The sequence below is a fragment of the Pinus tabuliformis genome, chromosome 1_2, assembly GCF_031772625.1.
Source record: "Pinus tabuliformis cultivar Carrire ecotype Pingquan chromosome 1_2, CPIR1, whole genome shotgun sequence".
Taxonomy (NCBI): Eukaryota; Viridiplantae; Streptophyta; class Pinopsida; order Pinales; family Pinaceae; genus Pinus; species Pinus tabuliformis.
In genome coordinates this window covers 118,957,479-119,029,567 of record NC_142298.1, presented here as the reverse complement: position 1 = coordinate 119,029,567, position 72,089 = coordinate 118,957,479, and the positions used below count along the sequence as shown (strand labels likewise).

Below are 72,089 nucleotides of genomic sequence, written 5' to 3'. Positions count from 1 at the left end.
AGGCTGGAATTTTGTGCAAAGTAATGATATGCTGTTGGTTTCACTATTGAGTTATTGGGTGATTGTTTGAGAGAGGTGAAGAAGAGCAATTCTTTCTGCTGGGAGGTGTTGCTGGGTTGGAGCCTTCAATGGTTGTAATACTCTCAGAACCTTTATTTCTTCATTAATAAAAGCTATTGAGGTTCTTCTATGTGCTCTTGTTTCAATTATATATTGTGATGATTGCATGTTTGGTTTACACTAATCCATGAACCAATTATGATTGCATGCCTCTTGTAGTTTCCTTCTTTGTCATTGTGCAGGATCTCATTGTAGCTGGGCGAGCAGAAGGACAAAGAGCTAGGAACAAGCGGCCAAAGAGGAGAGTTTGGATTCGACATTAAGCGCAAGGCAACGGTTAGTGCTTTCTCCATCCTCTTTTGCTTTCATAAAGAAGTAAACCTTCAGTAGTTTGTTTTACAGTTGTTGCTAAGGAACTGTCACCCTTAGAGTGGGTTAGGGTCATCCGAGTCGGATACTTTTCCCTACAACAAACTGGCGACTCCACTGGGGATCGTATCCGTTTGATTGTGTTTGTAGTATTTTTGCTATTCATTTCCTGAACAAAAGAGTACCAAATCGAAAAGCTTTTGACTACATCAAAAGCGAAGTAGAGGGCAGCTACTCTTGCTCATTGTCTGAGCAGATTCATGATTTGAAGAGCTGATCTACAAAGATCCTTGTAAGCTCTTAGTGATAGCTTTGTACCTTCTAAATCATCCCTTTGAGTATGCTTGACTGAATGCTTCTGATTTGAGCAAAAACCGTGCATTTTTGAGAAAATTATGACCCGGAAACTGTGAAAACGCAACTCTCGTTTTCCAAAGCAGGTAGTACACAGGCTACCTGCTTTGCAACGCAGGTCCCGAACTAGCTACCTGCGCTGAGAGCCAGTTTGACTGTGCAGAGCCTGCATTGACCCAAATTTGCTTAGTGCATTTGGGGTTTCCTCCTTTCTCTTGCCTGTTTTCACTTAGTTTTGCTGCTAGGTGTCAGTCTTGTGCCTGTTTTGAAACCAATATTACTTCCCATAATTCTGCCTCTGTTATATAACGAAATTGTACTTGTTCTTTGTATTTCTTACTCATTTACAATTTCCCATAACGAAAAGTAAACTAGTCATGATTTTGGCCTCTTAGATCTGAACCTGTGTTAGGCGTTTTGCTGGTCTAAAGAGTTAGCTTGTTTGCTGTCCATAGCTGGTTAGTCATTTTACTTTCGTTCGTATGGTTTGATTTCATGTATTTCCAGTGATTAAGCAAGTGAATCTTAAGGTGTCTTTTGATTTTGGACAAGCTTGTTTACTTTCGCTTTAAATCGAAATCAAAGTTATATAACCACTTTCTTTTTGTATCCATCCACATTAAGAAAGGGAAAAGAAAATACATGCATTGTGCATTTTGCATTTGAAAAAAGTTTGCATGATGATTTAGGAGAAAGTGCATTAGTTTGTGCTGTATGAACTGTGTGAAAAGAATTTGCTTCTCTTCTCCCTCAGTAGTTAAGATTTTCATCAGTCAAAAAGATTTGAAAAAGCTTGCTTCTCATCTTAGGCTGCGTTTAGGAATTTGTCATATACATCTCGTGGTGAACCTTGAAAGACAAACTTTAAAAAGATCAACTTAAAATATACTGAATGAACCTAACAACGCATTTGAAACATAACGCAAACATCTAGAGGTCTAGGTAGAGACGTGTTCCGGCGTCGTTAAACATAGTGACTGTCGATCTCTACGAAGGTGGGTGATTCCTCCTGAGAGTCGGTGGCACTAATACGGACTTGTGCTCCCACGTACCGTCGAGTATATATTGGGAGACCCCTATAGGCAATTATCTTTTATCCATAGGAAGCCGTGTCGGCCGCCCTACTGATCGCGATGCAGTGAACACAGCATTCACGAAGATCGACCACCCGTACCGTAAAACGTATTCTGTGGTTTCGCGAAAGGTTTGGCACACCCTCTGCCTAGATCTCCAGAGCAGTTTCTTTTGGCCCTTTTCAAACTCTATAACTGAAAAGGTCCAACCGAGCATTTGTCACTTCGGGCTCGTTAATACATCGAAGGCGACTAGAGTCATCTTTAGCTTTTTCTCGACTCTTAAAACATGAAAAAGCAAAGTTATGTTTAAAAGCGTCTAATAAAATTCATTCAAATCGGAAACACAAATTTTCCCCTTTATATTTTAGTTGATCGAGTAATCCGCAATCGTGGAAGAAAGTCAATTGAATATCCGTCGTTCTCGGAGGCTTGCGAGTCAACCGTCTTTGTCTCCGGAATCGAAAACAATCCGGACAAAGCGAGCTCGTCAAACCAGTTCAAAATCTCCTTTAAAAGTTAGAACAAGCGTTCCAACAACATCTGAGATTCTGGTCACTCCAAACATTTCTGGAAACCCTGCCTCAATAGAAGAAGTTCAATCGCCACAGAGGGACAGTAATACTGATCCTAGTCTGGGGGCAAATACTCGTATGACTGAACCAGTTCCATCTGTAACCGGTCCAGAGAGTTTTGTTCCTCAAACATCCGTCGCGGTCGATACAACCCCTTCTTCGGCACCGGAAATCTTTTACGGACCTGACGGTCTTCCTCTTCCACCTGGTCTGATTGCGATAGAGGAAATTATAGAGGAACCGCAAGTATCCACTCCAATTCAATTTGGAGTAGGGGTCACTCTATTTCCTGCTACAACAGAAGTTTGTCCATCACCAGTGGAAGTTCCTGTAGAATCACTAGGTGATCAATTGGTTAGACTAAAAATGACTGAACAACCGTCGACATCTAGGACTGTGTCGAATGACACGGCGACGGCAGAATTACCTACTGCAAATCCAACAATGTTCGCCGGCATACCATCTGTCCCAACTAGCTCGCAGTCGCTAGAAGGAGTCCACCAAGGGACTATCTCGACGGTATGGTCTGTTCCTGTTTGTTCCGAAGTAATGTCTGGTAACTCTCATGGTGAGGCTCATCAAATTGACCCTTTTGGGAATCTAATTAGGCCATCCAGTCCTCCAAGACAGGCAGTTGCCTTGAGTTCTGGGTTGCTACCGTATGGGGGGCAGTACCCATACGGGAGCTCTCAACCTTATTCAAGTTATGGCGGAATTGCAACGAGTAGTTGGATACCTATGCTATCCCAGCCACCGAGAGTTGTATATTCTATGCAACAGTGTGTACCTGTGACAAACATCCCAACTACGCCGGCTATTGTGACCGTGTCGCAAGTTCAAACGATGCCTGTTGTATGTCAACCTCAGATTGCTCAGGTTCTCATGCAATAGCCCCTTGACCCTGCGACCCAACCACAATCACCTACTGGTGGGACAACACAAGTACAGTTGGGTACGACTACCCCACATCTTGGTCCAATGGTTAGTGTAGCGCAACAACCCATGGTGTCGCAACCGTGGATAATGCAATACCAACAGCCGCAATTCCAACAAGTGTACCAAGGTTCTGAATAGAAAATATTTGCGAATACTGGACAACCATATATTCAAAATGGTCAAAATCAACCACTTTATAGTGGCCAAGTCCATCAACCGTATTCATCATACCAACATCAACTCCATTATGCTGGTATGCAAAGACCGACTGTTCAGGCGATTCCATCGTATCCTGGTTACGCTTCACCTAACTTGAACCAGCAGTTACCATTCGTGGCGACTTTAGAGTTGCCTGATTTACATCGGTTAACAAACGATCCAATTGCTTACGCCCCTTGGTGGCCAGTGATTCCACACAAACTCCCGTCCGACATTCCTAAATTCAATGGAAATCCAGGTGAAGACCCGTCGAATCATGTGATGACATTTCATCTATGGTGTTCGTCGAACACTTTGAATGACGATTCGATAGGGCTTCGCCTCTTTCAGAGGACATTGACAGGTCCGGCGGCAAAATGGTATATAGAATTGCCTAGAGCTTCGTTCGACAATTTTGGCTCCCTTGCCACAACATTCTTGACCCACTTTCAATTACCAATAAGGTACGAAACGGGAAGAGAGATATTGACTAACTTCAAACAGACAACCGCAACTCATATATCAGATCATATACATGAGTGGCGACGTCGACGAAGAATGGTTAAAACATACGTTCCTGATCAGCTTTTAGCTGAGTGGTTTATAAAGTCATTACTTCCGGCTATAACGGAAGATGTAGCAAAGGGAGGAGTCGTAACAGAAGAGCAAGTTATCGCTCGTGCACAATACTTGGATTTAGTATATACTCAGTCCGGCACGCTCTATGACAAAATACCAGATGCCCCTAGACCAGAGTTTTCAATCCCTCCTCCTCCTAAATTAAACAGTGACTCTCATGCCGGCGATGGCATGATTAGCACGGCAAACGCGAATCCGAAAAGGACCAATCAAAAGAAGGCCCGTAAGGATTCGAATCAAAATGCGCATGAAGAAGTTCTTGCTTTGGAAGTAAATGCCATGTCGACAGATAGGGGCAAAGAAACCAATCAACCAGGAAGCAAGAAGAATCAAAACAAAGGGAGGAAGAATAAACAAGGTGGGTCATCCCCTAAGAAAAAATCTTCAAACCCTCTTGGGAATAGGAAACGGTTTCCGTGTCAAATATGCGATGACAAAAATCAGAACACTAAGGATTGCCCATTCAAAGCTGAGCTAAAGAGGTTCTTTAAAAGTCCTCATACCTCACCTGTGTCAAGTGATCAATTTCCTAACCCAGGTCAAAATCTGGTTGATAGTGGAAACGGTTCCCCGTCCCAAGTACTTATGTTGTCGATTTCGAAACAGCAAAATGATGCTTTGATTTCGACAAGGAGCAAAGATTATGGGAATCCGCAGGTGTCGAGCGATAAAGGGACAGATCAACCTAGCAGTTCGACGACAACTTCGGCAGAAGTTGTACCCCCCATCACACATGAATTAACAATAAAACCGCCAAAGGGAGTAATACACAAGTCGACATTCAATCCTCGTGCCAGAGCGGCACAGCATTACAACATAGTAGAGGATTTGGCGCAATCGCCATCTGCTATGTCGACTCTTGAGGTATTACAGCATTGCCCATCCCAAAGGCAGGCATTGTTATCAGCGATTGGTGGGGTGGATCCTAAAGATTCCAATCTGGTATCCTTTGATCATAAAGGGTATGATCCTCAGTTGCCGGCTCAATTAGCTTTCCTCGTCCAAGTGAAAGCCCTCAACAAAACAGTTCATAGAACGATTATTGATGAGGGAGCATCGACATGTATTATGTCGATGAGTTGCTGGAAAACTTTAGGATCTCCAACCTTGTCGCGATCATCGACAACGTTAAAAGCATTCGACGGGAGGATATACACCCCTTACGGTATCCTAAGTAACCTGAAGGTTGAACTAGGGGGCAAAACAGTAGAAATAGATGTTGAAGTCATCGATGGCAATCTTGACTATAACATCCTACTGGGAAGGCCATGGATTTATGCCATGCAAGCTGTTGTGTCGACTTATTTTAGGAAGATCGCATTCCCCTTTGAAGGAGGGATTACGGTCGTCGATCAACAAAACTTCCTCCCTAATGGTTCACAAGTTACAGGAAGCGTTCCCATGATCCATGGCAGCGACCGGTCGATTCAAGACATTGGAGTAGGTCTGTTAAAAGACCCCACTATGATGGGAACTTTCGCGCTACCACCTCCTATTTGCATAGGAAATGTACCATTTGTAGCAACATGCAATATGGTATCCACCTTGAAAGTCACAGAAGGCAGAGTCGCTATGGATCATGCAATGGTTTTGCCACCAAACCCCATTGAAATATTGTAGCAATCAATGTTTCATGCGTGGGAGGCAAACCCAAATCAACGCTCGTCGAGCGTTTGGGTAGATAGATCTAGGGAATATGGTACCCCGTTAGATCCTTGGTCGAAAGTACATGGGACTGACGAAGGAATCTTACAATCAATGATGATTGAGGGGGCACCATGGAATGATCACCACCATCGTTCCCTTCTTCCAGAATACGAGGAAGATACTCAGAAAGATCTTTACCACCCTTCAGTCTTTGAATTCCTAACAAATACTGTAAACACGGTGGATTCCGAGCGAAACTTATCAAATATCGAAGAGACTATAGCCATAAATATCTCAACAAAACCTGATGATGTAGAGAATATTCATGTTGGCAAAGGTTGTTCCCCTTCAGAACTGAAAATATATAACGCTTTCTTTCGTGAATTTAGAGATGTCTTTGCTTGGTCATACGATGAAATGCCAGGCATCGACTCGAGTATCGTTGAACATGAAATTAAAATGTATCCTGATGTCAAACCAGTAAGACAACGGCTTCGACAGGTGCACCCTAAGAAAGCCGCTGCCATTAAAGCAGAAGTTGAGAAACTTCTCCATGCTGGATTCATCTACCCGGTTCCTCTAACTGATTGGGTATCGAATATTGTCCCTGTTATGAAGAAACAAGGGACGATAAGAGTGTGCGTCGATTATAGGGATGTAAACCAAGCTTGTCCGAAGGACAACTACCCTACACCCTTCATCGACCAGATAATTGATGAATGCGCCGGATGTGAAATCTTTTCCTTTATGGATGGATTTTCGGGGTATAATCAAATAAATATCCGCCCACAGGACCAGTCGAAGACTGCATTTATATGTCCGTGGGGCACGTTCGCTTACCGAAAATTACCCTTTGGCTTGAAGAACGCAGGGGCAACTTTTCAGAGGGCTATGAATTACGCCTTCCATGACATCAAGAGCATTGTTCAACCGTATCTCGACGATCTTCCGGCCCATTCGCGAAAGCGGACTGATCATCCGCAGCATTTAAGAGCATATTTTTACGTTGCCGACACTACAAGATAAGACTCAATCCTCACAAATGTGTGTTTTGCGTCGGTTCTGGTCGTTTACTTGGCTTTGTAGTCTCTAAAGATGGGATTCGTCTCGACCCCTGTAAGGTTCAGGCAATCGTTAATTTGCCTCCACCTTCGAATTTGCTTCAGATTCAGAAACTCCAAGGGAAAGCAAACTTTCTGAGGAGGTTCATTCCAAATTACGCAGAACTTGCTAAAGGTTATACACGTCTTTTGAAAAAAGATGTACCCTTCGATTGGGACCAGGTTGCGCAAGCTTCCTTTGACGCTTTGAAAGAGTCCCTAGTAAAAGCATCATTAATGTACGCCCCAGATTATCTTAGGGATTTTAACCTGTATCTAGCTGCAGCAGATACAACCATTGCGATGGTTTTAGTACAAGAAGTCGATGGAATTGAACATCCTGTATATTATTTAAGTAAAAACTTAAATGATACAGAAAGTAAATATTCTTACGTTGAAAAGCTAGCGCTCGCTGCTGTTCAAGCGGTACAGAGATTTCGGCATTATATCCTCTTTAGGAAAACTACCATTCTGTCAGATTGCAACCCCATGACTTATATACTGTCGCGACAGTTGCTGGGGGGCAAATATTCCAAATGGATAGCAATCCTTCAAGAGTTTGATCTGGAATTTGTGAAATCCAAGTCAAAGAAAGCTCTAGTATTCGCAGAATTATTATGCGATCTCCCGTCATCGTCCAACGACGAAACTTCCAAGGAGTCTATAGTGGACGAGACTTTATTTCTGATATCTGCAAGCGATGAATGGTATGGAGATATAATTATCTATCTCCAGACCCAAAAGTTTCGGCCTGACACCTCTCACTCCGAACAGAAATGTATACGATACCAAGCAAAAGACTACATAATCGTCGGTGATACTCTTTACCGTCGGGGTATCGATACCGTTCTGAGGAGGTGTCTCACCCATGAAGAAGCCGAAAAAGCCCTGAATGAGTGTCATTCGGGCGCGTGTGGGGGGCATCAATCAGGTTTCGCTACAGCCCAAAAGATATTAAGAGCAGGATATTTTTGGCCAACGATGTTCAAAGATTGCATAATCGCAGTCCGAAGTTGTCATTCCTGCCAAATCTTTGATAGCAAAACTAGAAGACCACCCGCACCGCTGCAACCAATAGTTGCGGTTGGGCCTTTCGCCAAATGGGGCATCGATTTCATGCAATGTAACCCCACCTCGACCGGGGGGCATGGGTATATTATAGTCGCAGTTGACTATTTTACCAAATGGGCCGAGGCGATGCCTACATTGGACAATACTGGTGAAACAGCTGCCCTATTCTTTTTCAATCATGTAGTCGCCAGGTTCGGTGTACCCCAGGCTATAGTTACAGATCATGGATCGCACTTCCGCAATCACATGATGGTCGAATTAACTGCCAAACTAGGGCTATCGCACGACAGCTCTACTCCGTATTATCCACAAGCCAACTGACAAGTTGAAGCAATCAACAAGGTCCTGAAGCGTATGTTGCAGAGGATGATCGGAGTTCATAAAAGAAGATGGCACCTAATCCTGTATGCAGCCTTGTGGGCCTACCGAACCTCGGTAAGAAACGCGACCGGTTTCACACCTTTTCAATTGGTGTACGGTCTAGAAGCAGTCTTACCGATCCAGTGTGAAATTTCGTCGCTTAAACTCGCAATTGATCTCCTCCCCGGAACTTCGGAAGAAGAGGCTCGTTTCATGGAATTAATCCAATTGGATGAAACCCGTCGTGATGCCGCTTTGGCTAACGAAGCCCATAAGAAACGAGTCAAGGCTCAGTTCGACAAAAATGTCAAACCCCGTGTCTTCTCAGAAGGTGATTTGGTCTTGCTTTATGACCAAGAATCCGATAAATTAGGAGCAGGCAAATTCAATTCCTTATGGATGGGCCCCTATATTGTTAAAAGAGTATTAGCAAAAGGAGCCTACGAGTTAATAGATTACGACAGAATTCCACTGGCGCAGCCCCGGAACGGGCTGTACCTCAAGCGTTACTATGCTTAAATAGTAACCTGTGTGCTTTTGTTATATTTTGTTTTCGCCAAAGTTCTTACTCTGGTTAAGTGATTCCCTTTTGCATTCGTTGCAGATGTCAAACCTCATGGAGACATGTGTTGGATATGCTGACGGAGCAAGTCGTAGTTCGCGAAACCTATCCTCCGCAGCGTGGGCCATTTTTAATCCAAATGGCGAGTTAGTAAGTTTCAGAGGTGTATGTATTGGGCAATCAACGAATAACATCGCTGAATATAGCGCGTTGATAGAACTACTCTCTGATGCCATCGCACGAGGCATACGCCGACTAATTGTCAGGCTAGACTCACAGCTCGTAGTACTACAACTCAATGGTATATATTCTGTTCGTAATCCAGCTATTTATCGCATGTTCCTAAGAGTAAAGATCTTGGAAAGACGATTTGATTCAATTCAATATCAACATATTTCAAGAAATCTAAACACATTAACAGACTCATTGGCAAACTATGTGTTAGACAGACATTTGCAATATTTATAAAGGACACATCATAAAAAGTGTACATATGAATCATCCAAAGCAACCAGAATAAGACTCGAAAATCAAAATATATATATAAGCTGTTCATAAAGTTCATACATGATGTTCTGCAACCAAGACAAAATTGGTCATATGACCTAAAAACTCAAAATGCTAGGGGGCACCCTAGCCTAGTGATGCTCCTGATAATAAGCCACAGTATGTGCGATCATGCGCAGAAGACGGGTCCATCGTCTAGGTACACCGATAGTATGCTGCTGCATCGGTAAAGGTAACTCGTCAACCTGTACATCCGGAAGACAACGGGTAAGGTTCTCAACCTGCCCCTGCACAGCTGTAAGGGTCTCTGTGTCGCTAAGATCACGGATAATAACCCTCCGAGCAGGTTCCTCTGCCGGAACAGTAACAGGTGGCCTCGGACGAAATGCCGGACGAACAGGACCGACATCTGCAAGCGCACATGAGTTCAATTAAAGTCTTGAAAGAATAAAGCACAGGAACATTATGAATGAAAACAATGAACGGTAATATGGTTGAAGTTCTTACCAGTAGCATCCCACTGAGCACCGTCTGGCAGTACCATATTCGGATCGCCCCGGAAGTCCATACCAACATATGGGTACTCGGAAAAAGCCATCTCCTGGCGATCGAACCACCTAAAGAAAGCAGCATTGAAAGAAATCTGGGATTGACCGGCATGCCTGGACATGTGATCGACCCATCGCTGCATACGTGGCTCGGTAGGAGAAGGCACTCCGAGATCAATGTACTGAGGTTGCATCAGAGGGATCTTCTCCAAGGCGAAGGCAGTCAGAATTGAACCAAAACCAAAGTTCTTCAGCTTCCCGTCCTTCACCTTGTTCAATTGATTTTTCATCTGACTAAGCACTGCATCACTCCAGTTGAAGATTTTCGGTTGGAGACATTCCAAGGCGTGCTGCATATGAGACCTGTTGGCGACATGTAAAGATGCGCTACCGGCCACCCTACCAAGAGTATACAGAATGGACCTGAGAGGCCTGCTAGTAACATCGCGGATAACCACCTTGCCGTCTCTGCTCGGCTGGGACCCCTCCCTGCAATACTGGCGAACATAATCTCTCACGGAATCATTCCCCCGAACTGTACCTGATAAAGAAATGGGGGCACCCCGCCTTGACAAGCCAGTCAAGAAGTAAATATCTGTCACAGTCAATGGAATAGGTTTGTTCCTGATCTGGAATACTTGGTTAACAGGATCCCAAGCATCAAGCAAATACTGCAGTAGTGAAATCTGTGCTCTCATGCTAGAGATACGGAAAAACTTCAGTAAACCACAGTCTCGCAATACGCCCACCGTAACAGGATCATGAAGGGCAATCATATCTTCTTCTTCGTGTTCTCGTTCTCACCATGTTAGGGCCACCTTGTTCAAGAATCCCTGCAAAACAAACAAGAGGATGAGTCAGCTCCTGAAATTGATGAAAAACTGGCGAAAATTTCATCAAAATCTGTGAAAAATTGTTGCTTTTATGCCCCAAAGCAGGTGCCCATTGTACTACCTGCGTTGGGGGACAAGCTGCCTTCAAGCAGCTTGGATCCCAATGCAGGTTTCTAATGGGGTACCTGCGTTGATCAGAGGGCGCCCTGGCAAAACCCCAGAGGCCCAATAGAGCATCAAAACAGGCATAAAACAGGAAAATGAAACCATGAAAATGAAGAGCTAAGGTTTAGCTCCTACCTGGTCCAAACGGCGCCGAAAATCGTCCGCGGAATCCTCCGGAATCAGCTGGTGAAAATCGAGGGGAAAGAGGCTCCTCCAAAGCTCCAACAAGCAAAATGCAAATGAAATGGTAAAATGAGAGGTAAAACCCTTTTTATTTGCTTTCTTACGTAATTCAAGGTAAATGTTGTAAGTTAATCTCATTTTCAAGCAAATATTACCCATTTCTAACTAGTTTGTTGCAGCAAATTGAAAATGCAGTGCTATCAATGAAAAAGAGAAGCTAATTATGGTAAAGATCAAAAGTAAACCATATAATCGAGCAATTTTAGCAATGTTCATGCTCGTTAAAAAATAAACACAAGAATCGAGCAGTTTTTGTGCAGAAGTTCATGCTCGTTAAAAAATAAACGTAAATTGTGAGCAATCTTTCCCTAGCAGTTCAAGCTCACCCAGAAAAAATGAACCGGTAAACAACCTCGAGAAATGTAACCTTTGAAAGCCATATTAAAAGCCCTTGGTCGTGTTTATATGCCATCACCTCCATCCGTTCATTTGGCCAATCGTTCACCTCCATATGTTTGTTTACCCATTTTGAGGAACAGCTGCGAAGAGTGATTTCACTTAGCCATCCTTGTGACACTGCCGTGATTGGAGAATTCCAACCTGTACCTGGAATCTGCTGCTATCCCTGTTCATCACTCGTTCCTCAAAAGACGAGTCTTCTTTGAGCTCTTTTCACTGACTCGTAAAATATGAAAAGTTTGCCGAGTTTTGGCCTTCCAGCTCGTTAAAGCGACCGGAAAGCTATCCCTCCTCTAGATTTTAATCTTTTTGGACCTGAGGGATTATTGCACAAAAAGATCGAGCGCTTGTTTTGTTTGGCTCGTTAAAGCAACCGAAAATTCATCCCTTCTGTATTGTTTTAAACTTTTTCGGACTTAAGGGATTAGATGACGAAAAAGGAATTTTGGAGTTAACTTTTCGTGCCTTTTCAGACTCTCTAAAAATGAAAAGGACCGAGTTTTCTTTGTCGTTAGACTCGTTAAAATGATTAAATAGCGGCAAACTTGTCTTTAGACGAGAACGAGTTTCCCTATCGCTAGGCTCGTTAAAACATAGCGATGGGCTTGCCCGAAGGGCAGGTTATAGAACAAGCATATGTTATCCTCCTCAAGCTTGACAAAAATAAAGAGGTACTGGTCAGCAATGACTGGGGAAAAATTGGGAGAACCTCACAGCATTAATGGTAGCAAGTCGCTCTTGAACATGACACTTTGTCCTCCGTAGCACATCGGGTTGGGTTGTTTCATTCACCGGTCGCAGAATCATGGTCCTCGCCACACCATCCAGCATTGGGGTAATGCTACCAATCCATCACATCAGTGTCGTTATATGTTCAAGAGATGTGGTTCTGTAAAGAGTCAACCGTGTTCCACCCACTGCCATACATTATCCTTCATCCACTTCATGACTGCCACCCTGAATCATACATCACAGTTTGTTTTCACCTCATCATAATCACTAGCTCCGTTCCGTGTCACTGATGTGGGATTCATTAAGGCCCTCCTTTGACGGATCGCTCCTTGTCGACATCAGCTCATTATCCAAGGAGTTGATCTAGGAACACCCCCCTCAGTACTTTGAAGCTTGCATGCCTCAATGGCAAGTTTCTCACTTCCGGCGACAGGTATACATCAATGACCTTCGACCAGAAGATTTTGCATGGTGGTCGACGCCAAGTCCTTTATTCCCACCATGTAGATTGTACTGCTGTACCTTGAGGGTCATCATCCTTATCGGTGATTCCTCTCGCGCTTGTTAACGGTTTACATCATTGACCGGTAATCAAGCGATGTCTTTCCATGTTCGACTTCGAGAAATTCTCACATGGATCGACTTGTACATCGAGTGAAGATCGGAAGAGACTGAAGACCCCGGATCTAGTTTCATCCATCCGGGCTGCGATATATATTCAGGACATAAAGACATTTGATATGTACATCATTGCAACAGATGATCATCCTTTTCAAAGGATGATAAATTCGGCAGAGAATTATCAGTCTAGCATCAGACGATCGTCTGTTCTATGTACCAAAATGTATTTATAAAGCTGAGCATGGGAATGCCCGCCTCAGCTAGATCATGAAAAATGTATGAAAAATAATGTATTGTATTGTATCTTATTACAGGACACTTCTCAGCAGATTGAATGAACTTCGGATCCTCTCAATAAAGCATTTCACCCGATAAACGACCTCATACTTTAGGGGGCATCTCTTATAGACAATTTTGTGCCTTACAGCAACAAGCATGAATTGTCAATAATCCAAGGGATCCAAAGTTCCCTAAACATGATGTTCCTACCCCTAGAGGAACAAGGTCAGCAAACCAACAGCTCTCAGATCAGTTCTCCACCTGAAAACACTCAAAAACAAGCAATCCTGAAATCAAAGCAGGTGCTCCACTAGGCTTCTGCGCTGAAACACAACTGCTCCATGGTGTACCTGCGTTGCAAAGCAGGCAGAACAAAGCCCACCTGCGTTGGGCGAGTTTGGACATGTGGCACAGTGAGTCATTGCTTTGGAATCTTCCAAAAATGACACTTGGATCAGGTATTTCGCCTTGTGATGAGTCAGAGGCTTTGTTTCTCCAAGTGGAAGCAAGGTTCACCAAGTGGACTCAAGAACTGAAGATCAACTAAAGATTAACTGAAGAGAGAGAGGACACAAGGCAGCTACACATCAGTTGCAAGCTGACTCATCCTTTCTCAATTCATCTATATATTGAGCTCTCTCCTATGAGCTCAGGAGGCTGGAATTTTGTGCAAAGTAATGATATGCTGTTGGTTTCACTATTGAGTTATTGGGTGATTGTTTGAGAGAGGTGAAGAAGAGCAATTCTTTCTGCTGGGAGGTGTTGCTGGGTTGGAGCCTTCAATGGTTGTAATACTCTCAGAACCTTTATTTCTTCATTAATAAAAGCTATTGAGGTTCTTCTATGTGCTCTTGTTTCAATTATATATTGTGATGATTGCATGTTTGGTTTACACTAATCCATGAACTAGTTATGATTGCATGCCTCTTGTAGTTTCCTTCTTTGTCATTGTGCAGGATCTCATTGTAGCTGGGCGAGCAGAAGGACAAAGAGCTAGGAACAAGCGGCCAAAGAGGAGAGTTTGGATTCGACATTAAGCGCAAGGCAACGGTTAGTGCTTTCTCCATCCTCTTTTGCTTTCATAAAGAAGTAAACCTTCAGTAGTTTGTTTTACAGTTGTTGCTAAGGAACTGTCACCCTTAGAGTGGGTTAGGGTCATCCGAGTCAGATACTTTTCCCTACAACACTCAAGGGCTATTTCGACAGTATGGTCTATTCTTGTTTGTTCATCCGGAATAATATTTGGAAACTCTTATGTTGAGTCTCAACAAATTGATCCATTTGGAAGTCAATTTGGGCAGTCCAGCCCCCAAGGGCAAAACATTCCCTTGAGTTCTGGATTACCACCGTATGGGGGGCAATATGCCCTTTCATTATCCCCTCCGGGAGGATATCCGTACGTGAGTTCGCAACAACATTCAGGTTATACTGGAATTACCTCAAGCGGTTGGGTACCTATACTACCTCAACAACCGAGAGTTGTATATTTGATGCAACAATGCTTACCTATGTTAAACATACCGACTACGCCAGCTATTGTGACGGTGTCGCAAGTTCAAATGCTGCCTGTCGTATGCCAACCTCAGGTTTCTCAGGTTGTAATGCAACAGCCCCTTGACCCTGCGACTCAACCGCAATCATCGACTCGTGGAATGACACAGGTTCAGATGGGTACAATTACCCCTCATCTTGGTCAAACTGTTAGTATCGGTCAACAGCACATGGCTTCACAACCATGACTAGTACAATACCAACAACCGCAATTCCAACAAGTATACCAAGGTTCTGAGCAACAAATCTTTGCCAACTGTGGACAACCGTACATTCAAAACGGTCAAAATCAACCATTTTACAATGGTCATGTTCACCAACCTTACCAAAGTTACCAGCATCAAATGCATTATGCCGGTATGCAAAGACCAACTGCTAAGGCAATCCAATCTTATCCTGGGTATGCTTCACCTAACCTGAACCAACAGTTACCCTTTGTGGCGACTTTGGAGTTACCTGATTTAAACTGGTTAACCAACGATCCAATTGCTTACGCCCCTTGGTGGCCAGCGATTCCGCATATACTTCCATCGGATATTCCTAAATTTAATGGAAATCCGGGTGAAGATCCATCGAATCATGTGATGACCTTTCATCTATGGTGTTCATCAAACACCTTAAATGATGATTCGATAAGACTTCGCCTCTTTCAGAGGATGTTAACGGGTCCGGCGGCAAAATGGTACATCGAATTGCCTAGAGCTTCGTTCGACAACTTCAGTACCTTAGCCACAACCTTTTTAACCCATTTTCAATTACCAATAAGGTACGAAATGGGAACAGAACTTCTTACCAATTTCAAACAGACAACGGCCACTCACATATCTGATCATATACATGAATGACGACGTCGTCGTAGAATGGTAAAAACGTATGTCCCCGATCAGCTCTTAGCTGAATGGTTTATCAAGTCATTACTACCTTCCATAACGGAAGATGTTGCAAAGGGGGGGGGTCGTAACAGAAGAGCAAGTTATCGCTCGAGCAAAATACCTCGACTTGATTTACACTCAGTCCGACACACTCTATAATAAAATATCTGACACCCCTATACCAGAATTCTCAATTCCTACTCCTCCTAAATCAATCAATGACTCTCATGCTGGCGATGGCGTGATTGGCACAACAGACACGAAACCGACAAAGGCTACATCCAAAAAGGCCCGTAAGATTTCAAGTCAAAATGCAAAAGATGAACTTCTTGCTTCGGAAGTAAATGTCGTATCGATAGATAAAGGCAAAGAAACCAAACAACTAGGGAGCAAGAAGAAAGGCAAAGGGAAGAAGAAGAAACAGGAGGAAACGTCACCTGAAAAATCTTCTTCAAACCCTCCTGGAGATAGGAAACCAAAAAATCCATGCTTGATATACGATGAGGATCATTGGACCACAAGTTGTCCACACAGAGCTGAGGTTAAAAAATTCTTTAAGAATTCGAAAACCTCCGCAGTGTTAACTGATCCATTTCCAAATCCAAGAACAAAATTGGTTGAAAGGGAAAATGCTTCCCCGTCTCAAGTGCTAATGTTGTCGGTTTCAAAACGGCAAAATGATGCTTTGATATCGACAAGGAACAAGGATTATGGGAATACACAGCTGTCGAACAACAAGGATAAAGATCAACCAAGTAGTTCGACAACGACTTCGACAGAAGTTGTGCCACCCACCATTCCTAAATTGACGATAAAACCGCCAAAGGGAGTAGTACACAAGTCGACATTTAATCCCCGCGCTAGAGCGGTGCAGCATTATAATATAGTGGAAGATTTGGCCCAATCGCCATCCACTATGTCGACTCTTGAAGTACTACAAAATTGCCCATCCCAAAGGCAGGTTTTATTATCAGCCATTGGTGGGATAGACCCAAAGGATTCCAATCTAGTATCCTTCGACCATAAAGGATATGATCCTCAATTGCCAGCTCATCTAGCTTTCCTTGTTCAAGTGAAAGCCCTCAGCAAAACTGTTCATCGAACGATTATTGATGAGGGGGCATCTACATGCATTATGTCGATGAGTTGCTGGAAAACTTTAGGATCTCCAACCTTGTCGCGATCTTCGACGACATTAAAAGCATTCGACAGAAGGACATATACCCCATATGGTATCCTAAGTAACTTGAAAGTTGAACTAGGAGGGAAAACGGTAGAAATAGATGTTGAAGTCATCGATGGGAATCTTGATAACAAGATCCTACTAGGAAGACCATGGATATATGCCATGGCAGCTGTTGTGTCGACCTATTTTAGAAAGATTGCATTTCCCTTTCAAGGAGGGATTACAATCGTTGATCAAAAAAACTTCCTCCCCAATGGTTCTCAAGTTACTGGAAGCATTCCCATGATCCATGGAAGCCCCCATTCACTTCAGAATATCGGAGTAGGCCTACTAAAAGATCCTATACTAATGGGGACTTTCACTCTTCCACCTCCAATCAATCTGGCGGAAGTAGCGTCGATAGGAACCTGCAACATGATATCTTCTAAAAAGATCTCAGAAAACGATATCAACATGGATCATGCAGTGGTTTTGCCCCCAAGCCCAACGGAAATATTGTAGCAATCAATGTTCCTAGCATGGGAGGCAAACCCAAATCAATGCTCATCAAGCGTTTGGATATATAGGTCTAGAGAATATGGTACCCCTTCAGATCTTTGGTCGCGAGTGCATGTCACCGACGAAGGAATTGTCCAATCTATGGTAATTGAAGGGACACCATGGAATGATTCCCACCATCGTTCCCTTCTTCCGGATTGTGAAGAAGATAATCAAGATGACCTGTATCATCCTTCAGTTTTTGAATTCCTATCAAATACTGTAAACAAGGTGGATTCCGAGTGAAACTTGTCCAATATTGAAGAGACTATCACCATAAATATCTCGACTAAAACAGATGTTGTAGAAAATATTCATGTCAGCAAATGTTGTTCTCCTTCAGAACTAGAGATATATAACACTCTTTTTCGCGAATTCAGAGATGTCTTTGCTTGGTCATATGATGAAATGCCAGGCATTGACTCGAGTATCGCTGAACACGAAATTAAGATGTATCCAGATGTCAAACCAGTACGACAACGGCTACGGCAGGTGCACCCCAAGAAAGCCGCTGCCATTAAGGCAGAAGTTGAAAAACTTCTCCCTGCTGGTTTCATCTACCCGGTTCCTCTAACCGATTGGGTATCGAATATTGTCCCTGTTATGAAAAAACAAGGAACAATTAGAGTGTGCGTCGATTATAGGGATGTAAATCAAGCTTGTCCAAAGGACAACTACCCTACACCCTTCATTGACTAGATAATTGATGAATGCGCCGGATGCGAAATCTTTTCATTTATGGATGGATTCTCCGGGTATAATCAAATAAATATCCGCCCACAGGACCAGTCAAAGACTGCATTTATTTGTCCGTGGGGCACATTCGCATATCGAAAATTACCCTTTGGTTTAAAGAACGCACGGGCGAAATTTCAGAGGGCAATGAATTATGCCTTCCATGACATCAAAAACATCGTTCAACCATACCTCAACGACCTTCCGACTCATTCGCGAAAGCGGACTGATCACCTGCAACATTTAAGAGCGATATTTCTACGTTGCCGACACTACAAGATAAGACTCAATCCACACAAATGTGTATTTTGCTTCAGTTCTGGTCGTTTACTTGGCTTTGTAGTCTCGAAGGACGGGATTCGTCTCGACCCATGTAAGGTCCAGGCAATCATAAATTTGCCTCCACCTTCGAATTTGCTTCAGATTCAGAAACTCCAAGGGAAAGTGAACTTTCTCAGGAGGTTTATTCCAAATTACGCCGAACTTGCTAAAGGTTATACACGTCTTTTGAAAAAGGAGGTACCCTTTGTCTGGGATCAGGTTGCGCAAGCTTCCTTTGATGCTTTAAAAGATTCCCTAATGAAAGCATCATTAATGTACGCCCTTGATTATGAAAAATATTTTAACCTGTATCTGGCTGCAGCGGATACGACCATCGCAATGGTTTTAGTTCAAGAATTCGATGGAATTGAACATCCTATATATTATTTAAGTAAAAACTTAAATGATACAGAAAGCAAATATTCTTACGTTGAAAATCTAGCACTCACAGCTGTTCAAGCGATACAGAGATTTCGACACTATATCCTCTTCTGGAAAACTACCATTCTGTCAGATTGTAACCCCATGACTTATATACTGTCGCGACAGTTGCTCGGGGGCAAATATTCAAAATGGATAGCAATCCTACAAGAGTTTGATCTGGAATTTGTAAAATCCAAGTCAAAGAAAGCTCCAGTTTTCACAGAATTATTGTGCGATCTCCCATCGTCGTCCAACGATGACATATCAGAAGAAACAATCGTGGATGAAAGTTTTTTTCTGATATCTGCAAGCAATGAGTGTTATGGAGATATAATCATTTATCTCCAAACTCAAAAATACAGGCCAAACACCTCCCACTCCGAACAAAAACGTATTCGATACCAAGCAAAAGACTACATGATCGTCGGTGATACACTCTACCGTCGTGGTATCGATACAGTTCTGAGAAGGTGCCTCACCCATGAGGAGGCAGAAAAAGTCCTGAATGATTCTCATACAAGTGCGTGTGGGGGACATCAATATGGATATGCTACAGCACAAAAAATCTTACGAGCAGGATACTTCTGGCCAACAATGTTCAAATATTGCATAACCGCAGTTAGAAGTTGCCATGCTTGTCAAATTTTCGATAGCAAAACCAGAAGACCACCCGCACCTCTGCAACCAATAGTTGATGTTGGGCCATTCGCCAAATGGGGCATCGATTTCATGACATGTAACCCCACCTCGACCGGGGGGCATGGGTACATCATAGTCGCAGTTGACTATTTTACCAAATGGGCTGAGGTGATGCCTACATTAGATAATACTGGTGAAACACGTGCCCTCTTCTTTTTTAATCATGTAGTCACCAGATTCGGCGTGCCGCAGGCTATAGTCACAGATCATGGATCGCATTTTCGCAATCACATGATGGCCGAATTAGGTGCCAAACTAGGGTTGTCTCACGACAGCTCTACTCCATATTATCCGCAAGCCAACAGACAAGTTGAAGCAATCAACAAGGTCCTCAAACGCATGCTGCAAAGGATGATTGGAGTTCACAAAAGAAGATGGCACCTAATCTTGTACTCAGCTTTATGGGCTTACCGAACATCGGTAAGGAATGCAACCGGGTTCACACCTTTCCAACTGGTATATGGCCTGGAAGCAGTCTTACCAATCTAGTGTGAAATCTCATCTCTCAAACTCGCAATTGATCTCCTCCCCGGAACTTCAGAAGAAGAAGCTTGTTTCTTGGAATTAATCCAATTGGATGAAACCCATCGTGATGCCGCTTTGGCTAACGAAGCCCATAAGAAACGAGTCAAGGCACAGTTCGACAAAAATGTCAAACCCCGTGTCTTCTCAGAAGGTGACTTAGTCTTGCTTTACGACCAAGAATCCGATAAATTGGGAGCAGGTAAATTTAAGTCTCTATGGATGGGCCCCTATATTGTTAAACGAGTGTTAGCAAAAGGAGCCTACGAGTTAATAGATTATGACGGAATTCCGCTGGCACAAACCTCGTAATGGGTTGTCCCTCAAGCGTTACTATGCGTAATGGTAACCTATGTGCTTTTGTTATATTTTTGTTTTCGCTAAAAGTGTTTATTTTGGTCAAGTAATCCACTTTTTACATTTGTTGCAGATGTCAAACCTATTGGAGTCATGTGTTGGATATGCCGACGGAGCGAGTCGTAGTTCGCGGAACCTATCCTCTGCAGCTTGGGCCATTTTTGATCCAAGCAGCGAGCTAGTAAGTTTTAGAGGTGTATGTATTGGTCGATCAACGAATAACATCGTTGAATATAGCGCGTTGATAGGAATTCTCTCTGATGCCATTACACATGGTATACGCCGACTAATTGTCAGGCTAGACTCATAACTCGTAATACTACAACTCAATGGTATATATTCCGTCCGAAACCCAGCTATTTATCGCATGTTCCTAAGGGTTAAGATTTTGGAAAGACAATTTGATCTTATTCAATATCAACATATTTCCAGAAACTTAAACACATTAACTAACTCATTAGAAAACTATGTGTTAGATAGACATTTGCAACATTTATAAAAAGAAACACATCATCAATGTTTTACATGTGGATCATGTAGCTCAACCAAAATAAAACTCTGAAAATAAAAAATATATATAACTGTTTATGGTTTACACATAATGTTCTGTAACCAAGACAAAATCGGTCAAATGAATCAAAAACTCAAAATGCTAGGGGGCACCCTAGTCTAATGATGCTCATGATAGCAAGTCACAGCCTGTGCGATCATCCGTAAGAGGCGAGTCCATCGTCTGGGCACACGAGTAGTATGTCGCTGTAACCGCAAAGGTAGCTCGTCGGTCCTCACATCTGGAATACCGAGAGTGAGGCACTCAACCTGCTCCTGTAATGCTGTGAGATTCTCGGCCACATCGAGGTCAGAAGAATAGCCCTTCCGACGGCCTCTCCAGCTGGGGCAGCAGCTGGTACTCTCAGGCGAACTACTGGACGAACGGGACCAACATCTGCATGCACACATGAGTTTGATTAAAGTCTTGATAGAATAAAGCACAAGGACATTATAAACAAAAAACGATAAATAGGAATATGGTCAAATATTTTACCAATGGCGCCCCACTGCTTGCCATCCGGCAGTACTAAATCTGGATCACCTCGGAAGTCCATGCCAGCGTATGGATACTCAGAATAAACCATCTCCTGATGATCAAACCACCTGAAGAAGGTATCAGAAAATGAAATCTGAGACTAGCCAGCATGCCTAGACATATGGTCAACCCATCTCTGCATACGTGGTTCAGTAGGAGAAGGTAAATCGAGTGCAATGTACTGCGGCTACATCAGTGGTATCTTCTCCAAGGCAAAGGCGGTCAAAATAGAACCATACCCAAAGTTCTTCAACCTCCCGCTCTTTATCTTGGTCAACTGTTCTTTCATCACAAGAAGTACTACATCGCACCAGTTGAACACCTTCGGTTGGAGGCATTCCACGACATGCTGCATGTAAGATCGGTTGGCTACATGAAGAGCCGCACCACCAGCCATCCTACCAAAAGTAAACAGAATAGTCCTGAGGGACCTGTCAGTGACATCATGAATGATGATCTTGTCGTCTTTACTCGGCTGAGATCCTTCTTTGCAGTACCGGCAGACATAATCTCTCACAGAATCGACTCCTCGATCCGAACCTGACAAAGAGATGGGGGCACCCTGCCTCAACAAGCCAGTCAAGAAATAAATGTCTACTACAGTCAAGGGGATAGATTTTCCCCTGATCTGGAAAACCTTATTGGTAGGATCCCAAGCATCGAGCAAATACTGCAGTAAGTTGATCTGCTGTCTCATGCTAGAAATGCAGAAGAACTTCAGCAAGCCACAGTTCCGCAGCGCGTTCACTGTAACTGGATCATGTAGGGCAATCATGTCCTCTTCTTCATGCTTGCGTTCTCCCCATGTAATGGTCATCTTACTCCAAAGATCTCTGAAAAACAAACAAGAGAGGAGTTAGGTCCTGATTTTGGTAAGAAACAAACAAAATTTCCATCAAAAATTGTGCATCAAATTCCCTTTTTGCGCCCAATGCACCTGCAGCAGTGTTCTAGGTGCATTGAATGTCAGATAGCCTTTAGACAGGCCAACATTCAACGCATTTTTCGATACACTGAGGGTGCACTGATGGCAGAACAAGTTCTTTAAACCCCAAGGACTCAGAAAAGCTAGGAATCAAGCTCAAAATGCAAAATGGAAACCATGAAATGAAAAAACTCAGGTTTAACTCCTACCTGGTCCAGATGGCGCCGAGAATCGTCCACAGAATCTCCTGAAATCAACTGATGAAAATCGAGGGGGAAAAGCACCTCCAAAGCTCCAACAAACCAAGTTCAAATGAAATGGTAAAATGAGAGATAAAAAACACTTTTTCATTACTTTTACGTAGTTCAAAGTAAAATATTAGTGTTCTAACTCGTTTTCAAGAAAATATTGTTCATTTCTGACCAGTTTGATGAAGCAGTTGAAAATACAGTACGATCTTTGAAAGGACAAAGCTATTTATGGTAAAATCAAAACAAGACCATCTTATCGAGCAGTTTTAGCACATAGTTCAAGCTCGTTAAAAAATAAACATAAGACATGAGCAAATGTTTCCACCCGCGTTTAAGCTCATTAAAACATGAACTATTCCCCAATAAATAACCATTGTGAATGTAGTACTTCAGCCGTTAAAGCCTTGGTCGTGTTTGCACCGTCACCTCCACTTTTCATTGGCTGATCATTCACTTCCATTTGATTGTTTACCCATTTTGAGGAACAACTGCAAAGAGTGATTTCACTAGCCATCCTTGTGACACTGCCGTGATTGGAAAATTCCAAACCTTACCTGGAATTAGCTGCTACCCGTTTTATCACTCGTTCCTCAAAAGACGAGTCTCCTTTAAGCTCTTTTCAACTGACTCGTAAAATATGAAAATATTGCCGAGCCATTGGCCTCTCCAGCTCGTTAAAGGGACAGGAAGTGCTATCCCTCCTCTAGATTTTAATCTTTTTGGACCTGAGGGATTATTACACAAAAAGATCGAGCGCTTGTTTTGTTCGGCTCGTTAAAACTATCGAAAATTCATCCCTTTTGTATTGTTTTATACTTTTTCGGACTTAAGGGATTAGATGACGAAAAAGGAATTTTGTAGTTACCTTTACGTTCTTTTTCAGACTCTCTAAAATTGAAAAGGACCAAGTTATCTTTGTCGTTAAACTCATTAAAAAGATTAATAGCGACAAACTTGTCTTTAGACGAGAACGAGTTTCACTATCGCTAGGCTCGTTAAAACATAACGATGGGTTTGCCCAAAGGGCAAATTATAGAACAAGCATATGTCATCCTCCTCAAGCTTGAAAAAAATAAAGAGGTACTAGTCAGCAATGACTGGGGAAAAATTGGGAAGAAAACTCAAAGAAACTTTGTTGGTAGCAAGTCGCTCTTGAACATGACACTTCCACTCCGTGTCCGAGTCGGGTTGGGTTGTTTCATTCACCGGTCACATCACCATGGTCACGCCATACCATCCACATTTGGGGATAATGCTACCAATCCATCACATTAGTGTTGCCGATATGTTCAAGAGAAGTCATCCAGAGAAGTCACCTATGTCTCACCCACTACCATACATTATACTCCATTCTTTCATGACCGTCACCCTGAACCTTATATCACCAGATTTTTTTCACCTCCATCAAAATCATTTGCTCCGTTCCATGTCATCGATGTGGGATTCATTAAGGCCCTCCTGTGACGGATCACTTCTTGTCGACATCAGCTCATTATCCAAGAAGTTGATCTAGGAACACCCCATTCAGTACTTTGAAGCTTGCATGCCTCAATGGTAAGTTTCTCACTTCCAGCGACAAGTTTACATCAATGGCCTTCGACCAAAAGATTTTGCGTGGTGTTCGATGCCAAGTCCTTTATTCACACCACGTGAATTGTACTGCAGTACCTTGAGGATCATTATCATTATCGGTGATTCATCTCGCGCTTGTTAACAGTTTACATCATTGACTGGTAATCAAGCGATGTCTTTCCATGTTCGACTTCAAAACATTTCTCACATGGATCAACTTGTACTTCGAGTGAAGATCAGACGAGATTGAAGACCCCAGATCTAGTTTCATCCATCCGAGCTGCGAAATATATTCAGGGAAATAAAGACATTTAATGTACAGCATTGCAGCACAGATAATCATCCTACCAAAAGGATGATGGCTCTATCAGAATCATCAGTCTACACTCAGACGATTGTCTGTCCTATGTACATGAAAATGAATTTATAAAGCTGAGCATGGGAATGCCAGCCTCAGCTAGATCATGAAAACAGTATGAAGATAATGTATTGTATTGTATCTTATTACAGGTCTCCTCCTAGCATTTAAAGAACTTCAGATCCTCATAATAAACCATTTCTCCCAACACCAAAAGGTTAACAGCCTCATACTTTAGGGGGCAACTGTTATAGACATTTTTGTGCCCTACAAATCCAAGCATGAAATGTCCATAAACCAAGGGATCCTAAGTCCCTAAAAGTTTTGTTCTAACTCCTAAAGGAACAAGGTCAACAGATTACAACTTCTCCCAGAAGTTCTCCACCAGAAACTGCTCAGAATTGGTCAAAACAGGATCATTGTAGCTGCTCCACTGGCTAGGTGCGTTGCATCTCACCCAAATGCACTGTGAGGGTGCGTTGCATTTCAAAACTCCCTTCTGTAGGGTGCGATGGGCAAGAAATGACAAATGGCAGTTTCATTCCACGAGGTGGAGAGACAATGGAAGCTTCCAGAAGCTTCTCCTGTGACACTTGCCTCACTGAATTCGACCAAGGATGAGTAAGAGGCCCTCCGTCTCCAAGTGGAAGCAAAAACTGACAGAGAGAAGACACTAATCAAATCACAAGCTGACTCATCCTACTTACAGATATCTATATATGGATCCGTCATCCCAGAGATCCTGAGGCTCGAATTTTGCATATTGTAAGGAATTATTGTTGGTTTCTAGAGACAAACATCAGATTGTTGGGTGATTTATGCTTTGTTTGAGGTGAAGAGGGGATTCTTTGCTGGGAGGTTGATGCTGGGTCAGAACCACTGGTTGTAACTCCTCCTGGATCTTTTCTTGTTTATCAATAAAAACTATTTGAGTTCTCCTCCATGCTTTTGTATCATTGATGCTTGTTACATTTGTATGGTTAACTTAAATCTGATCCTAAGTTGTTTATGAATATATATCCATGTCTTTGTATGGTGCTCTTCTTCTGTGATCTTACAGGTACTTTGTGAAGCTCGCCATGCAAGGGAGCAGGTAGCTGGAGACTATCAAAGAAGAGAGGGATTGGATCAAAGGATTAGCGCAAGACACAGGTTGGTTCTTTCTATTCCTCTCTATCTATAATTCATAAAGGAAATACAAAAGTAGTTTTTCTCTGTTTGTTTCTAAGGCAGCTGTCACACCTTAGTGGGATAGAGCATTTCTAAATAGACACTTTTCCCTATAACACCCCTTGCTCTTGACACGCTATGCTCACCACCATGCCCCACCGTTAGGTTTCAGAATATGCGTCAATCCTTTACCGCTAAGTCTCCACTGATCTTTGCACTCCCTTTCATGGCAGTCGTCCAAGAAGCTCTTTGAGTTTCCACTGATCTTTGCACTCCCTTTCATGGCAGTCGTCCATGAAGCTCTTCGAGTAAGAATATTTGGTAACACTTAATAACAGAGCAGAGGCCATGACCCTGCATGGACTGCTTCTTTTCTGCAACTTCATGGGCATAGGTCCTATCAATATCTATGGAGACTCTAAATTAATCATAGATCATGTGAATGGCAAACAGGACATCAGAAATGACAGCCTTACAGGATGGCTGGGCAGAATTGCATCTCTTTGGAATCCTGATATGTTCCCTATCTCACATATAAGGCGTAAACAAAATGAAAAGGCGGACGAACTTTCAAAGAAAGGAATGCAATCTCCTTTCGGTAAGTGGCACCTGAGCATCTCTATGGATTCCTGTACATTTGTCATTCAGCCCTTCTCTATGCCCGGCATATAAGGTCGACAATTTTCTGGTATGCTTCATAACACCTTTTTTTGGATAATTACACAGACCTACAGGTATCTACAAAATTTTGAAAATTTTCTAATAGTCTATGATGAATTGCAGTCCAAAATTTTGTATATGTATCTATGAAAAATGAACAGATGAAAATACTCTCGGAATAGATGTCATTCCCCAGAATAATACAGGTCATATTCTCTATATACAAACTTTTTTTGAATATAATACAAATACCATACTGCTTTTTCTTCTAAATAAAAAATAAAATAAAATAAAATTGGTAACACTTGATCCTACTCTTCATAAATAAAAAATAATAAAATTCCCCTCAATGAAGCTCTTCGAATAAGAATGGTAACACTTGATCCTACTCTTGATAAATTAAAAAAAATAGAATTCCATCAATGCATTTCCATGCCAGGTTGAAACAGTCACGGGTTGAATTATTTTAAAAAATATAAGATATTCCATAATTAATTTAATTAAATAAATATAAATATAAATAAAATAAATATAGTTTAAAGATATTTGGAATAAATAATTATTATGGAATATAAACATTAATGTCCGTCCCCACAAATAGTAAGGAGTTAAAGAATTTTGTTATGAAGAAGTTCTGGAAGAGTATCTAGGGAAAAAAATTGGGTAAAAAGAAGTACTATGTTGAGGAATCCATCCTTACTTATGATCTCCAACAAATGAGTGCATTGGAGCCAACATTTCGTGCAGAGAAAAAATTCTTATTGGTTGATTAAGAACTAAATAGCATTGCTTAATTAAGAAATAACTCGCATCAACTTCGATGGTATGGTGGAAAAGACACTCTAATTTCTTGCACTTTTAGGCTAGTGGAATCAAAAAACATTTTAGTTTGGAATGTGATGCTTTTAGGAACATCATAGATATCTATGGAAATATGTTAACAAATGTTTATTGGCATTGTCTTTTCAATTAGGGGATTCTTAGAAAGATGTGTTGGCTCATCATCAATTTGAATAAGAAAATGGTGAAAAACATTGAAGCTAGTGGTCCTATAGACTATTTTTAGTCTCATGCACGTTAAGATCTCACTCACTCATTCATAAAAAATTAATATCACAAATATTATTGTTAATAAACTACAATAATATATATTAAACTAAAAATAATAAGTATATTAAAATATAATTATTTCAAGTAAATTATTTTGTACAAAGAAATTGATTTCATATTTAAGAGGTACATAGTAGCTAGTTCCTACCATTTAGCTTAAATATAGCTTAATTAAACTAAAAAACTATAAACACAAAAATAAAACAACTAATTGTATTGTTGAATGCTATCATGAAAAAATAAAAAATATGATAAACTAATATTTTATTTTTTATATTAACATATATGTGATGACCCCGTAAAATGTAATTACTAAAGTTTACTGTGGTAAAAACTGAATGACATTGAGAGACTTATTGTATTTTAAAGAGTAATCTGTTAATTTTAAATATGCATTAAAATAATGTTTAAAGAATTACTCAGAAAAGTATTGGAATCCCAAAAGGGAACTGGGGAAAGAAAAGGAAAGTAGTTAATTAAACTGAAAATAACCACCTTCCCTAACTAGAGGGATTTCCAGGAAAAGGAAAAAGATGGTGGGAGAATGCTGTGCTGTAGAGACAGACAGTAAGGAAAAAAGAAAGACTTTGTTTTGGACTAAGTCTGGTAGTGACCAGATAGTCGAGCACTAGGTGCTGTCTTACTGAGGATTGTGATCCGGTAAGAAGGAGCTCGGGGGGAGACTCAGGTCCCGAAGGACAAGTCTCACGGCTGGGTGGATAACGAGCTTGACACAGGAATTTGCAGGAGATTTGTTGAAGATTGTCCCTACGAGCAGTGACCAGGTAAGTATCGAAATCCTAAAGTAACTGCAATTGTTTGTGTAGAATGGGTAACTCAGAATACCTGTAGCTAATTGCGTAAAATCAGTTGGACAGAGACCTTACAACACTATTAAAAACAGAATAACTGTGAATATGTAAGTGACATAGAAATGCAGGTCTTCGTGTTCAACTAGGTAGCTGCATAAATTTGCAATACTTGTAGCATGAGGGGTCATTTATTATTAAAGCATAGAATATTATCAGAGGTTAGGGTCTGAATATGCAGGGTCGGGTATCATGCAAAGTAGAAGGAACACTGCTATGGCAACGGAATAAACGCAGAGTCAACTATAATATTCATTTCAGAGAATTACAGATCAGACAGTATGTGGTGAACTGAGACCATATCGTGACAGTAAAAGAACAAATATAGCGTATAACCATAAATCTGTATGACCAAAGGTCTCTTTTTCTCAACCATCGCCGAGTTCGACCAGACATCTATTGAATGAGATGCAGGTGCGAACCCTGGCGGAACCATCGAATGCGGTTGGAAAGCGGCGTATGCCGTCCCGCCCAAACCCTCTCTAAAACTATAGACGTGTGAATAAACTCCAGAGCATACATTTAAATAAACAACTGGGTAATGCTTAAACTCAACCCTTACGGGAAATCTTATAAAGAGAGCGATAATAAACATCAGAAAGTTTAATATTGCTCTGCGATAAACAGAAGAGCCGAGCATGAAAATAAACCACAGAAGTTTAACCATATTCTGTAATAGCCAAAAGAGCCGTCAACTATATGGGTTCAGACCCAGATCCATTAAATCGGCAGAAACTATTAAGTGTTACATGTAATCACAGATGCAAATAATACATGGTGAGTTAATGTTCCAAAAACTACATAGGCAGCAGTCGAATAGCTCAGTCTCATGAACTTGAGAGTTCGACCCAAAAACTGTCGTAGACAAGAGAGAATGTGAACCCGGCTTCCACATAATCAAACCCCAATGGGTATGGCCCCGGAAATTAGGAGGCCATGTATCGCCATCTGCGCCAACCGTAGAGGAATAAGGTGGCTGGGATTTATAATTCAACACAGCGGTAACCCTCCGACAAAGATAAACAAAATCGTAACCAGAAGTTTACACTATGAGGTAGGGAAACGAAACAATTAGTGTACCTGTATATGTTCAGCATAATAGCAACAGAGAGCAGTGTATACCGCTGAAGGAGCCACGACAGCGGATTCTTCACTACCTGTCAATCAAAGAGAGAGGCAGTTACACTGTGCGTTCATTAATATAACCCTAAATAACAATGCAAATCCAGTTTACGAATGTAAATCTTACCCAGCCAGTTCAAGGATTTACAGCCTCGGAGCGGTAACAACATGATGAGATCGCATGCTGGTCGAGGGTGACAGAAGAGAACCGGTGTAGAAATTGTGGGACAAACGCCGAGTGGTAACAGGGAATTACACCGAGCTCTGGAGCGCCAAGCAGAAGCAGCAAAACCCCGACGAACACGGGATATCAAACTTATAAACGCGAAACTATAACCCTGCGACGTGGAGCAATCTCCACCTTTGATCATCCACAGAACCTCCATGCCGTAGATCTTGGCGGTAATGCCAAAGTATGAAGGCGGGAAAGCTCCAGCCTGTAGAGCCATGGCCGATCACGTGATCAGGCCGGCGGCCCTAAATGCTAGTCCAGGTGTATTGTAGAGAAGGCGCCAGCATATAAACGGTGGTTGAGACTTAATACCCTTACAAACACAAATTAAGAAACATCCTTTGCATTGTATCGAGGTAGCATCAATTCATATTGAAGTGGAACAATTAAAACTATATAATAAGTTAAGCCTTGGTACTGTGATGGTATCGCATCAAATATACGTTATATCCGACGGTGTATGCATATATATAAGGATGGTGTAGCCACTATTAAATTTTTTTTTTCTATATATTTAAATACAGGTGAGAGATATGTGACAATTGGTATCAGAGCCCAGGTTGCCCATACTGTGGCCTCTGGGTATGAGTAATATGTGTTTTTTTAAAAAAAAAAAAAAAAAAAAAATTCTTTACAGCATTGATATTTCTTTAACTGGGGTAATAAAATTGTGCCCCGAAGCTCACAAGGTTAACTGTTGTATGATTAGACCAGACCAGAACAAGGAAAAATGAATCCAGGAAACAACCCAGAGTTGTGGGTGCAGTTGGGTGAGGAGACCCGCAGTACAAATCTGGCCATACTAGAAACAGTTCAAGAGCTGAAGAATGAAATGGCTCGTTTACGTGAAGACAATGCACGTTTGACAATGGAGCAGGAAAGGATACTAAAAAGCTTGTCCGACAAACAGAACCCGCCACTGGCCAACCCTAGCGCAGAGCAACAGAGAACGACAGAGGAGCAGCATTACCAAGCAGAATCTGAGATTCCAGAAGATGGAGAGGATCAATCTGATAATGCATCAGAACAGTAGACTTCAAAGCGACAAAAGGTGGAATTGCAGGGAGAATTCCGAAAAATTAAACCCCCACACGACGACGGGGAACAAGAGGAAGCAGTTGAAGCATGGATGATTAACATGAATAAATATTTCCAGTTATATGAGTATGACCATAACTTGAAGGCACGATTGGCCATTTTTCAGTTGCAAGGGAAAGCAACATTGTGGTGGGAAGAAGTTAAAATCGTGAAAGGGGTAAGCGAACGAACCATAACATGAGAAAAATTTCAAAAATATTTTAAAGAGAGATACTTAACAGAACGCTTTTATGATGAAAAAGCAAAGGAATTCCACAATCTGCGGTTGGGACAGCAGACTATGGATGAGTTCATCAATCGTTTCACCTCCTTGCTCCGTTATGTACCCTACCTTAAAGAAGAAAAAGCTAAGGTGCAAAGATTCGTTAGCAGCTTACCTATGTATATGAGAGAGAGGATTGAATTTGACAATCCCAGAACTATGGATGAAGCTATCCGTAAAGCTAGAATGTGCTACCAGCAGAGCAAACAGAAAGGGGACAGTTCTAACCGGAAATGGAATGAGAAGAAGAATAGTAAAATTGTGGGTAACAATAGAGGAGGCCGGGTTGGTGGAGCTAAAGGAAGCATCAAAGGCCAGAGTAGCAGAGCAGCACCGAGAGGTTCATTCAGGCCCAAGCCTATCAGTGAAACCAGAATGGGTGAACAATCTGTCAAGTTGGATAATGAGGGAGTAAGCAGACCCCCAGTACAGTGCTGGGGTTGTGGCGGACCACACTATGTCAAGAACTGTCTGCAATGGAAGGGGACTGATCAGATCTCCCAGATTCATGAAGCATCAACTGTGGGCGACGTGGGACGAAGTGTGCCAAAAATTAATGCAGCCTTGGACGACCGCCAGGCAGAATACCAGCCCACTATGGTCGAATTTGAAGGTAAAATTTCGAACCTTTCTATCACTGTTCTAATTGACCCAGGAGCTACTTTGAGTTATATTAGTCCAAAGATAGTTGAACAGTGTAAATTGCAGCCTGAAAAATTCAAGAACCCGTGGCTGGTACAGCTAGCTACAGGGGCTAAAAGACGAGTAATGGCAAAGATCAAAAACTGCCCTATAACGATAGCCGGACAGCCAGTGGTGACAGATCTGAACATGCTTCCACTTGGATCCTATGACGTCCTAATTGGGATGGATTGGTTAGAAAAGCATTGGGCTTTAGTGAATTGTAAAACGAAGGTCATACGATTCAAAGATGACTCTGGAATGGAGCAGGAGATGCAGGGAATTAAACGGCCAGTGCAGGTCCGGCCAATCACTGCATCCCAGTTAGCGAAATGCATCCGGAAAAGATGCCAAGTGTATGCCATTCAGGTGAATTATGCAGAAACTAAGAATAAAGGGAGTCCGCTAGACCACCTTCCAGTGATAAAAGAATTCGCAGATGTGTTTCCAGAGGAAATTCCTGGATTACCTCCGAAAAGGGATATTGACTTCACCATTGAGTTAATACCAGGAGCTGCCCCAGTTTCGCGGACACCTTATAGAATGAGTGTACCTGAGCTGACTGAGTTGAAAATGCAATTACAAGAACTGCTGGATAAAAATTATATCCGTCCCAGTGTATCTCCATGGGGAGCTCCGGTGCTATTCGTCAAGAAGAAAGATGGAACTTTTCGGATGTGTATCGATTACCGACAGCTGAACAAACTCACAATTAAAAATAAATACCCCTTACCTCGGATCGATGAACTTTTTGATCAGGTTAAGGGGGCGACAGTATTTTCCAAAATTGATTTGCGATCTGGTTACCATCAGATCAGAATTAAAGAAGAGGATATTGCTAAAACAGCCTTCAGAACCCGATATGGACACTACGAGTTTGTAGTACTGCCTTTTGGACTGACTAATGCACCCGCCACATTCATGTGCTTAATGAACAGCGTGTTCCATCAGTTTTTAGACAAATTTGTACTAATATTCATTGATGACATTCTGATTTATTCCCGTTCCAAGGAGGAACACGAGGAGCACCTCCGGATAGTGCTGCAAACCCTGCGAGAGCATCAGCTGTATGCTAAACTTAGCAAGTGCGATTTCTATAAAGAAGAGATTCAGTATTTAGGCCATGTGATCACCAAAGAAGGGATTGCAGTGGATCCTGAGAAAATCAAAACCATAATGAATTGGCCCGTGCCTAAAGATGTGGCGGATATCAGATCTTTCATGGGATTAGCGGGGTACTACAGAAGATTCGTAGAAGGTTTTTCGAGAGTGGCATATCCTATCACGTCCTTGCAAAAGAAAGGGAGGGCATTCAAATGGAGTTCGGAATGTCAACAAAGTTTTGAACGACTTAAGCACCTACTCACTACTGCTCCCATCCTAAGTATAGCTGATCCTAATAAGGATTATGTAGTATGTACTGATGCTAGTCGAGAAGGCGTTGGAGGTGTGTTAATGCAAGAAGGGAGAGTGATCGCCTATGAGTCGAGAAAGTTGAAGGAACATGAACAGAAATATTCTGCCTACGACTTGGAGTTGGCAGCTGTCATACATGCCCTTAAAATGTGGCGACATTATCTTTTGGGTAAGAAATTTCTGTTACTAACAGATCATCACAGCTTGACAAACTATTTCAGTCAGCCCACCCTGAATGAAAGGCAGGCCCGTTGGGCAGATTTCTTAAGTGGATTCGATTTTGATATTAAACACCTGAAAGGAAAAGAAAACCGTGTAGCAGACGCCCTAAGTCGTAAAGTACAATGTTTATATGAAGTTACTCTCAGCAAGTGGGAAAACTCCTTGCAAGAGAGGATAAAAACAACAGCAAACCAGGATGCTGAATATCAGCAAATGAAGCGACAAAAGTCACTTTCCAGCCAGGAAAGCCAGCAAGGGTATGAAGTGAGCAAGGATGGGATGCTGTTTTACAAAAAACGACTGTTTGTACCAAATGACGATAGTCTTAGAAACTTAATTCTGAATGAGTTTCATACCAGTCATTACGCAGGTCACCCTGGATACCAGAAGATGCTTGCGGCACTTCGGAAGGAGTACTACTGGCCAGGGATGAAAAGACATGTAGCTGAATATTTAGCGCGATGTTTAGAGTGCCAGCAGATCAAGACAGAGCATCAGCACCCGGCTGGGTTATTGCAACCCCTACCAATTCCAGAATGGAAATGGGAAATTATATCCATGGATTTTATAACCGGGTTGCCTAGAACAAGGAGGAACAATGATTCTATTATGGTGGTAGTTGATAAGTTGAGTAAAGCAGCCCACTTTATTCCAGTGCAATCGACCTACAGGGCAGTACAAATTGCACACATATTTATGCAGAATGTGTTCAGACTCCACGGGCTTCCAAAGATTATAATATCAGATCGGGATGTAAAGTTTACATCCGCCTTTTGGAAAGCACTATTTGCAGAATTGGGTACGCAGCTGAACTTTAGTACAACATACCATCCCCAGACTGATGGACAGACGGAGAGAGTAAATCAGGTGTTGGAAGACATGCTGAGAGCATGTGTAATGCAAAAGCCGACTCAGTGGGAAGATTATCTACACTTGGTAGAATTCGCTTATAACAATGGATATCACACATCAATTCAAATGTCTCCATTTGAAGTCTTGTATGGACGCAAATGTCGGACGCCCACAAATTGGAGTGGCCCGGAGGATAAGTTCAGGTTGGGACCCGAAATGCTCAAAGAAATGGAGGACATGGTCAAAAGGGTGCGAGCTAACCTGAAGGCCGCTCAAGATCAGCAAAAGAATTTTGCAGATCGGAAGAGGAGGTTCAAAGAGTATCAGGTGGGCGACCACGTTTATATAAGAATACAAGCCAAGAAAAGTACTCTGCAATGGAGCAGTTGCACTAAACTCGTGCCTCGTTATTTTGGACCTTTTCAGGTCTTGGCAAGAGTTGGGCCAGTAGCTTATCAGCTAGCTTTACCAAGCCACATTAAAATTCATAATGTCTTCCATGTATCCATGCTTAAAAAGTATATCTATGACCCTAAGCATGTGATCAAGTGGCAAGATATACGGGTAAGAGTTACTTTCAATTGAACTAATTGGAAAGGTGTCAAGAAATAGAAAACTGACACTGTTATTGTTTGCAGGTCGAACCGGAAGGAGAGGTCTTGGTAGAGCCGCTGAGCATTCTCGACCGGAGAGAAGTACAACTGCGGAAGCGGGTTATTGCCCAAATGAAAGTGCAGTGGCAGCACTACGGGCCAGATGAGGCTACTTGGGAAGATGAAGAGCTTTTTAGGAAAGCTTATCCGGAGCTGTTTGAGAACGCTAGACATCGGGACGATGTCCAAACTCAGGGGGGGGAGATGTGATGACCCCGTAAAATGTAATTACTAAAGTTTACTGTGGTAAAAACTGAATGACATTGAGAGACTTATTTTCTTTTAAAGAGTAATCTGTTAATTTTAAATATGCATTAAAATAATGTTTAAAGAATTACTCAGAAAAGTATTGGAATCCCAAAAGGGAACTGGGGAAAGAAAAGGAAAGTAGTTAATTAAACTGAAAATAACCACCTTCCCTAACTGGAGGGATTTCCAGGAAAAGGAAAAAGATGGTGGGAGAATGCTGTGCTGTAGAGACAGACAGTAAGGAAAAAAGAAAGACTTTGTTTTGGACTAAGTCTGGTAGTGACCAGATAGTCGAGCACTAGGTACTGTCTTACTGAGGATTGTGATCTAGTAAGAAGGAGCTCGGGGGGAGACTCAGGTCCCGAAGGACAAGTCTCACGGCTGGGTGGATAACGAGCTTGACACAGGAATTTGCAGGAGATTTGCTGAAGATTGTCCCTACGAGCAGTGACCAGGTAAGTATCGAAATCCTAAAGTAATTGCAATTGTTTGTGTAGAATGGGTAACTCAGAATACCTGTAGCTAATTGCGTAATATCAGTTGGACAGAGACCTTACAGCACTATTAAAAACAGAATAACTGTGAATATGTAAGTGACATAGAAATGCAGGTCTTCGTGTTCAACTAGGTAGCTGCATAAATCTGCAATACCTGTAGCATGAGGGGTCATTTATTATTAAAGCATAGAATATTATCAGAGGTTAGGGTCTGAATATGCAGGGTCGGGTATCATGCAAAGTAGGAGGAACACTGCTATGGCAACGGAATAAACGCAGAGTCAACTATAATATTCATTTCAGAGAATTACAGATCAGACAGTATGTGGTGAACTGAGACCATATCGTGACAGTAAAAGAACAAATATAGCGTATAACCATAAATCTGTATGACCAAAGGTCTCTTTTTCTCAACCATCGCCGAGTTCGACCAGACATCTATTGAATGAGATGCAGGTGCGAACCCTGGTGGAACCATCGAATGCGGTTGGAAAGCGGCGTATGCCGTCCCGCCCAAACCCTCTCTAAAACTATAGACGTGTGAATAAACTCCAGAGCATACATTTAAATAAACTACTGGGTAATGCTTAAACTCAACCCTTACGGGAAATCTTATAAAGAGAGCGATAATAAACATCAGAAAGTTTAATATTGCTCTGCGATAAACAGAAGAGCTGAGCATGAAAATAAACCACAGAAGTTTAACCATATTCTGTAATAGCCAAAAGAGTCGTCAACTATATGGGTTCAGACCCAGATCCATTAAATTGGCAGAAACTATTAAGTGTTACCTGTAATCACAGATGCAAATAATACATGGTGAGTAAATGTTCCAAAAACTACATAGGCAGCAGTCGAATAGCTCAGTCTGATGAACTTGAGAGTTCGACCCAAAAACTGCCGTAGACAAGAGAGAATGTGAACCCGGCTTCCACATAATCAAACCCCAATGGGTATGGCCCCGGAAATTAGGAGGCCGTGTATCGCCATCTGCGCCAACCGTAGAGGAATAAGGTGGCTGGGATTTATAATTCAACACAGCGGTAACCCTCCAACAAAGATAAACAAAATCGTAACCAGAAGTTTACACTATGAGGTAGGGAAACGAAACAATTAGTGTACCTGTATATGTTCAGCATAATAGCAACAGAGAGCAGTGTAGACCGCTGAAGGAGCCACGACAGCGGATTCTTCACTACCTGTCAATCAAAGAGAGAGGCAGTTACACTGTGCGTTCATTAATATAACCCTAAATAACAATGCAAATCCAGTTTACGAATGTAAATCTTACCCAGCCAGTTCAAGGATTTACAGCCTCGGAGCGGTAACAACATGATGAGATCGCATGCTGGTCGAGGGTGACAGAAGAGAACCGGTGCAGAAATTGTGGGACAAACGCCCAGTGGTAACAGGGAATTACACCGAGCTCTGGAGCGCCAAGCAGAAGCAGCAAAACCCCGACGAACACGGGATATCAAACTTATAAACGCGAAACTATAACCCTGCGACGTGGAGCAATCTCCACCTTTGATCATCCACAGTACCTCCATGCCGTAGATCTTGGCGGTAATGCCAAAGTATGAAGGCGGGAAAGCTCCAGCCTGTAGAGCCATGGCCGATCACCTGATCAGGTCGGCGGCCCTAAATGCTAGTCCAGGTGTATTGTAGAGAAGGCGCCAGCATATAAACGGTGGTTGAGACTTAATACCCTTACAAACACAAATTAAGAAACATCCTTTGCATTGTATCGAGGTAGCATCAATTCATATGGAAGTGGAACAATTAAAACTATATAATAAGTTAAGCCTTGGTACTGTGATGGTATCGCATCAAATATACGTTATATCCGACGGTGTATGCATATATATAAGGATGGTGTAGCCACTATTAAATTTTTTTTTTCTATATATTTGAATACAGGTGAGAGATATGTGACAATATATAAACTTTAATGTGTGTTTTATTTTTTATTATTATATATAATTTTTTATAATTAAATTTATTAAAATGTGTTTTTAATATAATAATAAATCACTTTAAATTGAAAATATTGAGAAAAAACTATAAGTCATGAAAATGGAAAAAATAGAAAATTAAAGAAAATTAAATTAAAAATAAGAAAGTTAAATAAAACTAAAAACTAAAAATTAATAACTAACAAAAATGAAAATTATTAAAGAGCCTATAATAAGACCTCAACCAATCACTTTACAAATAAATAAATTTAAATAATAATAAAAAATAACATAAATTGATTTTCAATATTAAACTACAAAATTACTAAACCAGTGATAATAAGATCTCAACTAATAAGTAGTAAAAACAAAAACAAAAATTCATAATACCATGATTATAAAATGTAATTTACATCCGGGTGGATTTTACTTGGGAAAAGGGAGATATGAAATATTAAAGCAGACTAGGTTAGCTAATGTGATACCTGCTCTATCGTAAAACTGCTATCAATGGCCTGTTGTGATCTTGAGTCAGTGACCGTAATGAAAATGCAATTTCTGTTTTTCTTTTGGCCGGATAAGATATTGATATATTTTGCTGATGCGACCTGTTAGATAATTTTCCAAGTTAGATAAACTATAATTTTTCGGAGTTAGGCATATGGACAAAAATGCCTTTGGCTGGCCTCCGTAGATCTAGCTGTCTTTTATAGATTGAGCTAGCAAAACCGAATAAATATTCTATTCCAAAGGTGAACTTGTTATCGAGTAGTAGGGCACAGATGATGATGGAGCAGAGTCGTTCTCCGCAGCATTGCCATCCTGGGAGCACTTATAGCCCAAAATGTGGACCTGATTCTAGTATCCCGTAAGATGGAAGTCTCCTAGCTAGCCTAAGTAGTACATGTCCTGTCAATTTAAAAAATAATTAAAAGAAAAAAACAAAACAGACCTAAATCAATTCTAACAAGTCTTTTAATAAAATTTGTTAATTTTATAATAAAGAAAATACATTAATATTTATTTTAAAAGCATATATTTAATATTATTAATATTTTATTTTATTAAATCTTAAATAGATATATGGGAAATTTTGAATAACAAAATATTATATATATACAACAATGAAATTTTGATGAAAAAAAATAATTAAATAATGCTCTTAATAAAAACTAAAAAAATAATTGAAAGCATATATTTAATATTATTAATATTTTATTTGATTAAATCTTAAATAGATATAGGGAAATTTTGAATAACAAAATATTATACATGCAACAATGAAATTTTCGTGAAAAAAAATATTATAAATAATGATTTTAATAAAAACTAAAAAGAATTCAGATGAAAATAATAAGTCTTAATATATTAAAATATTCAAAATTAAAATCTTATTAATGTGTTGATCATTATATAAATATTTTTAACAAATTATTTGAACCGAATATTGATTTACTAAATAGAAAACAAAGTACATAAAGTACATATATGTAAAATATAACATTTTATAAAATTAAACTTTATATATATAAATTTTGAATATCTTTTAAATTTGAAACATTGTTATTATAAAGATGGAAAAAAATGCTAAATAGTAGTAGTTTAGTAACATGAAAATACAATAAAAAATAATGATGATTTATTACATTTGGCAATTAATTTATAACATCTTTATAAAATTAAACTTTACATATATAAATTTTGAATATCTCTCTAAATTTGAAACATTGTTATAATAAAGATTGGGAAAAAATGTTAAATAGTAGTAGTTTATTAATATGAAAATACAATAAAAAATAATGATGATTTATTACATTGGCAAGATAACTTGTTACAGTTTCATGTCTAGCTTTGGAAGAAAGAGAGATATACATGCATTAAAAAATATGCATATCTACAACTATAAAGTGAATATTATTAAGTTGTTTTTTTAAATAATTTATGGAATCATATTTACATGTACTTTAATCTTTGTTTTGTAGTGATATTTTGAAAAAATATAATAAAAATATTTGTAATAAAGTAGGTGTTTGTAATAATTGGATAAAATTATTTACAATTTAATTTAATAATATTAAAAAATTGTATTTATTTATATTGGAAAATCCTTCTAAGCTTCCATTTCCTTGAAGTTGAAGATTCCAAAATGCTCCAAGTTCCTAGAACCATTTCCAACAAATTAGATACATTCAATTAACATGGGGAATAAGAATGAGTTTAAAAAATGTTCCGAGCTATTTCCATGCAACCATGACATTAATAAACCCAACATATATCCATCTCAACTTTGGATACTTTGGATATGGCAAAGGGTCTGGAGGGATAAATCAGTCAACATGAAAATATCTATTTGAGTGAAAACATTGAAAAAGGCTTAAATAAATCTAGAATTAACACATATCTATGTTGAATTTTTTTTTTTTTCCTTTTCTTTTTGTTTGTTTGTTTGTTTTTATTTTTCAGTTTTGCAAGAAGGACAACAAAGTTTGAAGTCTTTTATCCCAAATGTGCATATACTAACTCGATATATGCCAAAATATCTATTGAGAAAGAATTCATTATGTAACACATTATTCCATAGTACTCGTAAATTCCAAGTGAAGTAGAAAAAAATGACTAAAAGCATCAAAAGGATGTGGAAATATCAACAACGCCTTGAATGGTTTGATTGACTAGAGGTGCAAGATTTGTTTTGTTGCAAAGTTGATCCTCAAAGGTAGCCAATTCTTCATGTTCTTCCACCCCTAACGAGGTTTCTCGATCTTTGATTATCATATTGATAAGTGTGGAATCCTCCCATAAGTGACTATTCTAGCTTGCCAAAAGATGAAGGTGAATGTCATTGCATCCCAAGTTGGCTAGAAGCCCCTACCTTATTGTATGTTCTCATAACATGATACGAAATTTTGTGCATTTTAAACTGAGTCATTTCTATTATATCGATAAATCATAAGGGTCTCTATAAGAAATTAGAATTGAATCTTCAATTTTCTTCTCACTAGAATATCTTTCCCATCATTGTAAATTTTCTCAATTTGGATAATGGAGCCAGGCTTTATAAGTTCATTACATGTTATAAATTCTCCAATATTGTCATAGCTTTGAATATCTAAATTGAAGTGCAAGAATTGTGCACAACAACAATTCTAATAGTTCAAAACAACAACAAAATCATCATAATAGTAATTCCAATATGTTTTACATACTCTACGTGTGATACTCAAATGAAATAAAAAATTATTCCATTCCCCATTGTCATTGTTAAAAGAATGAAAAACTATCATGAGGATTTTCTAATTCTCAAGGACACTATGGAGTCAAGGGAGTGATAACTCCATTGCCACCCTACATTCTTTTTAGTAAATTGTTTATTAAATTGACATAATTTTGCACTAAACCCCACTAGTTTTCTACATGCTATTTCTAACTCAAAACCTTGTGGATTGGAGCCAATTTCCTTTGATTTTATAAGCCATGATAGTCGTGTGTTGTCTTTTTACTAGTGGTACAAAGATCTGTTTTGATAACTCCACATTTTCCGTGGACTAAATGTGCATATATTATCTCGTCCATCTTATATAGTTTAAAAATCTTAAGAAAAAACATACATATAGGTTGAATGTGTTAATAGAAACCATAAATACTATTCAATGTTCTTAGGCCTTACGATGCTTGTTTATTACCTTATGGAGTAGTGGGAACCTAATTTCCTTATCTCCTCAACCACCTTCTTTTACACTTGGATAAGAAACCCTTATGATTTCCATCTAGGTTGTCCACATGCTTTCCATGGGATGAATGTTAGTCATCAATGGTGAAATAGGTGTCTCCCCTCTTAAACCTCTTCCAAATACCAAGAGACTTCATGGAAACATTGTACCCCCAATCCAATACATTGCAAACACTTGAATATGAACAAGAGACTTCAATCTCTCACTATTGGAGAAATTCCTAGTTGTCTACTCCCAATTAGATAACTAAGTCACTACTTCTTCCAAACTTTCTCTTTGCATAAACTACACCTATTTGTCCATCATCAAACTTAAGCACCAGCTTATAACAGCTACACATACTTGTCCATCATCAAACTTGAGCACTAATTCATAACCAATGTTCCAACATTCTTAATAGTAAAATAAGTAACCACTAAATATAACGTCACAACTCCATCACTCGGAAACCAAATCGTCATAGCCAACAAGAAAGTCTCTCATGAAAACGCAAAATTAATAAATGCATCCATAGTTTTTATAATACAAATGTAATAAAAAAAAAATATGATTCCACATATCTCAGGCAAATGAAATTCCCATAACAAATTAATGATAATCGTGTGAAGAAATATATATATATAATTTCATATTCATATATAGAGTAAAGTATATAGAAAAATTTAGTTTTCTCGTGTGTGGCATAGATGCCTCTTTCAAATCTGGTTAGCAAAAGAATCAAGCTATAAAATTCTTGCCGATTTTGCTCACTCAACCTTACCCATTCGTTTTCACAATCAGGCAATCTAATTCCAAAGATCTCATCTAGCGATCAAAGAGTCATAAAACTTTCTTCAGCCATCGTACAACGTAATGAAAATCGCCCCCTCTTAATTATATTTTTATAAATTTTAATAAAACGTAATGGTTTAAAAATGAATTAAATAGAGAAATGTATATATCAGTATAATTTGTCTATGAAATAAGCTGCACAATAAGTTGTACGCATTCAAAGAAATCGTGGAGGGTAAGTAGGGTAAGTCAAGAGCTAAGAGGGATAAACGACAGCTTGGGAAGTGAGTGTGGGTGGATCAATTAATAAATACATGATAATGTATTTATTAATGCAATGCTTTCAAAATCAATTAATAACTTCCAGACATGATAATGCAATGCTTTAAAATCAATTAATAAATACGATGAGTTGCTTCACGCACAAACTGATGACTTTATTAGTTACGGAATCTATTTCAAGGAGCAAGCAAAACATTTAGTTTTGACTAAAGATACAGATAAAGCGTCCTTCACATTGATTTGAACCCTTTGGTGTTATATATTTCGACTTTTTAATATAAAATTTTAAAAAATTATTGAAGTCACATATATTAATAATTAAAATTATTACAAATTTTCAAGGCATTAAATTTAATAAATTCAGAAATATAATTTTAATAAAAAAATTATAATTGATTCAATATTTATATAATATGTCGATGATTGGAAAATTTCTACATCTGACAAATAAATAACCATTAAAAAAGAATCTAGACAACGAGTGAAGTGTAGGCGATTATGCAGACCATTAGTATTTGCAGTTATTTCCTTGACTTGACTCCCATCAGCCTCTTGAAGGTTCTTGATCACAGGAGGTGAAGTTCGTTCCTGGCTGCTGCGGGTAGTTTGTGCGTGAAGCTACCCATCGTCCCACACAATTGGCAAAGACGAGTGGAACCCAAGGCCACCATTGGCACTCAGGTGAAGCGTGACTTGGGGCGCAAGTTTCGTGTTTACTTATATATAATACACTAGAGATACCAGAGGCAGGTACACATATGCAAGAGAAGCCCATTACATTTGAAAAAACAGATTTCATAACAATGGAGGGTTGTGGAGAAGATGGGCAAGTAAAGCTCTTAGGTGTGGCTTATAGTCCCTTCGCATCGCACTGGCTTTTAAAGGGATTCAGTATGAGTTCATTGAAGAGGACATTCAAAATAAAAGCGAGCTGCTACTGCAATCAAACCCTGTTCACAAGAAGATTCCGGTGCTCTTCCACAACGGGAAGCCTGTTTGTCAATCCATGATTATTGAGGCATGGGACAGTAAAGCGCCATTTTTTTTGCCCAACGATCCATATGACTGAGCCGTTGCCCGCTTCTGGGCTGCCTTCATAGACGATAAGGCAATTCATGCATTCGTACTTCGTTATCTGCTATTAGGGATTTTGAAAGTTTGAATTACTGGTTTGCATTTCCGTGTCTAATATGAAGTTTTGATGGCTGCAGGTCATTCCAAGTATTCTAGGAGCTTTCAAGGCCCTCCGTCCTTCGCACGGGCGGTCGCACACGGCGGGCGCGCTGGCGAGCACATATGGCGGGCGTGCGGGCGGGCGCGCAGCGCAGGCGCGTGGGTGGGGCACACCGTAGGCGCGCAGGTGAGAGCACACGGCAGGCGCGCGGGCAGGCGTGCAGGCGAGTGCGCGCACATGACAATGCGACGTTTTACCGAGTCATGTGCGACGATATGACTTGCGACATGATGTTTATACACGATGGAGCATGGAAGGATGGGGAAAGAAGGCCGACTCGTGTTGGAGGCTAGGCGGACTTGTTCATGGGCGTTCAAACATGTTTTAAGGGTGTGTAAACATGGATTTGGTGGTCGGCTGGGCAAGCCATCACCCCCTCTATAGTGAATATATATTGGATGCGTTTTGGGAGCATTTGTTCATCATTCCACACACATCTTTGCTAAGGAGCTAAGGCGCAGATCTAAGTGCGCAGAGGCAAGGAGTGGTAAGGCGCATATCTCATGCGCTCCTCTTGGTTAGTCACACGGTTTTGAAGAGCGCACTTGAGTTGGGTGAAGGTGTTGGGCAAGGTGTGCCCGGTGATCGGTTGCTGTGTGCACAACGGTCGTGCAAAGTGCCAGTTTGTGCCAGGACTTGGCGTGGGTGTCTTGGTGGCTCGGGTGAGCAGCCGCCCATCGTGCAAGGTGTGCACGAAGGTGAACGGAGGTTCACCTTGATTGTAAAATTGATTGAGTGTAGATTTGGGGTTTCCCAAGATTTAGCTTGTACATTGTAAAAGTGATGATTATATAATATATTGATTCGGGCAGACTCATATTGCAGGGAGTTGCCCCTCCCCTTTATACTGTGCAATTGTCTTCTTGCTTATAGTTGTTGTTGATAATGAATGAATATGGGTGTTCATTGGTATAAAGGATAAACATAATAATACTTGGTTGCGAAACACAAACTAAGTAGGAGAAAGTGAATTAAGGCGTAGTCCACGAACATAAGTATTGGTGAAAAGAAAGTGTTCGGTGGTGCCACACCTCGCTATAAGTGGTTGGAAGACTACCGCAGGTGTAGGGGCGTGACAGTTGGTATTAGAGCTCGGTTGGAGCTGGTGTTAGAACAAGGTTGTTTGTGACGAAGTGAAAGTGGAAGCAGGTACTTGCAGGTGAAGGAAGCTAGTTTCACATACAAGTGGAACAAGAGTCGGTTCATGGTTGCAGGGAACTTGGTGAAGCTGGTGAATGGTGAAATAGGTTTAGCAGGGGTAAAGCTTAGTGCTTGGACCACGCTGAACGACAAGACATGGCAAGTTTGGAAGAATGCGAAGGGAAGCTCTTGCTTACCTTATACATGTTGAAGCGGTTGAAAGAAGAGAATCCCCGAATTCGAGATAAGCTTGAAGTCTTGGAAAAGAATGTTGAAGACGAACTTCTTCAACTTGGTTGGACAATGGAGCAAGGTGAAGTCACAGATTGTGCTATCAAGGAAGAGGAAGCCGTGATGATTGAGGATGTTGCAGACATGACAACTATGGAGGATGAACTTGAGGTTGATCAAGTTGGACTAGGATCGTGCAGTTTGCAGACATGGATGAATGAGGATACTCATTTGGAGGAGCCTCATGATGATGATGAAGAGCAAGGATTGTTGATTGTTGCAGGACTTGTTGGGGTTGTTTGTGGCCTTATGATGAAAGGTGCAAAGGCCCGTGACAAGGGAGGAACATGATGATCGTTGTGGAGGATTGGTTCATGTTTTAGCCACTTTGGTTAAGTGCCCGACATGACTCATGGACAGATTGAAGGGCACACACTTGAGGTATGATGATGCTTGGGTGGACTTCTCATGGCCGAGACCAAGAGATAGTCTTGGTGGAACCTTCAGTGGGGGAGCTATGATGGAAGGGACTCGTGATGATGAAGATATGGTTGGGTGACCGAGCTCACTAGACCGAAGATTGCAGACTTAGATGAGGATGCCCGATTGTTGTGATGAGTCTACTTGGTTGGACTACATGGGCAACTTAGTCATGGAGATCAGGTTGGAAACATGGAGCTTGGCAATCTTATGCAGGGACATTGTGTAGGAGAACTTATAGAGGTGTCATTTAGGGGCATCCAATGAGGAGTGCCAAGGTAGGGATGTTGTGCAGAGGGATTTGCTGATGTGACATGGAGACTTATTATGAGCCAGTGGAGAGGTTGTGCACTTATGTACAACAAGGCCATGGACTTGGATGGAGTTGTGAATAGACTATGGAGCATTCCTACTACATGGAGAGCTGAGGCATCTTGCAGAGACCTTTGGGCCGAGACTTGTATGCTTGCTGAGATGTTGGTTGGAGATGACTCATGGAGCTCATGATAACATGAGGTTGTGACTTTTAGCGACTTCATACATGGTGGACCTAGAGGATTTGATGCATTGAGGAGCTGAGGTCAAAGACTTTGATGTAGGATGGGGTGCATACTTTCAAGTACATGTATGGGAATGGCTTGGAAGAGTGACTTGATGTAGAGGATCGATATGAGACACTTTGGAGTGATGGAGTTACAACGATGATGATGCCTTGGTGGCAACACTTGGGCATGGGTTGAGCCGAGACTCAACTATCTTTTGACATGAGAGCTGATTGATCTATGATCATGGGCAGCACATGGATAGATGAGACAGGTGTATACCTGTTTTTATGACAGACTTGAGGGATGGCACATTGCAGATATGATGGAGGTTGCTTTATGGACCTGGATGTGGCACATCGAGAGTCGAAGCTTGATGAGATGGTCTCTTCATATTGAAGAGATACACACATGGATGATGTTGGGATAGATGTGGCTGATTTCATGTAGCACATTGACACCAAATATCATGGACAACATGTTGCAGATGAGATGAGGACTACTTCATGGACCTGAGCATGGCTTACACTTGTATGGAGATAGAGTCTTGATTGAGTATAGTATGTGACATGATATTCTGAGAAACGACTGATGGTGACATGAGGATGTGCATTCTCATGGTTTGAGCGTGACAGTTGGACTGGCCATCCGATTAGCTCAAACATGGGGGCCGGCATGTCCAAAGATGTGTTAGCATTATGTTGGAGTACCATGGCAGCAGTTCACATGATGACACATGAGGAGGTTGACACGAGATGCTGTAGTGGGCATGTAGCTTGGATGGAGGGGCCAACCTTCCATGGAGGAGAGCAACATGTGGAGATTGTGACAAGGTGGTCGATGATCATGGATTGAGATGATCTATGATGTATGACATAAAGATGAGGTGTATACCTTGGTATGGTGATCTTGGTGACAGATGGTTGCCGAGGCAAGACATGGTGGAGATGGTGGTTCTACATATGATGCAGAGATGGTTGCAGTATTTGGAGGAGTTGACATCATGGATATTGATGACCTTGGTGGATGGCTACCGAAATGGTATGTTGTCGATGACAACAACAATTTCAAGTGGAGGAGGATGTAAGGTCCTCGGTTATTCGCACGGGCGGTTGCACACGGCCGGCGCGCGGGCGGGCATGCAGGCGAGTGCACACGGCGGGCGCACGGGTGGATGCACACGGCAGGCGCGCGGGCGGGCGCATGGGCGAGCGCACACAGCGGGCGCACGAGTGAGCGCACACGGCGGGCGCACGAGTGGGCGCACACACACGACAATGCGATGTTTCAGTGAGTCATGTGCGATGATATGACTTGTGACAGGATTTTTATACATGATGGAGCATGGAACGATGGGGAAAGAAGGCCGACTCGTGTTGGAGGCTAGGCTGACTTGTTCATGGGCGTTTAGACATGTTTTAAGGGTGTGTAAACATGGATTTGGTGGTCGGCTGGGCAAGCCACCACCCCCTCTACAGTGAGTATATATTGGATGTGTTTTGGGAGCATTCATTCATCATTTGACACACATCTTCGCTAAGGAGCTAAGGAGCAGATCTAAGTGCGTAGAGGCAAGGAGTGGTAAGGCGCATATCTCATGCGCTCCTCTTGGTTAGTCGCACGGTTTTGGAGAGCGCACTTGATTTGGGTGAAGGTGTTGGGCAAGGTGTGCCCGGTGATCGGTTGCGGTGTGCACAACGGTCGTGCAAAGTGCCGGTTTATGCCAGGACTTGGCGTGGGTGTCTTGGTGGCTCAGGTGAGCAGCTGCCCATCGTGCAAGGTGTGCACGAAGGTGAACGGAGGTTCACCTTGATTGTAAAATTGACTAAGTGTAAATTTGGGGTTTCCCAAGATTTAGCTTGTACATTGCAAAAGTGATGATTATATAATATATTGATTCGGGCAGACTCATATTGCAAGGAGTTGCCCCTCCCCTTCATACTGTGCAATTGTCTTCTTGTTTATAATTGTTGTTGATAATGAATGAGTATGGGTGTTCATTGGTATAAAGGATAAACATAATAATACTTGGTTGCAAAACACAAACTAAGTAGGAGAAAGTGAATTAAGGCATATTCCACGAACATAAGTATTGGTGAAAAGAAAGTGTTCGGTGGCGCCGCACCTCGCTATAAGCGGTTGGAAGACTACCGCAGGTGTAGGGGCGTGACACCCAGGGTGAGGAGCAACAGAAAGTAGTGGAAGAATCGGTGGCAAATCTTCTTTTGTCGAAGGAAGTGTTGCGAAGTACCGGAAAAGCGTATTTTGGAGGAGATGGGATAGGGTTGGTTGACATCGCATTGGGCGGGCTATTGGTAACCATCCAAACAGCCGAGAAGGTTACCAATATAATTTTACTCGACACACAAAAAATGACATTATTAAGCGCATGGGCTGACCAATTTTTTTCAGTAGGAAAAGATCGTTAATTTTGTATTATATTTAAAACAGTACATATATATGATGATCTGAACATTATCATAGTTCTGATAGTGTATCCAACATTTAACTGATCAGCGAAGTACATATTTACTGCATACATCAGGGTCAACAGCGATGTACTAAATCAGGAAACAGAGTATATATTCCTATAACAGCGTTTGTGGTTTCCAAAATATTTATGAGATTCTCATTATGAAAACGAGAAAGCATTAATACACATCTAATTTACAACTTGTTTTTCATACAGCAATATATATAGTGATCTTTTACCTGTTTTTTTATACAATCCCTATACAAAACATTTACAAAAAGTGATCAAAAAAATAATTCAAGGTACTTATCTATGTTGATGTTCTGCTCCACCATCAAGGACTTTAAATGTAAATGCTTCCTACTTTTGTCACTATTTTCCCCATTTTTAACTAGATATGCATACCTTCTTCTATGGCTATTAATCCCTTTTTCGACATTTCATCAGCATTCTTGTTGTAAGCTCTGTTGATGTGCTATATGGAAGATTGTTGAAGAGTGCTCCATAGGCTTTGTATGTGGTTCAACCAGCCTTGTAGGGAGTTTTGTTGAATATTATTTTTCCCCAAGATGTGATCAACCATACACATGGAATCTTCATATATTTGTATTTTTTTTATATCCAAAAATTTGGTAATCCATAGTAGTCCCCATAAAGCAACTACTTCTACTTTCATACTTGTCCACTCTCCCGCATTCCAATGAATCCAGTACTCGTGATATTTCGTCACCTTTAGCCAAATTCCACATCCACATCTCCCTCCTTGTGATGCCCCATCAAAAAACTCAGCCGGGTATTTGGTATCCTGTACCATCCCCTTATCTTCCTTCTCTTTTTGCTTGGTGCCAACTGTCTGATCCAATTTGGTCCACTATTCTACGCGCTCACAAATAAAATCTTCTCTCCATTTACTGGTTCGAAAAATCATGTGGTTGTAGCCTTTCCAGATCTCCCAGAAGACAACTAGTGTGAGTGATCGCCAACTTGTGCATTGTGTACTCCACCATTTTAAACATTCATCAATTGTATTAAAATGTATGTATGGTATCTTCTTCTTGGTGGTGAAGTACTTCTAGATGCTAATAGAGCTTGGACAGTGTAAGAATAAGTGACAATTATCCTCTCCTTCTTTCCTACACAGGTAACATATCCCAGGTCTGTGATGTTTCCTCTTCTGTAAATTTTCCCATGTAAGATTCTTATTCTGCCATGTTAACCATAGGAAAATGATAATCTTTATGGGAATATTAATTTGCCAAAACTTATAAAACTAGTAGCAGTCTGCATCTTGTAGCTCCTTAATACGCAATTTGAGATAGCAATCCACCACTTCAATCTCTTCGGATTTCTTCTTTTTCCCAACCCAGGTGATGCGATCCCCTTTGTTGTCATAACATATACCTGCATCTTTTAATGATTTCACAAGCTGGCACCAATCCACTTTGTACTGTCCTATGAGGTTCAACTAGATGGGGTCAAGCCAGATTGGTATATTACCACTCCATTCACTAATCATATGATTCAGAACAAATATGCCCTTTCTATTCAGGTGGTTTATTGATTCCGTTGGACGAAATGGGATCTCACCAGATCCAATAATACTGTCTATGCCCAAAATAAATCTATTTCTAGAACCAAACATCCATGAGATGTTCTGAAGTAGAATATTTTTTACCATATTGAAACTGTTCCATATCTTGGATCCATTTTTTCCCCAATTGCACCCTGTCTCATCCAATAGGTAAAGTCCTTATTCTTTATGTACTTGAACTGAATCAATTTTACCCATATACCATTACTATTGATTCCCTGCCATAATGATTTGAGAATCAACGCCCAGCCAAAAATTTTAAGATTTAGGATACCCCATCCACCCAGCTTGGTATAGTGATCCTCTCCAATTTAACCGGATGATATCTACAGATTTTTCTTGCACCTGACCAAATATAGTTTGCCATTATGCGATTTAGTGATTTTATTATCAGCTGTGGGACTCGGAATAGGTTAGCCCAATAGACCCCTAGTTGTGCGAGAACTGACTATTTGAGGGTGATACGACCTCCCATTGATAAACATCTGTGCTCCCACCCCTTAATCCTCGAGTGGAATCTATCCACTAGCCACATCCAGTCAACATTTTTGTAATTCCTAGGCTTTAGGTGGTATCCCAGATATTTCATTCCAGTATCTAAGTTTATTGCATTGACCCAAAAATTCCTCTCGATCTAGCTGATAGCATCGAGGTTGCAAGATACATATAGGATGATAGATTTGTGTTCATTTTGAAAAAGGCCAGTTGCTCTACCAAACTTCCTAAAAATTAATGACATTGCATGCCATTTGACTTTGTTTATCATACCCATCAGCAAGATATCGTCTACAAAGAAACTGTGGGAAATAGAAATATGACTGCTAATTTTTAGTACTTCAAACTGACCTGTGATCACAACTTTTTTGATGATCAAACTTAGGCCATCCATCGCCAGTATGAAGAGTAGGGGAGACAAAGCGCACCCCTATCTAAGTCCCCTGCCCACAACAAAGAACCTTGATGGGTACCCATTTATTATTACAACATATCGAACTGTCGTAACACATCCCATAATCCATTCTACCATGTTTGTTCTTATGCCAATTTTATGAAGGACCAGTCTCAGATAACCCCAATCTAAGCAGTCATATGCCTTTTTGAGGTCCACCTTCATTACTGTTGCATTCATCTTTTTTGTCTTGATACTGTGCATGCATTCTTGAGCAACTTCCACAACATCATGGATTATTCTATTATTAAGAAAGCCATATTGCTCTGGAGAGATGAATTTTGATAAAGAAGCCTTGATTTTGTTGGCTATTATCTTGGATATAATCTTGTATGTAAGATTGCATAGGGAAATTGGGCAATAATCAGCAAAGGTGGCAGCCTCTGTTTTCTTTGGAATAAGGGAGATATAGGTAGAATTTAAATGAGGATGTATGATTCCCTTAGTTCTAGACTCTTCTATTATCTGTAGAAGGTCCTCCTGAAAGATGTCTATGAAGTGGACAAATAATTCCACAGTCCATCCATCTAGACCCAGGCTTTTGTCCCCTTTCATCGATTTAATGGCCCGGATCAATTCCTCCACCTTAATCTCCTTAAACAACTCCAGATTATCCTCCTCATTAAACATTGTAGGATATTCATTTACTGCCCATACCTGTGAATCTGCTTCCTCCACTTCCATTCTTTTATATGCTTGTTGGAAATATGATACCACCAGGGCAGTAATTTCTGATTGTTTCTTAAAACAATTCCCTTCACCATTTGATATCTGCCAAATTGTGTTTTGTTTCCTTCTATGATTGGCAAAACGATGAAAAAACTTAGTATTTTTGTCCCCTTCACGAATCCAGGTGGCTCTTCTCTTCAATTGCCATGTCGTCTCTCTTACTTGAAGAATCTTCTTCTTTTTCAACTCGAGAGCATGAATCTGTTCCCTTACTTCGGCAGATAGGGAGTGGGTGGCCATTTGGCTATGTAGTGGCTTTAAGGCCTCCTCTATTTCTATCAGCTCCATTCTCAAACTTGCCTTCTTCTTCCGCTCCCATGTTTTTACCTCTGTTTTGAGGTTTCGAAGCCTGTTTATAAACCTTTCTGTGAGCGTAAGGCCTTTCTCTATATCCCTTCTTTCCAGCCAGTGTGATCAGATAAGAGATTCAAAATCTATGTCTTCAAGCCAAACTCTATTAAACTTAAATGGCAAGCCGACTCTAATATCAGCATTGCACCAAAAGAGTGTGATTGGGTGGTGATCTGATATGTAGTTTTCAATAATGTGGGATCTTACATCCCCCATCTTTTCCACCATATTTTCTTGTACAAGAAATCTGTCAAGTCTCTTTGCTATATAATTATTACCACTTCTTCCATTATCCCAGGTGGGAGAATTTTTTGGTGGGCAAATGTCTACTAAATTATGGGCAAAAATAATGTCTCTAAGATTTTGTGCCATCTTATCCACCGTCCTGGATTGCCCCCACAGCTCCTCGATCCCTGTGGTACAGTTAAGATCCCCTGCCAAAATAAGAGAAGATGAATGAAGGATCCCAGATGCCTCCATTATATCCCAGAAACACTCCTGTTCTTTGTAAGGAGCATACACATTAAGGATGTGTGTTCTTCCTGGGATACCTCTGATGCTTCCAGCCAGGAAAATACCCGCCGAACAGGAAAATGCCTTCAGATTTTCCCATCTGGGGTCCCAAAAAGCTGCTAAACCCCCAGACCTACCGGTGGCGTTAGTAGCCACAATATACCATGTCAGAAACATCCTCCGAAAGTAGTCAACAGTTTGTGATGCAGAATGCATTGATTCTTGAATGAGAATAATATTGGAATGAGATGAGAGAAACAAGTCTCTTAAGGCGAGGAATTTTGGAAGGGCCCCCAAACCCCTGATATTCAGAGAGAGGATGGAGTTCATTTAAGCCTATTAGAGGGCATACATGCTCTAAGTGCCCTGGGAGAGATAGGTGAAGAAATGGGGATATCAATGAGGGACGACGAATTTGTCAGGGTTGTATGAGTTTGGCACGAACATCCTCTGAAATGTCTACTACCTCTGTTATTTGTATGCCTAACAGTTATATTTCCAACAGAGGAGGGGCTGATCACAGGGGACCCAGAACCCTTTGGCTTATGAATAGTGAGAGATTTAAGATCAAGGGTCTTCCTTTGAAGTAGGAAGTTGAGGTCGCTATCTACAGAGTTGTTAGGTGATGAAACCAGAGACTTTTGTGTGGGAGACTTAGCTATGGGAGAGTTTGGTTGAGTAGCCGGTGAATGGAGCCTTCGAGCTTGAGTATACGTGGCATAAGAGGTAGATGGAATGTCAACCATAGTGTGTTGTGACAGTACCGACAGCTGGGGCCTAACTGGGGTGGAAAGGAGTTGGTGATGCTCCCTACATGGTGAGTCGGTAGCAATATGAGAACTGGATTGTTTTGATGTCGAGGAGGAGGAGTGTACATGAATAGGGAAAGAAACATTTTTTACAAAGTGAGGAGACGGCTCAGAAAAAACCTGGTTAGTGTGAATGGAGTTACCTGAACCCGATATGTTTCCACCCTGTTTCATGGAAAAACCATGACGTGGAGAAAAACATTCCGACTTGTTCTCCTTCTAATGGCGATGATGAGTCCCTTTATGCTCCCACGAAGGCCGCCACCCGCCTCTTCCTTTAGGACAGTTAGCTATTAAATGTCTTGTTTGGTGGCAATTGAGGCACCGAAATGGTATTCCCCAAAAATCCAGGCGCTGTGTGAGGTTAATGTCCTCCCACCTTAACTCAATGTGATCCGGGAAGGCCTCGCCAAAATATTTTTCAATAAGGACCCATGCAATCCTTTTATCCCTGGCTCCTAGACATCATGGATCAACATATATGAATTTACCAATGGCATTGCCGATATCGGTAAATACTTCCTTCGTCCAAAATTCTAAAGGTAATCTAGGCAATTTGACCCAGATAAGCTTGTTTTTGGGCATTTGCTTCAATGGATTGAAGCCCACATACCAGGCATACATTGCCAGAAATCCTCGATCCTTGACCCATGGCAGTGCTACGATTTTCCTGAGATCCTCCTCGCTCAGAAAATGGAAACTGTACCAGCCTCCCATTAGCCTTACCACCGTGGGAACATATCCCAACAAGATTTTCCATTTTTTTCCAGCCACTGCCTCATCTCCACTTCTTCTATCTCCGCAAAATACCACTTACCCACTAAAGCCCTCTTCTGGAGACTCGTTACTCTATCAAGGAGAACATCATGGCCGAATGAAAGTATAGGTGCAGGTGCGGTAATCTTGATGGCACGATGTTTTTTGCCACCCCACCTTCTGCCACCTTTTTTCCCCTCCTCCAAATTATTTTGTAACTGACTTCGGACATCTGCCCACATGTCACTTCCGTCACCCAGGGTTGTCAGCCGAGGGGAGCGTGCCACATTCCTAGTCATGCCCAAGTTTGCGTGGCATTGTGACTCAGCCTCCAACGTGGCTTGGATGAAGGCCTCGTGGAGAGAGGTGTCAGACTCGAAAGGGTCCATTGGAAATTACGATTCAACAGGTACACCCCCGGGACTTAATGACATCCCTCCTACCAAGACAAACTATTGTAGGCAGTAAGTGTTCACCCATCCTCCTGCGGTCGGGACAGTTCCCACTCCCCAACCCACCAGGAAACTGCCACCCAAGAGAATGCCAACGTCGCTAAGCAATATTTATGGTGTAATAGGTACATCCCCCAGGATTTAACTTTGTCCTGGTAAACTGCCACCCAAGAGAATGCCAACGTCGCTAAGCAATATTTATGGTGTAATAGGTACATCCCCCAGGATTTAAATTTTTCCCTCCTACCAGGACAAGCTTTTGTAGGCAATAAAGAAACACATGTTCGCCTGCAATCGCAGCAGTTCCCATGCCTCAACCCACCTAGAACTCGCTGCCCAAGAGAATGTCAACGCCGCCAAATCAAGAGCCTGATTTGGGAAGATAACACCTCGGAACCAAAGAGAATAATAGTCCAAAAACAATAAGATAACACGTAGGCGAGGACGTCAGGAAGAGTGTGCAAAGTGTAAGGATAAGGACACCCATCACCTCAGATGGGCAGCAGCTTATGGGGATTGTGATATTTTAAATCAAATAAATTTTAAAAAACCCCCGGAAAGTTATGGAATCAGAACCTGGTTACTTCACTTCCCCAAAAAAACCAGGGAGTTCGAAAACCACCTGTGATGACCCCGTGAAACATGTAAATATGAAAAGTTACTATGGTAAGAAACTAATGTGAATTGTTAATTACTGTTACTAAATGATATTATCTTATTTATGAAATGGAATATATATTTTTGGAAAATGCTGGCAGCCTCCTGGGGGAGGATTTCTAAAGAAAAGGAAACAGTTATGAAACTGAAAAAGAAACTAACCCTTCACACAGGAAAAGTCCTGGGAGGGAAAACCCCTGGTTTGTTGTGACAGACAGGGGAAGAGAAATTCCAAGAAAGGAAAAAGAAAGAAAAGAGGGTTAAGTCTGGTAAGGACCAGATAACCCAAGCACGAAGGTGCATGAGTCTTGTTGAGGGCTGCAGGCCTGCAAGACAGCTCGGGGGGAGAATCCAACGTACTGATGGATCTCAAGGTTGGGTGGATAAGAGCAAGTATGTAAAATGCAGGTGAACTTCTGGAGCGTTAACTCCTGTAACTGGTAGACCAGGTACGAGTTATTCACCAGAATCAGATTTCCGTAATCAGTATACTGGGTGTATAGAAGGAAAATATAGTTGAATCCAAGTCTCTGTTGCTAACTAGATGTAAAGAATATATAATATTAGAAACAGTTTCTATGAATATTTAGAACTGGTTATTTAAGACAAAAAAGAACAGAGACTATCTGTTGTATACATTGCATGTTAACTGTATAGAACCGATGCATGTGAACTGTATAGAAACTGAAGCATATCTGTATAAAAACCGTATGAGGGTCCTGAAAGACCTTAACAGTACGCAGAGTACTTAAGTGCATAGTAGAAAGATGCATTGAACTACATAGCAGCGGAAGGATTCATTGGAAAACTAGAACAGTAGAAAGATTTATAGAGATAACAGAACGGAAAGGAGATTTATTGTAATTCTAGAGCAGCCGAGGAACATATTTGAAATATTAGTGCTGTTCATAGTATATAGTGAGGCCGTAACAAAGAAAACTAGACAGACCCTGTACCAAGGGTTAAATTTCATTATATTCGAAAACAAGTAAAAAGGCAATCACTGTGTTATCGCCCACCAGCCCTCATCCGGCTCAGAGCACAGGTGATTAATACCATTAACAATGCAAAGGCGACATGATGTCACCTGGTAATAGAACCCCGCTGTGGTAAACGGCCGCATAACCGCCGTAATACAACCATGTATTAATAAGCGAATATATGGTTGTTATAACAAAACCCTCGAATAGAATAAACTCGACTCTGTGAACCAAAGGAATAACAATAACCTTATAATAAGACGAGCTCAAATATGTTCTTGAAAACAAGATCATACGCGTATAAACAAGACAAGCCATTGGTGCAAAATTATACCAGATGAGGAACATATACATCGTATTCAAAAGAGGAAAGGCAAAATATATTAACATTGTGATAGACAAAAACCCCTGTTGGGTATAACGACAGCATGTTTATCAAATGTCCAGAGAGCCGAAGAAGACTCTTTATCTTTTCATAAATACAGACAAAACTTGAGAATTCATATTTAATATCCTTAACAGCATGAGAATCAGGAAGGAGTAAATATCCCGACTTCATTTGAATCGATTCGGTTCCGGCAGGGAGGCCGTGAACCTTTAAAATAAATATACATACAACCCTGGGCATATTGCCAAAATAGATATTTAAAATAAGTCTGTATAAACCAAATAAGACGCAGGTCCCGGCATGGAAAGGCCGACCGCGATTCGTAACCAGGGTTTGGCCGAATGAAGAAACCCTGAGACAATAAAATAAGAGACTGCCATGAGGAACTCCTAAGGCTAAGAAAATCGACACAAGGCAAACCTCAAAGTATAAACCCTCACCCATCAGGTTAAACCGCAGGCTCTGCATCAACTCATGATAAGATAAATACCTGAGAGCACCTCGGTTGCATAATCATTCCTTGAGCGGTAGGAGGACCGAGATGCAACCACCTGTACATAGCAAACGCATTTGAAGTTAGCTCATGAATGTGTTAACCTGAAATAATAAACTCTGCAGTAACAACGCACTGTATATACATATATTTAAAACAGCTGAAGGAAGACTATGAATCGGTGGGCATCAGTCATCAAAATACCTGAGGTAGCTTGGCAAGTTCTGGCAGATGGTGCAGGGAAGGAGCCGCCCAGCGGAGCAAGTGTTCGGCCTCTCCAAAAGATGCAAATGAACCCGAATTAAGTGACTCAGTGGTATATAAAACACCGCTAAACCCTTGGGCGAATTAAAGCCCTTAGATCTGAATGAGTAATCCTCACCGTTCATCCGAGTGGAAGATTGGCGTGCAAACCCTAGCGTTTCCACCGAGACATCACATGGCCTCTGCATGGTGCTAGCCACCTGGCAAGGGTAGGTGAAGCCAATTAAAACTCCGTTCACCACCTGGCGCCAGAGTTGGTCGGAGCAATGAACCGATAAACACAATAACCATTGACTTAGCCATTAATTCGTGAAGGTCGCCCAATGGATCATATAGTATTAAGTCAAGAGGGGAACCTTATATTATTAAGGTTGAAAAATATATATTTATGTATAAACATAGCAGCACGTTCAATACTTAAGAATGATGTTTTATATATGTATAATTATGCTATGTTCGAATACATGGATGAATAAAAGTAATAAGTTTTGCAATTATATTTTTTTATTTTGTATATTTATCATTGGGTCGTGACAATGTGGTATCAGAGCAGAGGTTTCAAAACTGTGGCCTCTGGAGCAGTAAGATCCAGCTGCATGGAAGATTATCATATAATACATATATGAGGAAGAATTAATTTAGCTAACTCATTTTCTTGTTTATTAATTGGGATATAAATACAGAGACGATAATCAGCTAACAGTCAACAATAAAGATAGAGGAAATGCAGGGAGTTGGCAGCATTCTTTGGGAAAATCCAGAGCTGTGGGTACAGCTTGGTGAAGAGACACGCAATACCAATTTGGCGATACTAGAAACTGTTCAAGAACTGAAAAATGAGATGGCACGTCTGCGAGAAGACAACGCGCGATTGACAGTGGAGCAGGAAAGAATACTGAAGAGTTTGTCGGACAGACAAAATCCACCAATAGCCAATCCCAGTGCAGAACAGCAAAGGGCAACTGAGGAGCGAAATTACCCAACTGCACCTGAGATTTCAGAGGAAAAGGAGGACCATTCTGATAACGTACTGGAACAACAAAACTCAAAATGACAGAAAATGGAATTACAGGGGGAATTCCGGAAAATTAAACCTCCACATTTCGATGGGGAACAGGAGGAAGCAACAGAAGCATGGTTAATTAACATGAACAAGTATTTCTAGTTGTATGAGTATGATCAGAATCTGAAGGCACGGCTAGCCATCTTCCAGCTACAAGGCAAGGCAACCCTGTGGTGGGAAGAAACCAAGATTGTAAAAGGAGTAAGTGATCAGAACATAATATGGGAAAAGTTTCAAAAATACTTCAAAGAGATATATCTAACCGAGCGATTCTATGATGAGAAAGCACGGGAGTTCCGTGATTTACGGCTAGGACAACAGTATATGGACGAGTCCATTAATCGGTTCACTTCCCTGCTTCGCTATGTGCCATATATTAAGGAGGAAAATGCCAAGGTGCAGAGATTTGTGAGTAGCCTACTTGCCTATATAAGGGAACGCATTGAGTTTGATAATCCCAGAACAATGGATGAGGCGATTCGTAAGGCAAGAATCTGTTACCAGCAAAACAAACAAAAAGGATACATTTCAAATAAAAGATGGAATGAAAGAAAGGGCAACAGAATTGCTGGTAATAATAAAGGGAGTCATGGTAATGGCAGCAAGGGTGCTGGTAAGGGACAGATTAGTAGAAATGTAGCAAAGAGTACCTTTCGGACTAAACCAAGTGAGAGCAGAATCAGTGAACCACCTGCCAGGTCAGACCTTGAAGGGATGACCAGACCTCCAGTCCAATGTTGGGGTTGTGGAGGACCACACTATGTTAAGAACTGCCCTCAGCGTAAAGGAGTGGACCAAATATCTCATATCCAAGAAGCATCGACTGTTGGGGAAGTGGCGCGCAGCGTACCAAGAATTAACGCAGCCTTGGATGACCGTCAAGCGGAATACCAGCCGACCATGGTGGAGTTTGAAGGTAAAATTTCAAACCTTTCTATAGCTGTTCTTATTGACCCAGGAGCTACTTTAAGTTATGTTAGCCCAAAAATAGTAGAAGAGTGTAAGTTACCTTCTGAAAAGGTCAGAAATCCATGGCTGGTACAGCTAGCCACGGGAGCTAAGAGACGAATCTTAGCCAAAATTAGTAACTGCTCTCTCAGCATAGCTGGACAGCCAATGACAGCAGACCTGAATGTACTTCCATTGGGGTCCTACGACATCCTGATTGGTATGGATTGGCTAGAAAAACATTGGTCGTTGGTAAACTGCAAGACCAAAACCATCTATTACAAGGATGACTTGGGACAGCAGCAAGAGTTGCAGGGGATTAAACACCCTGTACAGATCCGGCCTATCACTGCTTCCTAGCTAGCTAAATGTCTCAGGAAGAAGTGTCAGATTTACGCTATTCAAGCTGGTTATGCAAACCAGAAAGACAAAACATCTGTACTGGACAATATTACGGTAGTACAGGAATTTGTGGATGTTTTTCCTGAAGAGGTACCAGGACTGCCCCCAAAAAGGGATATAGATTTCACTATAGAGCTAACACCAGGGGCAGCACTGGTGTCACGGGCACCGTACCGAATGAGCGTACCAGAGTTAACAGAATTAAAAATGCAACTGCAAGAGCTGATGGATAAGAATTATATCCGCCCCAGCGTATCACCGTGGGGAGCTCCAGTATTATTTGTCAAAAAGAAAGATGGAACTCTCCGTATGTGTATAGACTATCGTCAGTTGAATAAGCTCACGATCAAAAACAAATACCCCTTGCCCCGGATTGACGAACTCTTTGATCAAGTGAAGGGGGAAAAGGTATTCTCCAAGATCGATTTGCGATCTGGTTATCATCAGATCAGAATTAAAGAAGAGGACATTGCCAAAACCGCTTTCAGAACACGCTACGGGCACTACGAATTTGTGGTGTTGCCCTTTGGTTTGACCAATGCACCTGCCACCTTTATGTGTTTGATGAACACCGTGTTCCACAGGTTTTTGGACAAATTCGTGCTGATATTTATCGATGATATTCTCATATATTTTCGTTCCCATGAGGAACACGAAGAGAACCGTAGGACGGTGTTGCAAACTCTTCGAGAACATCAGTTATATGCTAAGTTTAGTAAGTGTGACTTTTTCAAGGAGGAAATCCAATATTTGGGTCATGTGATTACTAAAGAAGGAATTGCAGTAGATCTTGAGAAGATAAAGAATATTATGGAATGGCCCATACCCAAGGATGTAGCTGACATCAGATCCTTTATGGGACTAGCTGGCTATTATCGAAGATTTGTGGAAGGTTTCTCAAGGATAGCCTACCCTATCACTTCCTTGCAGAAAAAGGGGAAGGTGTTTAAGTGGACATCAGAATGTCAGCAGAGCTTTGATCGGTTGAAGCACTTACTCACCACTGCACCCATCTTGAGTATAGCTGATCCTAATAAGGATTACGTAGTGTGTACCGATGCAAGTAAGGAGGGTGTGGGAGGAGTATTAATGCAGGAAGGGAAAGTAATTGCGTATGAATCGAGAAAACTAAAAGATCATGAGCAGAAATACTCTGCTTACGATCTAGAATTAACAACTGTTATTCATGCGCTGAAAATGTGGCGACATTACCTCTTAGGGAGGAAATTTCTGTTGTTAACAGATCACCACAGTTTGACCAATTACTTCAGTCAACCTACCTTGAATGCAAGACAGGGCCGTTGGGCAGATTTCCTAAGTGGATTCGATTTCGAGATTAAGCACTTAAAAGGCAAAGAGAACCGGGTGGCTGATGCATTGAGTCGAAAGGTGCAGTGTTTGTGTGAACTTTCAGTCAGCAAGTGGCGGAACTCTCTGTTTGAACAGATTAAATCAGCAGCAAATCAAGATGTTGAATACCAACAATTAAAACAGCAGGTACAGCAATCAGTTAATGAAAAACTACAGCAAGGATATACACTAGACGGTGCTGGCATGCTGTATTTTAATAAAAGGTTATATGTACCTGATTCGAATGACCTTAAGAATCTGATTTTGGACGAGTTCCATACCAACCACTACACTGGCCATCCAGGATACCAAAAGATGGTCACTGCACTTAGGAAGGAATATTTCTGGCCTGGAATGAAGAAGCAGGTGGTTGAGTATTTGGCGCGGTGTTTAGAGTGCCAGCAGATTAAGGCAGAACATCTGCATCCGGCCGGGCTATTACAACCTTTGCCTATTTCGGAGTGGAAATGGGAAACCATTTCCATGGATTTTATAACCGGTTTGCCACGAACAAAGAAAAACAATGATTCCATCATGGTGGTGGTTGATAAGTTGAGTAAAGCGACACACTTCATACCCGTCCAGTCCACTTATAAGGCGGTGAAAATTGCTCACCTTTTTATGCAGAATGTGTTCAGACTGCATGGACTGCCGAAAGTAATCATATCAGACCGGGATGTAAAGTTCACATCCACCTTTTGGAGGACGTTGTTCGCTGAGTTGGGAACACAGCTGAACTTTAGCACAGCCTATCACCCGCAGACCGATGGTCAAACCGAGCGAGTAAATCAAGTGTTGGAAGATATGTTGAGGGCGTATGTGATGCTGAAACCAAACCAATGGGAAGAATATTTACACCTGGTTGAATTCGCATATAATAATGGATATCATACCTCGACACAGCTAAGCCCCTTTGAGGTTTTGTATGGGCGAAAATGCCGCACACCCTCAAGTTGGGGTGGACCTGAGGATAAGCTGAGTTTGGGTCCGGAAATGCTTAAAGAAATGGAAGACATGGTGAAAAGGGTGCGTGCCAATTTGAAGGCTGCGTAGGACAGACAGAAAAGTTTTGCGGACAGAAAAAGAAGATTCAAAGAATATCAGGTTGGTGACCATGTGTTTGTGAGGATCCAAGCCAGAAGAAGCACACTGCAATGGAGCGGATGTGCCAAGCTGGCTCCTCGGTACTTTGGACCTTTTCAGATCTTGGCTAGAGTGGGGTCGGTGGCTTACCAACTCGCCTTGCCTAGCCATATTAAAATTCACAACGTTTTCCACGTTTCTGTTCTAAAGAAATATGTATACGATCCTAAACATGTGATCAAATGACAAGATGTTCGGGTAAGAATTAATCCCGTTGTTTTGAATATGGAGATATACTCAACAGAAACTGACTGAAGGTATTGATTGTCTGCAGGTTGAACCGGAAGGCGAGGTTCTGGTCGAACCACAGAGCATTCTCGACCGGAGAGAAGTGCGGCTGCGGAAACGGGTTATTACCCAAATTAAAGTGCTGTGGCAGCACTATGGGCCTGAGGAGGCTACTTGGGAAGACGAGGAGCTTATGAGGAAAGTTTACCCGGACTTATTTAAAGGGAATAGACATCGGGACGATGTCCAATCCCAGGGGGGAAGATGTGATGACCCCGTGAAACATGTAAATATGAAAAGTTACTGTGGTAAGAAACTAATGTGAATTGTTAATTACTGTTACTAAATGATATTATCTTATTTATGAAATGGAATATATATTTTTGGAAAATGCTGGCAGCCTCCTGGGGGAGGATTTCTAAAGAAAAGGAAACAGTTATGAATCTGAAAAAAAACTAACCCTTCACACAGGAAAGGTCCTGGGAGGGAAAACCCCTGGTTTGTTGTGACAGACAGGGGAAGAGAAATTCCAAGAAAGGAAAAAGAAAGAAAAGAGGGTTAAGTCTGGTAAGGACCAGATAACCCAAGCACGAAGGTGCATGAGTCTTGTTGAGGGCTGCAGGCCTGCAAGACAGCTCAGGGGGAGAATCCAACGTACTGATGGATCTCAAGGTTGGGTGGATAAGAGCAAGTTTGTAAAATGCAGGTGAACTTCTGGAGCGTTAACTCCTGTAACTGGTAGACCAGGTATGAGTTATTCACCAGAATCAGATTTCCGTAATCAGGATACTGGGTGTATAGAAGGAAAATATAGTTGAATCCAAGTCTCTGTTGCTAACTAGATGTAAAGAATATATAATATTAGAAACAGTTTCTATGAATATTTAGAACTGGTTATTTAAGACGAAAAAGGACAGAGACTATCTGCTGTATTCATTGCATGTTAATTGTATAGAACCGATGCATGTGAACTGTATAGAAACCGATGCATGTTAACTGTATAGAAACTGAAGCATATCTGTATAAAAACCGTATGAGGGTCCTGAAAGACCTTAACAGTACGCAGAGTACTTAAGTGCATAGTAGAAAGATGCATTGAACTACATAACAGCGGAAGGATTCATTGAAAAACTAGAACAGTAGAAAGATTTATAGAGATAACAGAACGGCAAGGAGATTTATTGTAATTCTAGAGCAGCCGAGGAACATATTTGAAATATTAGTGCTGTTCATAGTATATAGTGAGGCCGTAACAAAGAAAACTAGATAGACCCTGTACCAAGGGTTACATTTCATTATATTCGAAAACATGTAAAAAGGAAATCACTGTGTTATCGCCCACCAGCCCTCATCCGGCTCAGAGCACAGGTGATTAATACCATTAACAATGCAAAGGCGACATGATGTCACCTGGTAACAGAACCCCGCTGTGGTAAACGGCCGCATAACCGCCGTAATACAGCCATGTATTAATAAGCGAATATATGGGTGTTATAACAAAACCCTCGAATAGAATAAACTCGACTCTGTGAACCAAAGGAATAACAACAACCTTATAATAAGATGAGCTCAAATACGTTCTTGAAAACAAGATCATACGTGTATAAACCAGACAAGCCATTGGTGCAAAATATATACCAGATGAGGAACATATACATCGTATTCAAAAGAGGAAAGGCAAAATATATTAGCATTGTGATAGACAAAAACCCCCTGTTGGGTATAACGACAGCATGTTTATCAAATGTCCAGATAGCCGAAGAAGACTCTTTATCTTTTCATAAATACAAACAAAACTTGAGAATTCATATTTAATATCCTTAACAGCATGAGAATCAGGAAGGAGTAAATATCCTGACTTCATTTGAATCGATTCGGTTCCGGCAGGGAGGCCGTGAACCTTTAAAATAAATATACATACAACCCTGGGCATACTGCCAAAATAGATATTTAAAATAAGTCTGTATAAACCAAATAAGACGCAGGTCCCGGCATGGAAAGGCCGACCGCGATTCGTAACCAGGGTTTGGCCGAATGAAGAAACCCTGAGACAATAAAATAAGAGACTGCCATGAGGAACTCCTCAGGCCAAGAAAATCGACACAAGGCAAACCTCAAAGTATAAACCCTCACCCATCAGGTTAAACCGCAGGCTCTGCATCAACTCATGATAGGATAAATACCTGAGAGCGCCTCGGTTGCATAATCGTTCCTTGAGCGGTAGGAGGACCGAGATGCAACCACCTGTACATAGCAAACGCATTTGAAGTTAGCTCATGAATGTGTTAACCTGAAATAATAAACTCTGCAGTAACAACGCACTGTATATACATATATTTAAACAGCTGAAGGAAGACTATGAATCGGCGGGCATCAGTCATCAAAATACCTGAGATAGCTTGGCAAGTCCTGGCAGATGGTGCAGGGAAGGAGCCGCCGAGCTGAGCAAGTGTTCGGCCTCTCCAACAGATGCAAATGAACCCGAATTAAGTGACTCGGTGGTATATAAAACACCGCTAAACCCTTGGGCGAATTAAAGCCCTTAGATCTGAATAAGTAATCCTCACCGTTCATCCGAGTGGAAGATTGGCGCGCAAACCCCAGCGTTTCCACCGAGACATCACATGGCCTCTGCACGGTGCTAGCCACCTGGCAAGGGTAGGTGAAGCCAATTAAAACTCCGTTCACCACCTGGCGCCGGAGTTGGTCGGAGCAATGAACCGATAAACACAATAACCATTGACTTAGCCATTAATTCGTGAAGGTCGCCCAATGGTTCATATAGTATTAAGTCAAGAGGGAAACCTTATATTATTAAGGTTGAAATATATATATTTATGTATAAACATAGCAGCACGTTCAATACTTAAGAACGATGCTTTATATATGTATAATTATGCTATGTTCGAATACATGGATGAATAAAAGTAATAAGTTTTGCAATTATATTTTTTTATTTTGTATATTTATCATTGGGTCGTGACACCACCCTTCGAGCAAGTTTAGGACTCAAGGCCCTCACAACAACATACACAATACCAACCCTGGAAAGACCACCACCTAAAGCAGATTCTAATGGCGAAGCTTTTGCAAGGTTGTGACATGAAGAAAGTGTTAGTCCACTTATACTAGAATACATTTAGACCTTGTGGCTATAAACATGGTGTTTCAAAAAAGAAAGACATGAGGGAGCTGAAAGGTTATTGCAGGCTGACATTCAGGCTGCGAGAGGAGTGAAACATGGGTGTCTTGAAAATGTAGGCCGTATATATATAGTTGTGAGAATAACAAGAATAATTGAGAATAGTTCTAATATAACCATAGGCGTGAGAATTTCAGGAAATATACACGACATTGTTAAATCATTCGATATACAACACCCTTGGGAAAGACAAACATATATAACCTGTTCTACTTCCTGTTTTTTACAGAAGTATGTGATTTTAATTCCTGGAAAACGAGATTTTGTCTAGGCTTAAGAAATTTTACCCAGAACTAGAAACTACAACCTTTTGTGAATTAATCATTTGAATACATACCTTATTTTTAAGCTCGACAACTTTGTTGTTCCAGATCCGCTTCAGGTTCTCGCCTACAACAACCCTTTAAACAAACCAGGAGAAGCCTGTATTTCCATAGGCTGACCAATTTTCTAAAGCGGACAAAGTGAAAAAGGTGTTGCCTGATTGGGCCGAGTTATTTGAATTTATGTCTGCAATGAGAGCGAAGTTGACATCACCCGCTGGCAATTAGAAGTTTGGAGGCTAACAGATAGCTAAAATAATATTTAGCTAGTAGGTATTGTCGTTGGTCTTGTTGTGTGTTGTGTTTCGATGTTGTGAGACAGAACGTGGGATTTATGTATCAGGTGAGTTTATACTCCTGTAGAATTGGTGGGTAATAAAGCTGCCGGGAGATTTCAGTGCAATAATATTGTTATATATGTTACTGTGAACACTTCAGTCAAGGGAACATTGGAGTTATGTTTGGTGTTCGTTAAAAATATGTGGGCTATCTAGCTGCCCTACAAGTCATGTGTGTTTATTTTTATGAATATATTATTAGCATAATTATATTTATTTAAATAGTGTAGTTGATATAAGGTGATATCAATCACATGCAAAATCACACTAGTAAATATAATTGAAAAACTTGGTTAACGATATAGATTTAATATTTATATTAATATCAATATTCATAAATAAATAATATGAATATTGATATTGATAAATATATTAATATCAATATTGATAAAATAATATTATATTATAAAAAATTAATTTTTCATAATAATCCCATGGGTTTATTTATTTTTTGGTTTATAATATTAATATTTTAAGTTTATTATTATTTTTATTAATAATAATAATAATAATAATATTACTATTATTAAATAATCTCTAGGTTTAAATCTTCAGAGTTTATAATACATTATCTCTTGTTAATATCCGTTAAATTTTATATATTATGATAATAATAGCTTTGGATTAATATTAAAACCTCAACAACAACAACCACCACTACCATCTTGGGATTAATATTAAAAACTCAAAGTATATAACAACTTATTTATAAATAATTAAATATTAATTCATTAATTATTAACTTGATTAATATTTATTAAAATAATTTAATTATTAACTAAATAAATATTAATAGTTGAATATTTCCTTATTAATTATTTATAATTAACTAATTATTGATTTATTAATTAATATTTAATCCTCTATGTTTATAATATTATTGTTTTAGATTTATTATTAGTAGTATTATTAAAAATAATAATAATGTTGTTATTATTATTAAATAATTAATTAGTAGAGTTTATAATACAGGTTTCTTGAAGAAGAACAACATCAACCACCACCACTATCATCGATTTAAATTTCAATTCCATTGTATGTAAATTAGTACTTGCACTAAATGTTATTACAAATTCGAGAAAGAATCATAAAATTTAAAATATTATTAAAATAAAAATTTAAAATGTCATTGAAGATAAAATTTGATAATCAAAATATCATTGAAAACTAGAAAATAATAAAAAATCACTTACATTAAACCAAACAATTTCACAAATATAAAAGATTCAAACGGTTTCCGGCTGTAACGAGATAAATCCTCCTGGCAAAAGAGGGCAGAGCAATTCTAGAGAAAGTATTCTAAAAACCGTTCCTGTGGAGAGCTTGTCGTCTTTCCAAAAGTAAAGAGAGGAGAGATTTCATCGTCTCAATTTTAGGTTATCGAGTTATTCTTTATCTTCTTTTTCGACTTCTGCTCCCTCTTTAGCTTGCTTGGATAGTGAAGACGAGGACAAATATACTAATACCAAATATATATTAAAAAAATTTAAAATTGAATGTGACTGCAATTTAATTAATTTTAAATATAAAAAAATTGCACTTCAAAATATTTACGGTCTTCATGTACGTCCATAACAAATATAATTTCACTCAGGTAAAATAAGAAGAGTAAGCATAATTTTAAAGTAAAAAAGAGTTGAAATGCAAATACAAATATAGTAATAATAAATATATAAAAAAAAAAAAATTGAATGTGCTTAGTAATTTAATTAATTTTAAATATAAAAAGACTGCACTTCAAAATATTTATGGTCTTCATATACGTACATAACAAATATAAAAGTAAAAATAAAGTTTTAGATGGAACCCTTTACGGTGTAGTTAATTATTAATGAAAAGTTAATAATTAGTAACTAGTAATTAATATTAATAATTAATTATTTAAATATTAATAATTAATTAATAGTTAATTAGTTAATTAATATATTATTAATTGTTAATTATAACTATTATTAATTATTTTGTATAAAGTTTAAAAGTATAAATAAATTCATTATTCTCCAAACTTCTTGAAACATTTTAAATCAAATAAATTAAATATTCAGTATTAATTGTATATTAATAATTACATTTTAATGTTAAAAATGTCTAATTTTCTATTAATTTAATAAAAATTATTATTATATTTAATATCATTGTTAATAATTATATTTTATACATTTTTAATGCTAAAAGTGTTTAATTTTTTATATTCCACAATAACCCTGCATTCACCTCCGACCACAAAAGGAAGGCTACACCTGGCCGTAATCTGTTGTGTGTCTGGTATTGTTTATTTTATATTTAAATAAAATAATATTTAAATTTTATTTTCAGAAATGTTGATTTTATATTTATATAAAATAATATTTAAATATTATTTTCACAAATATAAAATTATTTAAAATATTGAATTTATGAATTGAGATTTTAGCATGCATATAATCGAGTGGTAATTAAATAATGGATGGTGAAAAGTTTTAAACGGAATTTTGATGGTAAAGAATATTTTTTTAAACAGGTTGTGAGAGATGTTTTGTCACACATTTATAAGTGAAAATATACAGAACTATTACCATGTGAGCAATTAAATACAAAACTATTACCATGTGAGTAAAAAAATGTAAATTAAATACAGAGCTATTACCATGTGAGCAATTACGATTTTTCAACAAAATTGTGAAATGTTTATCCAAAGTGATTCAGGTTATTTGTAAGTTTTATAGATTAAAAATGTAAACCCCTTTCAATATGACTCACCGCGCCCTTCCTACCTTCCACGACTTTATTAGTCCCTGCCATCTGGCAATGGCCAGGGATTATAGTAATCGGAAGCGATGTACTTAGCATTACTTCACCTGCTTGAACTCGCTTGTTTATCGAGTATAAACAAAGTTTTTTAGAATATAGTGGTTTATGGTCTTATTTGGCCTCTTCCCGAGGCAGAGGCGCTGGAATCATATATTATCTTTCATTTTCCTGGGTCTTTCTCATTCATTTTCGGGAGATGTTGATTAATGCTAACATTAATCTGGCAATATAGAATGCTAGCTCTTATTGCATTTGCATTTGACTTACAACTTTTCGGGCGGGCTCTTTACAGACTGTTGCAATGTGTCACTCTGCATGCTGCTGTGGTGTGTACAGAACAGATGCTCTGCATGCTGCTGTGGTGTCTACAGAACAGTAGTTTCAGTAACAAATTCATACGCATAAGATGTTGCTGAGGGGAGACAGAACAGATGTTGTATAAGCATACCTAGAAGCATATCCAGATCGATATGCATAACCAGTTGTTCCAGGTGGTGAAGAACGAGAACCAGATCCAGATCGAATAGTACTTTCAATAACAAATTCATACGCATAAGCAGTAGCTTCACTGGTTAGCTTCAAGTGAATCGTTGGGGTAAGCCTTAATAGCAATCGTTGCGGCCAGCCTGAATAGCACGTGATAAGTCCTAAACCGCCTGCCAAAATATAATGGTTCAGCAAAGTAAATCCATGAATCCGAGGTTGATCTTATGATGTTAAATTTTGATATAAGATGAATTTCAGTAAAAACCAAGATCTGTCAACAACATATTTTATTTAAGAAGCTTTGCAAGAGACCTATATCTAAATCGTTGTTTTCTAATCTTATCTTTCTCTCCTTGTTGTGGATTTTCATTGTTACCTATTGCTCTTGCTCGAGGTTGATTAAGGCATTCCACATTGTGACTTGATTAAGGCATTCCACGTTGTGACTTGAGCTCCTGCCTTTGGCTTTTTCGTTGTTTGAATTTGGTTTTAAATTCGCTGGCTCCTCTCTTGAAATATTGTCCTCATTTGCCTCATGTTTCTGTCTCTCGTGCAACTGCTTTCTTGTTCATGCAGACACGAGTCGCAGATCAACTCTTTAAATTCTCCATATGCATACAGTCTACTACAGTATCTGGATGTGGCAGAAACACTTATTCAGAGTTTGCAGAAAACCTAGTCTAGTTTATTAGGTAAATCGACTTTCAATATATGAACTGTTTTTCATAAACCATTGTTGGTCAGATACTTGGGGCTGTTGACAGAGGTCAAAAGACTAACGCCTATTACTGCTATGGAAAGATATTGAAACTAGAAATGAATTTATGAAATATAACCTGTGTTGAAGGCGATATAAACATCTTTCGCATTGAAAGAGTTCTTTCTCAATGCCCAAATCTCCACACATGCTGCATTATTTGATGGTGTGTTGTATTTGCATTTTTGTAAGTGAACCCTTTACGAAATTTGAAGCCATTCACTGGAACAGCTGGTGCTTCATCCCTAATATCCGGCTCAATTCCGGTGCTTGGTGGGATTGGACCTTTTGTTGAATCAACTCAATCCGTGCTTGGAATTTCCACTTTTGAAACTAAATCACTTGCTTAAGCACGCAAAACAGATAGCGTAGCACATAACCCTACTAAACTGGATAGCGTTGGTCTATATACGTAATTCCTCCGCCTTAGAGACTGCTGGTTGTCTTCACTAAGATCAGTTGGGATGATAATGCCAAAAGCACCAAACCTTGTTTGCCAAAGAACATAATTTAGTGTACTTCTTCATAGATCAATACCATTAAATACTGTTAAGAGAATTTAGTAGTTTTTCAGGCTTACAAAAGAATGAGTCCAGCCAAAACAGCGCTCAACCCCGTTAAATGCTTGACGTATCTGTTTGGAAATGTATCAGGCAGTTCCAGGCACATTAGTGAGCAAAAAGGTAAGAAATGATGAGAAACGGAGTGCATGTCCGATAGCGTCCCAGGTATGATTCACTAACAAATACCCCAAGAAAAATATATAAACAGTTCCAATCCACTTGCTCACATTATTTGATGCCGATGCATTGATTTGATGAAGCACTCTCGTCAAGAATAGAACCAGGTTTACACCGACCCCAAAGCCTGAAGCAAGAAGCTCAACTGCCGCTGTTGTGCTTATTAAAAAGTCAGAATGCCTTCATTGCGCAAGGTTAATTTGCTTATAGATGGACGCGGGCCTCCAAGGAAACCGCATGCAAATTGACATGCGACATGTTCTCAGAGAAGGGCGGAACGCGTGGCTTGCATGCAATGTAATGGTGTTGGCTAAATATTTATTACTCTTAGTCATACATGTACTTTCTTTTCCATAATAGTAAGACGCTTTTTTCTTTGGCATTGTCGCTTTCTCAATTTTGATCTAGTGAAAGAAATGCATTATAGAGTTGGTAATGCATTGCGTGCTCAGTTCTTGGCCCACGTGGGCACAATAATTTTTCTTTTTAAACAATTTCATAGCAACCCCCGAATTTCCGGGTCAGTTTTAGTATGGGGATTTTGATATTGTAAATGGAACCAATCCGCTACGTAATTTGTTTTAGGGGTTTTTACACATTCTTTGGCACGCACACTGATAGACTACAATTTCACATTTTGAAATGTGTGAAGTCCAATGTATCGTGATTTACATGGCCTGAAATTGAGGATTTGCATCGTGCTGGTAATGTAATGCCACACGATTTCAGTCTACGCTCATTCCAAACTCTTATTGTGAAGCACAATTCAAAATCATAATTAGCGTGAC

General features: G+C 40.3%; 1 pseudogene; it reads left to right on the top strand.

The window, feature by feature from the left end:
* The first annotated feature begins 43,302 nt into the window (after nt 1–43,302).
* LOC149204790 (glutathione S-transferase U16-like) lies at nt 43,303–66,418 on the top strand (annotated as a pseudogene).
* Nucleotides 66,419–72,089: the final 5,671 nt, after the last annotated feature.